The sequence below is a fragment of the Ornithorhynchus anatinus genome, chromosome X1 (assembly GCF_004115215.2).
Source record: "Ornithorhynchus anatinus isolate Pmale09 chromosome X1, mOrnAna1.pri.v4, whole genome shotgun sequence".
NCBI lineage: Eukaryota > Metazoa > Chordata > Mammalia > Monotremata > Ornithorhynchidae > Ornithorhynchus > Ornithorhynchus anatinus.
The window spans coordinates 105,752,653-105,823,150 of record NC_041749.1 but is presented as its reverse complement, the minus strand read 5'-3'; the positions used below and the strand labels follow the sequence as shown (position 1 = coordinate 105,823,150).

General features: G+C 50.5%; 2 protein-coding genes across 2 annotated transcripts; one reads left to right on the top strand and one right to left on the bottom strand.

The window, feature by feature from the left end:
* Positions 1-12,506: 12,506 nt before the first annotated feature.
* TMPRSS9 (transmembrane serine protease 9) lies at positions 12,507-57,085 on the top strand. The gene is made up of 18 exons (XM_029052131.2): positions 12,507-12,613; positions 14,811-14,938; positions 17,143-17,210; positions 17,394-17,569; positions 19,145-19,186; positions 23,388-23,501; positions 30,264-30,435; positions 32,270-32,544; positions 34,066-34,202; positions 36,869-37,190; positions 39,094-39,265; positions 40,729-41,000; positions 41,856-41,992; positions 46,895-47,315; positions 51,746-51,917; positions 52,633-52,898; positions 53,852-53,988; positions 56,628-57,085. Exons 1-18 carry the CDS (start codon positions 12,580-12,582, stop codon positions 56,787-56,789), a joined length of 3,207 nt encoding a protein of 1,068 aa, XP_028907964.1. The 5' UTR covers positions 12,507-12,579; the 3' UTR covers positions 56,790-57,085.
* A 1,597-nt stretch (positions 57,086-58,682) lies between these two features.
* TIMM13 (translocase of inner mitochondrial membrane 13) lies at positions 58,683-64,696 on the bottom strand. The gene is made up of 3 exons (XM_029052231.2): positions 64,491-64,696; positions 63,727-63,795; positions 58,683-59,060 (listed from the first exon to the last, which is right to left on the bottom strand). Exons 1-3 carry the CDS (start codon positions 64,617-64,619, stop codon positions 58,962-58,964), a joined length of 297 nt encoding a protein of 98 aa, XP_028908064.1. The 5' UTR covers positions 64,620-64,696; the 3' UTR covers positions 58,683-58,961.
* Between the last annotated feature and the right edge of the window lie 5,802 nt (positions 64,697-70,498).

Genomic DNA, 70,498 nt, shown 5'->3' with positions numbered 1-70,498 from the left:
CTAAGCACTGGGGTAGATACAAGCTAATCAGGTTGTCCCACGCGGGGCTCACAGTCTTAATCCCAATTTTACAGATGCGGTAACTGAGGCACAGAAAAGTTAAGTGGCTTGCCCAAGGTCACACAGCTGACAAGTGGCGGAGCTGGGATTAGAACCCACTTCCTCTGACTCCCAGAGCCCAGGCTCTTTCCACTAAGCCACGCTGCTTCTCAATACTGATCATATCTCACACACGAACAGAATGGCTGACATTAGAATGCCAAACAACTGCGCTATGGCGAGCTGAAATGGGGAACCTGTGAGCAGGGTGGGCAGAAGAACTTCTTTTTAAGATTCAGTGAAGTAAAACCTCAAAGGGTGCAGAGCGGTGGGGAGTTTGGAGAGAGCAGAAGGAAGAAGGTAGACCCATTGGGTCCATCCAGCCTAATACTCGGCATCCAACAGTTCAGTAAGATGCTTGAAGGAACCATGCAATTGTTGCCCTCTGACAATTCTCAGGTTTCAGCATGTACCACCTAAAAGTGTGGCTTAGTGGAAAGAGCACGGGCTTGGAAGTCAGAGATCGTGGGTTCTAATCCTGACTCTGCCACTTGTCTGCTGTGTGACCTTGGGCAAGTCACTTAACTTCTCTGTGCCTCAGTTACCTCATCTGTAAAAATGGGGATTAAAAAATGTGAGCCCCCCGTGGGACAATCTGATTATCATGTATCTATCCCAGTGCTTAGAACAGTGCTCTGCACATAGTAAGCGCTTAACAAATACCATAATTATTATTATTATTGAAACCTCTAGCTTTGCAGTGATAATTTCCCCTTTCGTAAACTGTTATGGGCGGTTGGTCCATGAAGTTTCCCAAACCCCTCTTGAACCTCTTGGTATTTTTGGCTCGCTAAATGTCGTATGGTAATGAATTCCATTTGCCGTCTGAAGAAGTGTTTCTTTGGGTTTGTCTTGAATGTGCCATCTATAAGCTTCAATAGCTGCCCCCTCATTCTGGTATTGCGGGTTTGGGAAACAATAATTCTGTCCATGCCTTCCTTGATTTTGGGACTTCCATCATGTCCCCTCTCCATCTGCATCTTTCCAGACTTAAGAGGCTATCCTCATAAGGAATCTTCTCCATCACTCTGATCATTCCCATTGCCTTTCTCTGTCCCTTCTCCAGCTCTGCTGCTTCCTTCCTGAGATGTGGTGACCAGACTGCATGTTGTATTCCCAGTGGCTTTATAGCATCGAAAACTCTGCCTTTTATTGTATCTAAGCAGAAGGATCTGGGTTCTAATCCCAAATCTGCCACTTGTATGCTGTGAGACCTTGGGCAAGTCACTTCTCTATGCCTCGGTTACTTCAGCTGTGAAATGGGGATGAAGACTGTGAGCCCCATGTGGGACAGTGTCCAACCTAATTAGCTTGTATCTACCCGGCGATTAGAGCAGTGCTTGACACATAGTAAGCGCTTAACAAATATCATCATTATTACTGTGAGTCAAGCATTGTTCTAAGCCCTGGGGTAGATACAAGTTAGGTCAGACACAGTCCCTGTCCAACATACAGTTCACAGTTTAAGTAGGAGGGAGACCAGGAATTGAATCCCCCGTTTTATAGATGAGAATACTGAGGTACAGAGAAGTTAAGTAACTTGCCCAAAGGCACACAGCAGGCAAGTGGCAAAACTGGGATTAGAACCCAGGTCCGCTGACTCCTGGGCCCATGCTCTTTTTCACTTAATAATGTTGGTATTTGTTAAGCGCTTACTATGTGCCGAGCACTGTTCTAAGCGCTGGGGTAGATACAGGGTAATCAGGTTGTCCCACGTGAGGCTCACAGTTAATCCCCATTTTACAGATGAGGTAACTGAGGCACAGAGAAGTTGTGACTTGCCCACAGTCACACAGCTGACAAGTGGCAGAGCTGGGATTCGAACTCTTGACCTCTGACTCCCAAGCCTGTGCTCTTTCCACTGAGCCACGCTGCTGGCCACACTGCTTCTCAAGAGTCGATCCTTGATGAAGATAGGATGGACTCTTAAATCTGAAAAGATGCAGACTTAGCGGGGACATGATTAAAATCACAAAATCATGGAAAGTATGGACAGAATTATTAATTTCCTCAAACCTGCAATATCAGAATGAGGGGGTATCTATTGGTTTATTTTATATTTTGGTTTATTTTATTTCTACTCTCCATGCACACCCACTCCCTTGGGGAACGCAGGTGCTCCCACGACTTCAACTCCCATCCCTATGAAGATGACTCCCAAATTGACCTCTCCAGCCTCGACCTCTTTCCTTCTCTGCAATGCTGCATTTCCTCCTGCCTTCAGAACCTCTCCACTTGGATGTCCCGCTGACGCCTCAAAACTTAACGTCTCCAGAATAGAACTCATCTTCCCGCTCAAATCTTCTCCTCCCCGTGACTTTCCCGTCACTGCAAGCAGCAACCACTGTCCTTCCTGTTTCACAAGCCTTGGCGTTATCCTCAGCCCATCTGTCTCTTTCAACCTTCTTATTCATCCTGTCCCCAGATCCCGCCGGGTCTACCTTCACAACAGCTCTAGAATCCGTCCCTTCTTCTCCTTCCAAATTGTAAATACACTGGCCGAGCTCTTTTCGTATCCTGCCTTGCCTACTGTGTCTGCCTTCTCGCTGACCTCCCTGCCTCCGACCTCTCCCCTCTCCAGTCCGTTTCACATTGCTGTCCCTATGATTTTTCTAAAAGATCATTCTGCACTATCTCCCCACTCTTCAAAAAAAAAAACCCTAGTGGTTGTCCATCCGTCTCCACGTCAAGCAGAAACTCCTAACTGTCAACTTTAAAGTGCTAAAGTAGCTCTTCCCCTCCTACCTAGCCTTGCTTCTCTCCCACTACAACCCAGCCTACTCACTTTGCTTCTCTGATACCAACCTACTTACTGTGCCTTAATCTTATCTCTGTCACTTCCAATCCCTTGCTCACGCCCTCCCTCCTGACTGGAACACCCTCCCTCTTCATACCTGACAGACCACCGCTCTCCCCCATCTTCAAAGCTGTACTAAAATCACATCTCCTCCAGTAATGATAATAATAATTGTGGCATTTAAGTGCTGACTATATGCTAAACACTGTATTAAGCATTTGGGTAGATTCAAGATACACAGTCCCTTTCCCAAATGAGGCTCACAGTCTAAGAAGGCAAGAAAATAGGCATTGAACCCCCATTTTACAGATGAGGATACTGCAGCGCAGAGAGATTAGGTGACTTGTCCAAGGTCCCATGACAAGTAACTGGTGGATCTGAGTTTAGAACCCTGGTCCTCTAACTCCCAGGCCTTTCCACTAGGCCACACTGCTTCAGGACTCCTTCGCTGACTCATCTCTCCTCTCCCCATCCTATTCTCCCTCCACCCCTTCTGTGTCACTTAGACACTTCAATTCCTATCCCCTAACACTTTGATATTCACCACACCCCCAGAGTACTTTGGTATATATCCTTATACTATGTCGTTTCCCCTGTCTGTAATTTATTTTGTCTGTCTCCCCGACTAGACCATGACCTCCTTGTGGGCCAGGGTCATGTCTACTAACTGCACACAGTAAACGTTAAATAAAGCCCATCGATTGTATTGTTTTTTCCCCAAGCATTTAGTACAGTGCTCTGCACAAAGTGAGTGCTCAATAAATACAATCGATTGGTTTTCTCTCCTCTTCCTGATGATAGCTAACACTGGGCTGCCATTTTTGGCTACTGCCACACGTTGGACCAGTGCCGCAAGCTTGGTGTCATCCTTGACTCCGCTCTCTCATTCACCCCACACATCCAATCCGTCACCAAAGCCTGCCGGTCTCACCTTCACGACGTCGCCAAGATCCGCCCTTTCCTCTCCATCCAAACCACGTCGGTACAATCACTCATCCTATCTCGACTGGATTGCTGCACCAGCCTCCTTTCTGACCTCCCAACCTCCTGTCTCTCCCCACTTCATTCCATACTTCACTCTGCTGCCCGGATTATCTTTCTACAGAAACGGTCTGGGCGTGTCACCCCCTTCCTCAAAAAGTGTTTGCCTGTCAACCTCCATATCAAGCAAAAACCCCTCATTATTGGCTTCAAAGCTCTCCATCACGTTGCCCCCTCTTACCTCACTCCAAGGTGGCCCAACCCCTGCTCACTCATCACCCGCTGTGGCTTCAGCTCATCAAAGGGGCAATCGTCATCCTGAATGGAGCTGAACTTCACCATGGGGGCACAGTCGGTAGAAACAGAAGGGAATTGTCATCCTCGGACCTACTTATTTTCCCACGGAGGAAAGTGGATCAGCAAGCCTGGACCTGCAGCACTTCACCTGCCTTAGAAAAAAAAAGAGAGAGAGAAAACGATGGAAATTTTGAAGAGCTGAATTTTGATCCCTGGGAAGATGTTAAAACAAATCACCCTACGATTTGCAACTGCCCACGAAAACGGACCCATTTTCAGTTTCTCTCTCCCCCTAAATCATCGTTGTCGTCGTCATCAAATAAATAGGTAGGGCAACCCCTCCCAATCCGTCTGAAACCAGGGCATCCTAAGCACAGATGCCTCTTTTCAAACCTCAGCATAAAGGGACAAGTGTCTTCTGGATCATTGTTTCTCCTTCTCCACTCCCCTGTGTATCTCCTTTTTCCACCTCCTCACCTTTTGAAGCTGGCAGGGAGGTGCAGAGGAGCCTTTGTCATCGGTGCTTGCTCATCACTGGGAGCCACCTGCAGGATGGGGCACTCTGGCGGGACTCCAAGGTGGCTCAGCCCCTGCTCACTCATCACTTGCTGTGGCTTCAGCTCATCAAAGGGGCAACCGTCACCCTGAATGGAGCTGAGCTTCACCATGGGGGCACAGTCGGTGGAAACAGAAGGGAATTGTCATCCTCGGGCCTACCTGTTTTCCCACGGAGGAAAGTGGATCAGCAAGCCTGGACCTGCAGCACTTCACCTGCCTTAAAGAAAAAAGAGAGAAAAAAACAATGGAAATTTTGAAGAGCTAAATTTTGATCCCTGGGAAGATGTTAAATCACCCTACGATTTGCAACTGCCCAAGATAGTAGGAAGCTTGAAGAGCAAATCTTGCTGGGCTCATTTAATTTCTTTACTGAAGGATGTAAGCGCTGCTGTTCTTGCATCTGTCCCGTGGTCCATAAAAGATAATCAGGTTGAACATAGTCCCTGTCCCACTTGGGGCTCACTGTCTAAGGAGGGAAAATAGGTAGCCTAATCCCCATTTTGCACTTGGGGAAACTGAGGCATAGAAAAGTTAAGTGATTTCTCACCCAAGATCCCAGCAGCAAGCAACTGGCCAAATCAGAATTTGAACCCAGGGCCTCTGACTCCCATACTTCTGCTGTTTAATAATGATGGCATTTGTTAAGCGCTTACTATGTGCCAAGCACTGTTCTAAGAGCTAGGGTATGTACAAAATAATCAGGTTGTCCCACGTGGGGCTCCCAGTCTTAATCCCCATTTCACAGATGAGGTAACTGAGGCACAGAGAAGTTAAGTGACTTGCTCAAAGTCACACAGCAGACAAGTGGCAGAGCCTGGATTAGAACCCATGACCTCTGACTCCGTAGCCCGGGCTCTTTCCACTAAGCCACGCTACTCCTCATGCCAAACACTCCTTTGGCATGCTTTGAATCTGCCTCTGTTTTGAATCTGCAGTTGTTTCAGGTATTTAACTTCCTCCTCAAACCCCTTGTCCCCCTATCACCTCCATTCACTAACATGGCTTCAATTACCAACTCTGCAGATGATCCCCAAATCTACATCTCCAGCCCTGATCTTTCTCCCACTCTGCAGTCTCGCATTTTCTCTTGCCTTCAAGGCATCTCTACTTGGATGTCCTCCCGTCACCTCAAGCTTAACATGTCCAAAACAGAACTCCTTATCTTCCCACCCAAGCCGTGTCCTTCCCCTGACTTTCCCATCACTCTAGACTTTATCACCATCCTTCCTGTCTCACAAGCCCATAACCTTGGCATTATTCTTGACTCCTCTCTATCATTCAACCCAAATATTCAATCTATCACTAAATCCTGTCGGTTTGACCTTCACAACATAGCTAAAATCCGCCCTTTCCTCTCTATCCAAACTGCCACCAAGTTAATCCAAACACTTATTTTATCCTGCCTTGGTTATTGTATCAGCCTCCTTGCTGACCTCCCGGCCTCCTGTCTCTCCCCACTCAAATCCGCACTTTGCTCTGCTGCCCAGATCATTTTTCTACGTTCAGGCCATGTTTCCCTACTACTGAAGGAACTCCAGTGGCTGCCCGTCCATCTCTGCATCAAACAGAAATGCCTCACCATTGGCTTTAAAGCACTCAATCACCTCGCCTCCTCCTACCTCACCTCACTACTCTCCTACTGCAACCCAGCCCACACACTTCGCTCCTCTAATACCAACCTTCTCATTGTACCTCGATCTCGGCTATCTCGCCACCGACCTCTTGGCCACGTCCTGCCTCTGGCATGGATCGCCCTCTCTCCTTATATCCGCCAGAGAAGTCCTCTCCCCACCTTCAAAGCCTTATTGAAAGCACATCTCGAAGAGGCCTTCCCTGGCTAAGCCCTCCTTTCCTCTTCTCCCACTCCCTTCTGCATCGCCCTGACTTGATCCCTTTATTCATCCCCCTCCCAGCCCCAAAGCACTTACGTACATATCTGTGATTTGTTTATATTCATGTCTGTCACCCACTCTAGACTGTTATCTCGTGGGCAGGGAATACGTCTGTTTATTGTTATATTGTACTCTCCCAAATGCTTAGTAGAGCGCTCTGCACACAGTAAGCACTCAAATACGATTGACCGAGCTTACAGTCTAGAGGGGGAGACGGCCATTGATATAAATAAATTATGGATATGTTCGTAAGTGCTGTGGGGCTGGGAGCGGGGATGAATAAAGGGAGCAAGTCAGGGTGACACAGAAGGGAGTGGAAGAAAAGGAAAAGAGGGCTTTGTTAGGGAAGGCCTCTTGGAGGAGATGTGCCTTCATTAAGGCTTTGAAGTCGGGGAGAGTAATTGTCGGATAGTCGATTGTATTTACTGAGCACTTACTCTGCGCAGAGCATTGTACTAAGCGCTTGGGAGAGTACAACATAACAGACACATTCCCTGCTCACAACAAGCTTATGTTCCAGGCCATTTGCAGGCTGGGCAAGAAGTTGGCGGCGAGATAGACGAGATCGAGGTAGAGTGAGTAGGTTGGCATTAGAGGAATGAAGTGTGCAGACTGGGAGAGCAATGAGGTGAGGTAGGAGGGGGGCAAGGTGATTGAGTGCTTTAAGCCCAATGGTAAGGAGTTTCTGTTTGATGCAGAGGTGGATGGGCAACCACTGGAGGTTCTTGAGGAGTGGGGAATTATGGACTGAGTGGTTGTGTAAAAAATGATCCAGGCTGCAGAGTGAAGTATGGACTGGAGTGGGGAGAGACAGGAGGCAGGGAGGTCAGCAAGGAGGGTGATGCAGTAATCAAGGTGGGATAGGATAAGTGAATGGATTAATGTGATAACAGTTTGGATGGAGAGGAAAGGATGGATTTTTAGCGATACTGTGAAGGTCAAACTGACAGAATATAGTGGTAGGTTGAATATATGGGTTGAGTGAGAGAGAGGAGTCAAGGATAATGCCAAGGTTACAGGCTTGTGAGACAGGAAGGATGGTGATAAAGTCTAAGGTGATGAGAAAGTCAGGGGAAGGACAGGGCTCGGGTGAGAAAGATAAGGAGTTTTGTTTTTGACATGTTAAGTTTGAGGTGATGGGTGGACATCCAAGTACAGATTTCTTGAAGGCATGAGGAAATGCAAGACAACAGAGATCAGGGCTGGAGATGTAGATTTGAGAATCTGCGTAGAGGTAGTAGTTGAAGCTATGTGAGTGAATGAGTTCTCCGAGGGTGTGGGTGTAAATAGAGAATAGAAGGGGACCCAGAACTGAACCTTGAGGGACACCCACAGTTAGGGGGTGGGAGGCTGAGGAGAAGACCTTGAAAGAGACTGAGAATGAGCAGCCAGAGAGATAGGAGAACCAGGAGAGGACAGTGTCCCTCAAGCCGAGGTTGGATAGTGTTTCCAGGAGAAGGGGGTGGTTGACAGTGTCGAAGGGGGCTGAGAGGTCGAGGAGGACTAGAACGGAGTAGAGACCATTGGGTTTGACAAGAAGGATGTCTTTGGTGGTGTTTGGGCGGTTTCTGTGGAGTGAAGGGGACAGAAGCCAGATTGGAAGGGGTCAAAGAGAGAATTGGAGGTGAGAAACTTGAGACAGCAGGTGTAGACAACTCGCTCAAGGAGTTTGGAGAGGAATGGTAGGGGGGAGATGGAGTGATAACTGGAGGGATCTGTGGGGTCAAGGGAGGGTAGGGTTTTTAAGTTAAGGAAGACATGGGCATGTTTGAAAGCAGTGGGGAAGAAGCCATTGGAGAGCGACCAGTTGAAGATGGCAGTTAGGGAGGGAAGAAGAGGGGGCCAAGTGTTTTGATAAGGTGTGAAGGGACGGGGTCAGATGCACAGGTGGAGGGGTTGGATTCTGTTGGGAAAGATGGGGGAATTGAAGGAGGAGCAGGAAGAGGGAGGTACTGGGAGGGTTAAGGGAGATTTTAGGGAGATCATGCCTGATAGTTTTGATTTTCTCAATAAAGTAGGTGGCAAGGTGATAGGGGCAAGGGATGGGGGAGGTGGGGAGGCAAGGGTTTGAGGAGGTAGTTGAATATTTGGAACAACCGGCGAGAGCAATGGGCATGGGCGTCAATAAGAATGGAGAAATAATTTTGCCGGCAGAGTTACAACATGCAAGGATAAACTTGAAGTGGATGAAGGCCTGATATTTAGGTTTCCGCCAGCAGTGCTCTGTGCCTCCTGTGCATCAGCGAAAGGAGCAGACTGTGGAAATGATCCAGGGCTGTGGGTTAATGGTATGAGATCGATTAAGAGATGGGGGAGCGAATGAGTTGAGTTCAAGAGAGAGGGTGGTGTTGAGAGCGTCAATTTGGTCATCACGAGAAGGTAGTTTGGGTATGGAGGCTAAATGGGGCATGGCGAGTTGAGAAGATTAGATGGGGCCAAAAGATTCGAGGTCTCTGTGGGGAAAGAGCAGTTTTGTGGGTAGGAAGTGTGTGGAAGAGAAGGCAGGTGAGGAGCTTGTGGTCAGTCAGAGGGATTTTGCCCATGCACTTAGATGTGTAACTTTTATTCATGCCCCACAACACATTTATATCTATCCCTAATATATTTATCTATATTAATGTCTATCTCCCCTCTAGACTGTAAGCTCATAGTGGGCAGGGAATGTGTCTATTATACTCAGCCAAGTGCTTAGTACAGTGCCCTGCAACAGAAAGCACTCAATAAATATGATTAATTGATTGCCTCCCTCAGGCACCCCCTGTGTCCTTCCCAGTTAGAGTGATAGGCCACATACAGGGCGGGGAGTAGTCTGTACACTCTGTGACATGCAAATATGCACAATCCAAGATAGCGGTGTAGTCCCTCAGGAGTGCTATAGAAGGCCAAAGAAGAACGCGTAAATATTTTGATGCCTCCAGTATTGGGAGGATGGCCTTACCTCATTTGGGAACAGATATGGTGACTGCTATCCCTTAAAATGACTTTGCAAATGTGATATACCAATATTCATGAATAAAACCCACTACAGATATATGCCATTCATTCATTCAATAGTATTTATTGAGCGCTTACTATGTGCAGAGCACTGTACTAAGCGCTTGGAATGTACAATTCGGCAACAGAGACAATCCCTGCCCATTGACAGGCTTACAGTCTAGTCGGGGGAGACAGATAAAAACAATAGCAATAAATAGAATCAAGGAGATGTACACCTCATTAACAAAATAAATAGGGTAATAAAAATATATAAAAATGAGCAGATGAGCACAGTGCTGAGGGGAGGGGAAGGGAGTAGGGGAGGAGCAGAGGGAAAGGGGGGAAAGGAGGCTTAGCTGAGGGGAGGTGAAGGGGGGGCAGAGAGGCAGCAGAGGGAGCAGAGGGAAAAGGGGAAGCTCAGTCTGAGAAGGCCTCTTGGAGGAGGTGAGCTCTCAGTAGGGCTTTGAAGAGGGGAAGAGAGTTTGGCGGAGGTGAGGAGGGAGGGCATTCCAGGACAACGGGAGGACGCGGGCCACGGGTCGACGGCGGGATAGGCGAGAACGGGAGAGAATCCCGTTATCAAAATTATTGTAACAAAGTTGTCAGTTGTATTTATTTTTGACATTTGAGTGCTTACCTTGTGACAGTGATGGGATTAAGAACTGGGGAAAGGTACAAAATCCTATCAGAAATGATTCGTGGCCCTCGGGAACGGACACGGTAAAAGGTGTGGGAAGACAGACACGGTGGGAAAGAAAGAATGGGATAAATCCAGTAAAAGAAAACAATTCAGTAAACACCACCACCCCAAGAAGAGAAACAGCAATGCATTACTGCTTGGAGGGAGTAATCCTTCCTTGATCTGAACTGTCACCTCCTTCCGTATCTTGACAGTGGGATTGGACTGCACCTCCCATGACCTGACCACACTTAGTATGCCTCTGGCACAGCCCTGGCTGCTAGTCGGGGGTTAAAAATAAGTTGGATAGGCCTCTCCAGTCTCCAGGGTGGCTCCATCTCCTCTCGGCTTGTTTGTTCTTTTCGAGTAAACGGCTGCAGCGGCAAAATGGAGACGGGAGGAGGAGGAGGAGAATGCACTCATCTTTAACCAAGCTTGTGCTTCTTTTATTGTGGAACTCTGCTGGCCCCCAGAGGCGCTGGGGAGCGATCGGAATAAGAGGCAAACAGAGAAGACGGGATAGCGTATCTAAAATGGACTTTTTCCCCCACTGCTTTCAAACACGCTCCTGTCTTCCCTATCCTAAAAAAACCCTTCCCTTAACCACACAGTTCCCTTCAGGTATCACCCCATTTCCCTCCTATCATTCCTCTCCAACCTCTTTGAGCGAGCTGTCTGCACCCACTGTCTCTGCTTCCTCTCCAATTCTCTCCTTGAATCTGGCTTCCACCCCTTTCACTCCACAGAAACTGCCCGCTCCAAGGTCACCAATGATTTCCTTCTTGCCAAATCCAACGGCTTCTACTCCATCTTAATCCTCCTCGACCTCTAAGCTGCCTTTGACACTGTCGACCACCCCCTTCTCCTGGAAATATTATCCAAACTTGGCTTCACTGACACTGCCCTCTCTTGGTTCTCCTATCTTTCTGGCTGCTCGTTCTGAATCTCTTTTGCTGGATCCTCCTCCTCTGCCTCCCACCCCATAACTGGGGGAGTCCATCAAGGTCCTCTTTTATTCTCCATCTACACCCACTCCCTTGTAGGACTCATTTGCTCACATGGCTTCAACTACCATCTCTATGCAGATGATTCCAAATCTTCATCTCCAGTCCTGTTGTCTCGCCTCTGCAGTCTCACATCTCCTCCTGCCTTCAAGACATCTCTACCTGGATGTCCTGCCACCACTTCAAGCTTTGCCTGTCCAAAACAGAACTCCTTATCTTCTTACCCAAACCCTATCCTCCCCTTGGCTTTCCCATCACTGCAGACAGCACCACCACCCTCCCTGTTTCACAAGCCCATAACCTTGGCGTTATCCTCGACTCATCTCTCTCATTCAACTCACGTATTCAATCTGTCACCAAACCCTGTCGGTTCAACCTTCACAACATCGCTAAAATCTGTCCTTTCCTCTCTATCCAAACTCCCGCCATGTTAATCCAAGCACTTATCCTGCCTTGATTACCGCATCAGCCTCCTTGCTGACCTCCCTGCCTCCTGTCTCTCCCCACTCCAGTCTATACTTCACTCTGCAGCCCGGATCATTTTTCTACAAAACCATTAAGTCCATATTTCCCCACTCCTCAAGAACCTCCAGTGGTTGCCCATCCACCTCCACGTCAAACCGTACTGCCTTACCATCGGCTTTACAGCACTCAATCACCTTGCCCTCCCCCCCCCATATCTTACCTCTCTGGTTTCCTATCACAACCCAGCCTGTACACTTTGCTCCTGTAATGGCAACCTAGTCACTGTACCTCGATCTCATCTATCTCGCTGCCGACCTCTCGCCCACAACCTGCCCCTTATTAAAAGCACATCTCCCCCAGGAGGCCTTTGCCAACTAAGCCCTCATTTCCTCTTCTCCCACTCCCTTCTGCATCGCCCTTGCATTTGGACCTTTTATTCACCCCTCCCTCAGCCCCACAGTAATTATGTACATATCTCTAATCTATTTCCATTAATGTCTTTCTCCCCCTCCAGACTATAAGCTAGTTATGGGCAGGGAACATGTCTACCAACTCTGTTATACTGTACTTTCCCAAGTGCTTAGTACAGTGCTCTGCACATAAGTGCTCAATAAATACAGTTGATTGATTGACTGATTTACCTACCCAGTTGGTCTTGCTGACTCACCCTTCTCCTCACTATTCTAGGGTCGAGGTCACCGCAGCCGTGGTCCGAGAAGCATGGAGCCAGAAGAGGTCGGCTTAAAGCCTGCGCCTGCCATAGGAAAGGGACAACTAGGTGCCAACCACACCTGCTGTAAGAAAACAGTGGCTATTGTGACGGCCAGTGGCATGGCTTTGGTTTCCATAGGACTCCTCTTTCTGGGTAAGTGGGTCTTGGGCCCCGATGTCGATAGAGCCTTGTCTACTGAAACCAAGAAGATAGCAGTGGGGCCCAAAGTGTAGGCATAGGATGGAATCTGCCTCCAGCCTTTGTTTTTATCGGGCAAAATTTAGGGATGAGTGCAGGGAAAATGTCACTGTTTTAAAGTAAGGAAAGTATGCAGGTATTGATGATCCCCTGCTGCAATGACTACAGAACTGTCCAATTGCTGGGAGGCGGTGAAGTCAAGCACCGAGACCTCCGGTTAAAGAATAGCATCTTGAACACAATGGCAGATTCACCCAACCTGTGGCAAATTTGGGGAGGAGGGGTTAGGTACCATCACAAAGAAGTAACCATTCCCTTTAGGTCATAACCCAAAAAATGACCTGCAAGGTAACACCCGTCCACCTCTACATACAGTCTTTAGACTCCTGACAGTGACCACCAAAGAATGCTTGGAGGAGCCATTAGGGTTGTTGGTTTCCTTGACTTTCATCTCTACATCCCTAACTTTCCCTCTAATAATCAATCCATCATGGATCGATCTATTACCCACAAATGTACCCAGCGTTTTCGTGAACCTGTTGATGTCGTCTGCCCGACCAGCTTCATGTTAGTAATGAAGTCTATGTGCCGAGCCCGTTGCTAGGTGAAGAAGTGTTTCCTTTTGTGTGTTTTGAACTTGCCCCATTACAGCTTCAATAGCTGTCCCTTTGCCCTGGTGCCGTGGGATGTGGGGAACAGTTCTACGATTGCTCTGTCGATCTGCTTCATGACTCTGTAAACTCAGTCATGTCTCCTCTCAGGTATCCCTGCCCTCACCAACTACCAGAGAGTTGGGAGAATGCATGAATTGTCTGCTGTAATGAGCTTGTGGAGCTCTGCGGATGGAGGGCAATCTGTTAGTAAATGTCAATAGAGTTTAAATGTAGGGGAGAAGAAAGGGGGAACAGAGGCTATGACCGTATCCCTAATTAACTGGGGACCCCATAGTGGCTGAAGACCCTTCGAATGTCCGATCAAGAAACAGGCTGAGTAGAAAGAGCACAGGCTTGAGAGTCAGAGGATCCAGGTTCTAATCCCGGCTCCACCGCTTGACTGCTGTGTGACCTTGACCAAGTCCCTTAACTTCTCTCTCCCTCATCTGTAAAATGGGAATTAAAGTTTTCCCTCCCTGTTAGACTGCATGTTCCATAAGACACAGGGACTGATTAACTTGTATCTATCCCAGCGCTTAGTGCAGTGCTTGACACATGGTAAGCACTTAATACATATTACAGTGATTATTATTATCTGACAATAGAATCTTGATCTCCCAATTGAGAGGGGAAGTTCAGGAACCCCCAGGACCAGTCCTTCATCTACCAGTCATATCAAGGACTCCCAGTTTCTACGGCTCCATCTACAACTCCAGGAAGAGGGAGTGGGCAGGCTGGGAATTCAGAGCAGGGGATGGGGTTCATTCATTCATTCAATCATATTTATTGAGCGCTTACTGTGTGCAGAGCACTGTACTAAGCGCTTGGGAGAGCACAGTACAACAATAAACAGACACATTCCCTGCCCACAACGAGTTTAAGGGATTGGTGCCTAGGGATGGGAGCTAGGCAGCCTAAAGCCTCAGCATGAAGGGGGGTGGGGTAAGGATGGAGAGTGACAGAAGGCAACAGGAAAGATGAGTAGAGAGTATTCCTTATCGGTGAATGCTACAGAGAAACTGGGAAAATCCCTATTGTAGTAAAGCTTGCTGTGGGCAGGGAATGTGTCTCCCGACTTAGTTTTATTGTACTCTTCCAAGCGCTTAGTGCAGGGCTCCGCACACAGTAAGTGCTCAATAAATATTGACTGATTGAATCGTCCTGATGGTATTTCTTAAAGGTGTATTATTCTCCAAGTACTGTGCTAAGCACCGGAATAGATACAAGATAATGAGCTTGGGCCCAGTCCCTGTCCCCCATGAAGTTCGAAGTCTGAGAGAGAGGGAAAGTGGGTGTGGAGGCTAGATTTGTGAGTGGTCTTTGTGTTTTTTTGTTTGTTTTTGTGAGGGATGCAACACGATGCTTTTCTTACTGCTAACTGACTTTAAAATCAACCACCAGCCCCCCACCGTATGGACCCAGTGTTCTGGGCCTCTAGTGAAGCAGTAAGTCCCACGGGTCAGACCAATCTCACGAAGCCCTGGTCTCTCTGTCCGCAGCTTTCCTTTCTTCCCAGGACCTCAATTTTGAACATATGGCCGAACTGAGAGGGATTCAGTATGAGAGCAGTTTACAGAAGGAGACCTCCGACTATTTCAGAGCATTGACACCTGCTCTGGAGTTGCTGGTAAGATCCTGCCCTCTCCAACCTGAATTGAGGAAGACCCAATGGTTTGGACTGGATTAGAGAGCTGACTAAACTGCAGAGGGAACTGCACCTCCAAATGGCATCCAGTCTGAGGAGCTCTGAAGGCCAGAGGCTATTCTGTTGGAGAAAGAGGCTCAGATGGATGGTCTGGGATGATCTGGGAGCATGATCTGGGAGCTCATCCCTAGAGAGGGGCTACCCAAGATTTATTTTTAAAAACCACCTCTCCAACTGGAAGAAAATTAGATGAAAAGCTCTAGTTGATTGGACAAACTGTTTTCATCAAGCCATATTTGACTTTAATTGCCTCCCTTGACATGTTTAAAATGAAGGAGTTAAAGCTTGTTTTCCCCGAAGGCACTTGGACAAAATGTGAGAGTACACCTGGGGTTAAAAATTGGCTATTGAGCTCATGTGAGTCTGATTTCATTTGTCATTGTCAGTGCTATTTACTGGGTGCCTTGTGGGTGCAGAGCGCTCTACTGGACGCTTATTGGGTGCTAAGGAGTATACAACAGAAGTAAAAGACATGTCCCTGCCCTCAGTGAATTTACAGTTCAGGAATGTCATTGTGCTGGGTAGGAAACAGGAGAAAATAGTATAGAGTTTTGACTCTGAAGAAATTCACTTTTTCAATGCGAAAGTGATGTAAGTCTGCTGTCTTAATCCCCTACTCGGGCCCACTCAGTGTAGACAAGCTGCAAGCGGGTCAAATAAGTAGGACAGCCTGGCACCTTCCAAAATAATCTGACTTTTGTATCTAGACTGTGAGCTCGTTGTGGGCAGGGAACATGCCTACCGACTCTATTGTATTGTACTCTCCCAAGAGCTTAGTACGGTGCTCTGCACACAATCACGCTCAGTAAGCACCACTGATCCATTGATTAGCAGTGTAGACTCCAACCACTTCCATGTGATTTTTTTCTAAGCCCTTTCTCTTCAGAGAGTGAAGTCATTTTTAAGATATTTTTGAACAACTTATTTTTAACCACTGAAGGTTAGAGCACAGACCAGGCAAAAAGCAAGGGAATGTTCCGTTCCCGGGATGGCTACTGGGGAAGAGGGCAAGCACAGACTTGCTTAGAAGTCAAATGCTTTCTCCCAGACCTTGGCTCCTAGAATTAAACAAAACCCCAGAGCCTTGGTTAGGATGGCTCCCTTGCCAGTGTTTTGCTTCCCGCTCTTGTCTAACCAGACCTGAACAAGGGATTAAGATGACACAGGCAATCCTGAAAGGTAAAGCATGCCGCCTGCTGAAACGTGTCAGGGATTCCCGATACTTGGTTTAGTCCTAGATCTGTGGGATTTCTTTATCTCTCCAATTGAAATTTAAAGAGCAGAATGTCTGATTTTCCAAGCTAAATTGCTCCCCACCACCACTCCGTGGTCTGTTTGTCCTTGAGAGGAGGGGGAATGGGAAATGGGGGGGGGGGGGAGGAGAGAAAGGGAGAGGGAGGGAAAAAGAGAGTGGAAGAAAGAGAGAGAATGAGAATGGGTGTTAAAGTAAACCAGAATGGGCCAGAAATTGGTTCTGGTGAAGCAGCCGTTCTGGTAGAAAAAATAATTTCACTTCTGCAGTGGGAGGAGCAGACTGCAGTGTGCTGCTGCTCCGGGCCTTTCAACGGCAGCACCCCACCTAACGTAGGACCGGGCTAGAGAGGGAGTGTGGCACCTGGCCCTTACTCCTGGCCCATGCCCTTTGGCTTGCTGTTGCCCCCTTCCTATCCTCTCCAGGGAATGCCTGCTCACTGAGCCAGTAAAATGATTTTTTTTAAGAAAACTTTTACCCCTGGTGATAAATCTCCCTAGCAGTCTTCCTGCAAATTGCTTGAGTGGCCGAAAAATGATCAGCAGTGAGAAGCAGCACGGCTTAGTGGCAAGAGCCCGGGCTTGGGAGTCAGAGGTCTTGGGTTCTAATCCCAGCTCCGCCACTTGTCAGCTGTGTGACTTCGGGCAAGTCGCTCGACTTCTCTGTGCCTCGGTTCCCTCATCTGTAAATGGGGATTAAGACTGTGAACCCCACGTGGGACAAGCGGATTACCTCGTATCTACCCTAGCACTTAGAACAGTGCTTGGCACATAGTAAGCGCTTAACAAACACCATCCTCATTATTATTATTATTATTATCAGGCAGGAAAGCTGCTGCCATCGTCACTGTTTCAAACTGTATCTCCTCTTGCAGTTCGTGAGCAGTTTCCAGAGGACCAAGTTGGAAGCAAGTTGTGTGGGCTGCACCGTGCTGAGTTACAGGTGAGTTTTATGCCCCTCACAGTCCTGCTGTCCCTCCCGCCCCCAGTTCCCTTTAATGGTAGCCCTTTCCCCCATCTAGGGGCGAGGCTACTTAAAGCAGTCTGAAGGAGCCCAGAGCTGCTTGGGCAGGAAAAGCTTACCCCTCCCTGGGTCTACTTGCACTGCTTGTCTCTCCCATCTTAGGGATGGGAACTCGAGCGTCCTTGTCCATTTCCGCCTGCGTTTCCTGTCCCAGACCCCGTGGTCCCTGAACTCAAGACTAGAGGAGGAGATTCTTCAGCAAGGTTTGGCCTTGAGGTTCCAGGAGCAGAGCATCCCCGTAGCCACCTATGGTTCCATCTCCTCGGCTGCACTGATGGGTGAGCCCTGTTATTGCTGGCTCAGCGGATCTCGGCCCCGGGGGTGAGCCTCCAGTGGAAAGGCACCTGAGCCAGCAACCTTAACAGCCATGGGGCAGGGGGCTGTGGGGAAAGAAACCAGAAGCAACTAACCGCCTATCACTGGGGGGGGGATAAAAAAAAAAGAAATCACTAGTGGAATTTTATTCCAGTCACTGAACAGCTCCCCAGATGACCCAAGGGCTTACATGTCAGAGGGACATACTCACAAGCCATCGCTAGCAAAAGTCCCAGAAATCTCCTTGTCGCTGCCAGCCGTTGATCGGGTAAGCCATTTTTTCTTCTTGATTTGTCCTGCCTTCCTCCCACCGTCCTTTAAACTTGTGTCCCCAGTCTGGTAACTTTGCGGGAGACCTCCGCACACCTTTGCCCACCTCCACCGTTTCCCTAAAGCAAACCCTGTGTTGGCCCCCGCCGTCCTGATCCCGTTCCAGTCCTCATCGTCCCAGCGCCCCAAAGTCACGAGGATGATAGTGGGAGGGTGGGGTGGAGAGGAGTGGCGGCTGTCTCTGTGCCAGCCACATTGGTCCCGTCCTCTCCGCTCTGGAGTTTTGGAGTCCTGGGATGGCAAACACAGGAATGAGTGCAACAGGGCCTGGGGCTAAGTAGGCCGGACCCTCAAAATGAAAGCAAAGCCAGGGCAGGGTAGGCTTGGGGGGTTCTGGGGCAGGATGGGTGGAATCTCCACAAAGCTGTGGGAATGAGACACAAGTATAAAAGATGACAGAGAGTGAAGACAGGGGGCAGGAGGAGGGTGGGAGGAGAAGCAGCATAGCCTATTGGCTAGAGCACAGGCCTGGGAGCCCAAAGGACCAGGGTTCTAATCCCAGCTCCACCACTTGCCTGCTGTGTGACTTGGGGCAAGTCACTTAACTTCTCTGGGCTCAGTTATCTGTAATATGGGGATTAAGACTGGGACCCCCCCATGTGGGACGTGAACTGTGTCCAACCCGATTAGCTTGTATCTATCTATCCCAGCGCTTAGACCAGTGCCTGACACAGAGTAAGCACTTAACAAGTACTATCGACATTATTATTAATAATAAAGAAAAAGGAAATGGCTAAAAATGGCTTATTTCCTCAACAGCAGCCTTTTCTGGACACCTGCCACATGCAGAGCACTAGGGGCTTAGAAACATCCAATAGAAGTAAAAGACACTGTCCCTGCCCTTGGTTAGATTACAGTCTGATACCTGATGGACAGCTGTCAGCGGCAGAGATTTCCAGGGCTTTGGCCAGTGGCAGGGAGTGAGTATGTTCTTCTGACGTGTCTACCAAGTCTGTTGTGTTGTACTCTCCCAAGCGCTTAGTCCAGTGCTCTGCACACAGTAAGCGCGCAATCAACCATTGATTGATTCTGACAAGGTCACACCCAAGGTAGCCTGAGGCTCTTTAGAGGGCTTCTGATGACTGCCCCTTATGAAAGGAACTTAAGGGGCCTTTTGACTGAGGAGGGTAGCATCCTCTTTGTATTTGTATAGTCTAAGAATCTCTCAGACCTCTCACTTGTGGACTTCTCCTTTTTTGTCATTACAGGGTCCAAGGAGGTGTCTTTTGCTGAAATCGCTTTTAAGTCAGGTATGTTCCCTTGATTCAGGAATGTGTCTTCTGCCCCGGAGCCAGCTTGAGCTTGTCCTTGAACACTGCCCAATTCCCCTCCCAGATAAGCGGAGGGAATTCCAAGGCTTACTGGAATTCCTGGTACAAGAGAAGGGCTCCTTGTTCTGCAGGGAGGGAGGGAGCAATGGACATCAGCAGTAATGTGGTATTTGGCCTTCAATGCTTGAATTCATTAGGCAGTTGTAGATAATAATTGTGGTATTTGTTAAGCGCTTACTAAGTGTCAAGCACTGTTTTAAGCTCTAGGGTAGCATTGTGGTGGAGAAAGATTTATTTGCTGTCAAGTAAGGACCTGTGTTTCAGGAAGCTCCCAAATGACAGGAAGCTCAAATTCTGAAATCACATTTCTTCCGGGAGGCTTTCCCTGATTAATCTCTCATTATTCCACCGTTTCCCTCGCGTCTACCATTTCATCACTTCCTTGTCACCTAAGCACTTGGGTGTTCATCCCCTACCCCCTGTTTATGTACATATCCTTAAACTCTGTTGCTTACCCTACCTGCAATTTATTATTATAATGTCACAAGCCCCCAGCTTTGACCAACCAGGACTTTCCTAGACCTCAGGGCCATGTAGTGGAGTCAGACCACACCACTGACCACCAAGGTAAAGTGGAAAGTTTTTTACTTAGCCTTACTAACGTGCAAGGGAGTGACACATACCCACTGTCATTCACTCACTCCACTCCACCTGGACCCCAGTCTGCTGGTCAGAGGAGCCCTTCTGCCCATCCCACGGCAGAAGGTTGGGAGAAGTTCCTGGCGACACGGACCGCTGATGCTGCAAGCCTCCTCCCTATGCAGCTTCCCCCAGACGCTGCTTCCTCACTGCTTCCAAGTGCTGCTACCTTCTGCTGCTTTCGAGTGCTGCCCTCTCCTCGTGCTTCTGCTTCCTTCCTGCTTCTCCTCTGCGTGCTTCCTAAATTCTTGAATCTGCATGCTCCGGTGCTGCTTCCTCTTGATTCAAACCGACCCACCGCCTTCTGTCTGCCTTAGACGTCACAGCTGGGGCCCTAGGTGGCAGGTGTTGGTCCAGGCCCGTTTCTGGGTAGAGCAGGGATACAAGGCCATGCCTCCCTCCATGTTCAGCCCCCACAGGCTGACAACCATCTGTCCTCAAGTAGAGCCCGTCAGTGCCTTCGCGAGTCTCTTCCCTGTTGTTGTTTGCGGGATCACAGTCACTAGAGAAGCAGCGTGGCTCAGTGGAAAGAGGTCTGGGCTTGGGAGTCAGAGGTCGTGGGTTCTCATCCCGGCTCTGCCGCTGGTCAGCTGTGTGACTTTGGGCAGGTCACTTCACTTCTCTGGGCCTCAGTTCCCTCATCTGTAAAATGGGGATGAAGATTGTGAGCCCCAGGTGGGACAACCTGATCACCTTGTATCCCCCCCAGCGCTTAGAACAGTGCTTTGCACATAGTAAGCGCTTAACAAATACCAACATTAGTAAGGCAGCTAGTTGTGGGCTCACCCCAAATAATAATAATAAAGTGCTTACTGTGTGCCAAGCACTGTTCTAAGCGCTTGGGTAGATACAAGTTAATCAGGTTGGACACCGGCCCTAACCCACATTGGGCTCACACTCTTAATCCCCATTTTTTACAGGGGAGGTAACTGAGGCACAGAGAAGGGAAGCGACTTGCCCAAGGTCTCACAGAACGACCTGGGTTCTAATCCTGACTCCGCCACATGTCTGACTCCCAGGGCAGTGCTCTATCCACTAAGCCACGCTCACTGCCTTTCCCACTAAACTGTAAGGTCCTTGAGGACACGGTATACATTCTCTCTCTCATGTTTAGTACAGTGTAAGTGCTCAGTAAATACTATTGATTGATTCTCTCTCATACACCCCAGTTTTATCCCCAAAATGCCCTTTGTCTCCTCCAGAGTCCCCGTGTCCCGAGGAAGGCTCTCTCACAGCTGTGTAGTCTCTGAATACAGCACAAGCCTCAGTGGATTCAACTGCCTGTTGTCTCCACCTGGGGAAAAAAAACAGTCCTGGACCTTTCTCCAGAGGGTGATAGATTGGCCTCCCTGACCATCTCCAGGAGGTGATTGGACTATCAGCTCCTGACGCACCCCACCCAGCTCCTACTTGATCCTGCTTCTCCATGGCTCCAGGCACACCCTTCCCCCTGCCCCCAGTGCTCTGGTTTGGGAGTTAACAGGGGCTGTGCTGGGTGCTATTAGCTGGCAAATGTGAACATTGTCTTCTGAAACAAAGGGCAATCTGCTTACCCAAGACAGACAGACACCCACACAAATTCATCCTCAGTCTGAACAGCCTACATCTATCAATCACATATGGAGTGCTAACTGCGCAGAGTGCTGTATTAATTACTTGGGAGAGCATAATAGAGTAAGTAGACATGATACCTGTCCTCAAGGTGCTTACAATCTAGCAGGAAAGAAAGACATATCAATCAATGGTATTTATTGAGTGTTTACTATATGCAGAGCACCGTACTAAGCATCTGAAGGAGTACAGTAATAATAATCATGGTATTTGTTAAGCACTTACTATGTGCCATGCACTGTTCTAAGCGCTGGGGGGAACCCAAGGTAATCAGGTTGTCCCACCGTCTTAATCCCCATTTGCAGATGAGGGAACTGAGGCAGAGAGAAGTGACTTGCCCAGAGTCACACAGTTGACAAGTGGCGGAACCGGGATTAGAACCCACGACTCCTAAGACCGTGCTCTTTGCACCGAGCCAAGCTGCCTCTGAGCCATGCTACCAGTAGACAGGTTCCCTGCCTTCAAGAAGTTTACCATGTACCCACAGGGAGAAGCAACATAGTTTAAAGATATGTGCCTATTTGCTACAGGGGGGTGGGGGTGAGTACGTGAGTGCTTAGGTGACACCGAAGTACTGGAATGGTAGGAAACAGAATTGGGGAATGAGAGAGAAATCAAGGAAGGCCTCCTGGAAGAGATGGGATTTTAGGAGGACTTTAAAGATGGGAAGAGCTTTGGTCGGCCAGATCTGATGGGGGAGAGAGTTCCAGGCAAGAGGAAGGGCGTGAGCAAGAAGATGACAGCAAGTGACGAGAAGGAGGCACAGTGAGTAGTTCGGCTCGAGAGGCGCGAAGTGTGTGGGCTGGGGTGATGTAAGAGAGGCGCCAGGATAAATACTGGGGAGAGAGCTGATTGAGGCCCTTAAAGCCAGCGATTAGAAGTTTCTGCCCGAGGCAGAGAAGAATGGACAAACATTGAACAATTTTGAGGAGAAAGGTGACAGGCACAAAACATGTTTTCAAGAAATTATCTGGGCAGCAGAGTGTGGACTGGAGAGAGGAGAGACGGAGGGAGGAAGGTCAGCAAGGAGGTGAGTAGTCCAAGTGTTTGGAACAGGGTGGCGGCAGTTCGGAAGGAGAGGAAGGGGTGGATTCTGGAGCCGTGAAGACAGAATCGACGTGATTTGGCGGCTGAATATGTGGGTTGAAAGAGAGAGGAGTCAAGGATAACGCCACAACTGCGGGCTTGTGAGATGGGGAGGATAGCGTGTTGTGAGCGGTGATGGGGAAAGTTGGGAGGAGAAAATTTGGGAGGGAAGATGAGAATCTCAGGACGTCTATCCTCCTCACTGCTTATTGAGTGCCTCTCGGGAGCAGAGCACTGTACTAGGTAATTTGGGAACCTGCCGTAGAAGTAAAAACATGGTTCCTGCCTTGGAGGCGCTTACCAGTTAGGACACGTGTTGCTCATTATGAATCCAGTGGTCCGGAACAGGTGAGATCAGTGCTGTTCAGAAGCTCTTGGGTCTCCTCAGAGGCCTGGGGTGAGCAAGGTTGGGAGATCATTTTGAAGAGCTGTGGGGGCCCGAAACCCCTCGGAGTTGGCACCTGGGAAAGGCTCTAAGTCTCAAATATGTTACCGATGTCAGTTCTTCGTTCTCCCAGCAAATAAATGCATTCATTCATCCATTCAATCGTATTTATTGAGCACTTACCTTGTGCAGATCACTGTACTAAGAGCTTGGGAGAGTACAGTGCAACGATAAGCAGACACATTTCCTGCCCACAGATAAATGATATCGGGAAGCTGGGCGGGGTGTTGTAGGTCACCGGGGTTCTGGATGATGGAAGGGCCTAGTGTTTTGGGGGCAAATCAATCCTGGGAATCTCTGACCTCAGATGGTAATTGTGTCCTTCCTTCATCCCCCCAGGAGCCTGCCCGGGGAGCGTGTTTACCTGCAAGAGCAGCCAGTGTGTGATCAAAGTGAACCCTGAGTGTGATGGCCACGCCGACTGCTCCGATGGCTCTGATGAGGATCTCTGTGGTAGGTCTGTCTAGCTGCCCCCTACCCCAGAATACTTTACTCTTTCCGAATGAACTTTGGTATTTACGAAGTGATTACTATGTGCCAAGAACTGTACTAAGAGCTGGGGCAGATAGAAGATCATCAGGTCAGGCACAGTCCCCGTCCAAAATGCTCACAGTCTACGTGTGACTGGGGTAAAATGTACCCCATTTTAGAGATGAGGTAACTGAGTCAGTCAAGGCAGTGGTATTTATTGATCACTCACTGTGTGCAGAGAAGCAGCGTGGCTCAGTGGAAAGAACACGGGCTTGGGAGTCAGAGGTCATGGGTTCTAATCCCACCTCTGCCACTTATCAGCTGTCTGACCTTGGGCAAGCCATTAACTTCTCTGTGCCTCAGTTGCCTCATCTGTAAAATGGGGATTAAGACTGTGAGCCCCATGTGATGACCTTGTACCCCCCCAGGGCTTAGAACAGTGCTTGGCACATAGTAAGCGCTTAACAAATGCCATCCCGGCTCTGCCACTTGTCAGCTGTGTGACTGTGGGCAGGTCACTTAATTTCTCTGTGCCTCAGTTACCTCATCTGTAAAATGGGGATTAACCGTGAGCCTCACGTGGGACAACCTGATTACCCTCTATCTACCCCAGGGCTTAGAACAGTGCTCTGCACATAGTAAGCGCTTAAATACCAACATTATTATTATTATCATTATTATTATTATTACTGTACTAAGCGCTTGGGAAACTACAGCATGACAATAAACAGACACATTCCCTGCCCACACTGAGGCACAGAGAAGTGAAGCGACTGCTCAAGATCACATAGCAGGCAAGTGACAGAGCCGGGATCAGAACCCAGGTCCTCTGCCTCCCAGGCCTGGGCTCTTTCCACTAGGTCACGCTGCTTTCCACTGCTTCTGAACAGGAGATACCGGTCAGCTTCTGTTCTGTATCTACCCTAGGGAGCGGGAAATCTGTCTCAACTATGGGGTAGGAACAACTGGCTCTAAATAATTCAGCTCAGGTCAGTTGTATTTATTGAGTGCTTACTGTGTGCAGAGCACTGAGCTAAGTGGTTGAGAGAGCACAATACAACAGTATACAGACATTCCCTGACTGCAACGAGCTTACAGTCTAGAGGGAGAGACAAACATTAATATTCATGTCTTTAATAAGGTCCTTGCTATCCTATCCTATTAGGTGTCTAGCCTCCTTCTCTCCCCCATCTCCTCCAGCACACACACACGGTTGGAGACGGGTTGATATAAAGCTGGGAGGCTTGGAACTTCAGGAAAACCTAAAACAATGGCAAAAGAAAAAAACCCACCCTCCCAGTTTTATATACCCATTGAAATAATACCTGTCTTGAACAATAATGAATCTCAGATTCAAGCATCAATCAATAAATTGTATTTATTGAGAGCTTATTGTGTGCAGGGCACTGTACTAAGCACTTTGGAGATTACAATATAACAGAGTCCCATTATGTTTTCATTAGGTGTTTTGGGTGGGGCCCCATTGGGAAATTAGGGAGCGTTCTTCCAATAAAACATGTCTGTCCAAACAGACCGTGATGCAGAGTGGGAAGGAATGGTTTGCCAAGGTTCAAAGGGTATAGTGTATTTTTTCTTTACCGTGGGTCTTGGAGAATGTCACTCCTGCATTACAGAACTAACTAGTTCCATTAGCTCCCGGGAATAGGAAAGCCTGGAGTTTAGCTTCAGAAACAACCAGTTCTGGTGAAAAACTGAAATTAGCACGCATTTCTCTTAGTGAACTGGAAATCCTCCCTTACCCAGAGGAGAGGGAAACCACCCAGGCACGAAAGGCAATCCAACAAACCTCAGCAGAGACCGATTTGTCCCTTAAACTGGCAGTGGGGAAAAGGAAGAAATTGCTGGGCTTCTAAACTGCATGGACATTTTACTTACCGCACTTCACTGAAATGGTTGAGAAGTCATTTCCTTTAGAGAAGAATCCTCCTCCTCCTCCTGCTCCTTCCCCCTCACTAAACGTCCACCTTATTTATTATAGAGAAACCTTTGCATCTGTGAAGCTGTTTCCCTCTACTTATTGCCATTGTTCTTGTCTGTCCATCTCCCCCGATTAGACTGTAAGCCCGTTAAACGGCAGGGACTGTCTCTATCTGTTGCCGACTTGTTCATTCCAAGCGCTTAGTACAGTGCTCTGCACATAGTAAGCGCTCAATAAATACTATTGAATGAATGAACACAACAGCCCAGCGGAAATCACTTTCTAATGAAGTGATTTCCGCTCGGGATTCTGCTTTTGAAGATTGGCCGTGTAGTTAGGACTGCGTCTTATTCTCAACTGTGTATTTTCTTTCCCCCCGGCATTCTGTAAAGAGCTTTGCAGATAGTAGGCTCATCTTGCTCATTCGATCCACACATTCAATCTGATATGCAATACTGTCGGTTCTACCTTAAAAACATCAGCCCTCTCTTCTCCGTCCAAACCGCTACTGAGTTGACCCAACACTTGTCCTGCTTTGGCTGCCTCTCCGTCAGCCTCCTCGCTGACCTCCCTGCATCCTGTCTCTCTTTACTCCAGTCCGTACTTCATTCTGTTGCCTGGATCACTTTTCTAAAAAAAACAGTCAGTCCACATCTCACCTCCAGTAGTTGGCCGTCCACCTCTGCATCAACCATCGGCTTTAAAGCACTCAATCACCTTTCCCCCTCCTACTGCATGGACATTTTCCCTGATTTCCCTGATTTTCTACTACAACCCAGCCCATTCACTTCTCTCCTCTAATGCCAACCTACTCACTGTACCTAGAACTCACCTATCTCACCGCTGACCCCCCGCCCATGTGCTCTTTCTGGCCTGGAATTCTCTCCCCCTGGATATCTGACAGACCATCACTCTCCCCACCTTTAAAGCATTATTAAAAACACATCTCTTCCAAGAGGCCTTCCCTGACTAAGCCCTCGTTTCCTCTTTTCACACTCCCTTCTGCATCACCCTTCATTCACCCCTCAGCCACACAGCCTTTATGCACATATCTGTAATTAAAAAATTTATGTTATGTCTGCATCTCCCTCTAGATTGTAAGCTCCTTGTGGTCAGGGAATGTGTCTGCCAACTCTGTTGCATTGTTTTCTCCCAAACACTTAGTACAGTGCTCTGCACATTCGAAACCCAGCTCTGCCACTTGACAGCTGTGTGACTGTGGACAAGTCACTTCACTTCTCTGTGCCTCAGTTACCTCATCTGTAAAATGGGGATTAAGACTGTGAGCCTCACGTGGGACAACCTGATTACCCTGTATCTACCCCAGCGCTTAGAACAGTGCTCTGCACATAATAAGCGCTTAACAAATACCAACATTATTATTATTATTAAATAGCACTTACTTGAGAGGCAGCATGGCTCAGTGGAAAGAGCCCGGGCTTGGGAGTCAGAGGTCGTGGGTTCTAATCCCGGCTCCTCCACTTGTCTGCTGTGTGACCTCGGGTAAGTCACTTAACTTCTCTGTGTCTCAGTTACCTCATCTGTAAAATGGGGATTTAAAAACCCCACAAAACTGTGAGCCCCACGTGGGACAACCTGTTTACCTTGTGTCTACCCGGCGCTTAGAATAGTGCTTGGCACAGAGTAAGTGCTTAACAAATACCAAAATTATTATTAAATAACACTGATTGATTAGTAGGCACTTAATAAATTCTACTGTTTAAGCATTCCCCTTTTCTGTTCTGAAAATGCTCTCGCTGCTGCTAATGCCGTTGACAAGTCAGAAGGTCATGGGTTCTAAACTCGGCTCTGTCACTCGTCTGCTGCGTGGCCTTGGGCAAGTCATTTAACTTCTCTGTGCCTCAGTTACTTCATCTGTAAAATGGGGATTGAAACTGTAAGCCCCATGTGGGACAGGGACTGGGTCCAACCCGATTTGTTTGTATCCAGCCCAGCACTTAGTAAGCACTTAACAGTGACCAGAATTATTATCATTATCTGCCCTCCCCTAATCCCACTCCAGTCCGGACATTGCACCCCACTTTACAGCCCCAGAGAAGCAGCGTGATCTTGTGGAAAGAGTATTCATTCATTCATTCAATAGTATTTATTGAGCGCTTACTATGTGCACCGTATTAAGCGCTTGGAATGAACAAGTCGGCAACAGATAGAGACGGTCCCTGCCGTTTGACGGGCTTACTGTCTAATCGGGGGAGACGGACAGACAAGAACAATGGCAATAAATAGAGTCAAGGGGAAGAACATCTCGTAAAAACAATGGCAACTAAATAGAATCGAGGCGATGTACATTTCATTAACAAAATAAATAGGGTAATGAAAATATATACAGTTGAGCGGACGAGTACAGTGCTGAGGGGATGGGAAGGGAGAGGGGGAGGAGCAGAGGGAGATGAGGGGAAAAGAGGGTTAAGCTGCGGAGAGGTGAAGGGGGGGCAGTGGAGTAGAGGGAGAAGGGGAGCTGAGTCTGGGAAGGCCTCTTGGAGGAGATGAGTTTTAAGTAGGGTTTTGAAGAGGGGAAGAGAATCAGTTTGGCGGAGGTGAGGAGGGAGGGCCCAAGGAATCAGAGGACCTGCGTTCTAATGCCGGCTCCACTGCTTGCCTGCTACGTGACCCGGGGTAAATCACTCAACTTCTCTGTGTCCCAGTTTCCTCATATGTAAAATGGGAATTAAATCCCACTCCTTCCTACTTAAGCTGTGAGTTCCGTGTGGAACGGGGCTGTGTCCAACCTGATTATCTTGTATCTACCCTACTGCTTAGCAGAGTGCTTGGCACGTAGTAAGTACTTAATGAGTACCATCGTCATTATTACTGTTATCATTATCATTAGGCAGGAATTGCAAGCTTGGGGAAGAGGCCACTGGCAGTGGCAGCAAGAACACTCATTTAAAGAATAGTTTGCAGAATAGAAAAGCCGTGATAATTATTGTAGCGTTTGTGTCAAGCCAAGCACGACACTAAGCGCTGGGGTAGATACAACACAATCTGTGGCGCTTACAGTCTAAGCCCCAGAGGAGAGTGAGAAAAGGTACCTTACCCCTCCATTTCACAGAGGAGGAAATGGAGACCCAGAGAAGTGAAGTGACTCAACCAAGGTCACGCAGCAGGCAAGTGGTGGAACTGGGATTCGAACCCAGGTCTCCTGACTCTCAGTCCTGGGCTCTTTCCACTAGGCCATGAGGTCTTTCATGCGGCCAAGGCAGGGATGACCACAGTGAAGAGGAGCATGGGGAGGCACAGGAGGGTAGGCAGGAAAACAGCACGCGGGGAACCAGAGAGGGGAGGAGATGTGGAGCCGATAGGGCTACTCACACCTCCTCAAGAAAGAGGTTATGTAACATATACTTCATCAGGCAACTCATGGCAAGGGACGAGATGCTATTAAGAAGTATACACAGTAACTAGTGAAGGGAATTCCTTAATTTATATCGCTGTCTGTCTCCCGTCTCTAGACTGTGAGCTTGTTGTGGGCAGAGATTGTCTCTCTTTATTTCTGTATTGTACTTTCCCAGGCTCTTAGTAACACTGTTGTGCACATAGTAAGCACTCAATAAATATGATTGAGTTGAATGATTGGGGATGTTGGGGGCAGTTGCCACCTCCCCCAAACTGCCCAAGGATTTCTGAGAGGGCTGCCCCGTGCCCTTTTTGGACCAAACGCCCAGCCTTATCTCCCTACAGGTCTCTGATGAGAACCGAGGGCCTTAGAGTGGGGATGAGAAGACCCCAGATTGGGTCTTTCTGGTCTGCGGGCTTTGGAAGCCTGCCCCCGACCTCCCAGGCCCTGTCCCTCTTGCTCTCCCTGTGACCACCTCCTTGATGACTGTCAATTTCCATGCTGTCCCCTCACAGCTCTGTGTCTTTCCAGATCGAAAAGTCCTAACTCCCGTCAGAGCTGCTCCATCCCCCGATCAGCTGGGTGTCCCTTCTCCAGCTCTGTTGTGTCCTTTGTAAAATGCGGTGGCAAGAATTGCGAGTGTTGACTCAGTTCTGCCGTAGCGTGAGTTTTCAACCACGTGCTTCGGCCAGAACACCGGGAAGGTTTTAGGGAACATTCAACTGACAGCGCGTTACACCGTGGTGTCGGAAGAAACTGTTTTTTGCACAGGTGTGTGGCAGAGAACCAATGAGTACTGCCGCACAAGTTTTCCTAAACACGGGGTTTTGCAAGCGCTCAACTCTAGCGTTCTAGGAGAGCTGGGTGGAGCATGGTTTTTTAGAGTGCCAGAATCAGTCAGTGGTATTTTTGAGCACTTAATGTGCAAAACACTGTACTGATCGCTTGGCAGAACTCTGCCTTCTTTGGTTTTCGGGCCCCTATCTGGTGATATTTTAGTTCTAGGATCAGGGCACTTGGACTACCCAGAGCTAATCCCTAGGATTGGGTGCCCCAAGATTACTGCTTTGGTTCTGGATCTTTATCTTTTTAAAAAAAATCGTATTTGTGAAGCACTTCCTATGTGCCCGGAACTGTTCTAAGTACTGGGGTAGGTACAAGCTAATCAGATTGGATGGACACAGTCCCTGTCCCACCTGGGGCTCACAGTCTTAATCCCCATTTTACAGATGAGGTAACTGAGACACAGAGACGTTAAGTGGCTTGCCCAAGGTCACACAGCAGACCAGTGTTGACCTGGAGTTCCCAGCAGCCTTTCCCTTCCTCATTTATTTATTTATTTAATTCCAATCATGGCAGTATAGAAGTTTCATTACCAGAAGTTGGCAGACTAGCCGGCTCTTTCCTCAAGAGTAGCTTGGGTGCAAAGCTTTGTCTTCTCTTTCAGACTGTGGAGTCCGACCCGCCGTGCAGATATCCAACAGGATCGTGGGGGGTGTTGACGCCTCTAAGGGTGAGTTTCCTTGGCAGGTCAGCCTCCGGGAAAACAATGAGCACTTCTGTGGAGCTGCGATCCTCAATGAAAAATGGCTGGTGTCTGCAGCTCACTGTTTCAACGAGTAAGTTCCCCCCGCCCCCGCCAGTGACCCTACCCCCCAGTGTCTCGGTGCTGGGAGGGAGTGTGACCCAGTGGCAAGATCACAGTGGCCGACTCTGCCGCTGCCCTCATGCAGGCTCACGGGGAAATCCCTGAACTTCTCTTTGTCGTAGTTTCCACAGTACAATGGGAAGCGTATACCCGCCAATCCCTACCTCCCAAGGATAATTGATATGAAAGGACTTGGAGAAATAAAAAGTGCTTTTACAGGTCAAAGGTATGATTATGTTCCCCGTCTAGCCTCCCACCCTCTTGTGTTTGGGACGGTCTAGTTCAGAAAGTGGATACAGTCATTTTGGCAGTGGCAGCAGGCCTCACTGCTAAGGTGCATCTCGCTGAGATCTCTGACAAGGAGAGAACTCAGGAGAGCTCGAAAGAGGTGTCGGCTTCAGGGGAGCAATGGGGACCGGTGTCTCTGACCCCAGATTTCCAGCTGTGGGGGTAAAAGTGTTCTTTTCACCAAAAACAGGGGAGACAAAGCTGTTGTTTTCATGTGGCATGATAGATACAAACACACACACACACACACACACAAAAGCACACACTTCTTTCTCCCATTTTATTCTAAATTCAAGGGCAGAGACTGTTTAGTACCAGATGTTCCTCAACACCTAGAACAGTGCTCGGCATACAGTAGGTGCGGAGTCCAGGCTGTTGGTGATAATGATAACGGAGCTCTCCTTTGCCTCTGCTGGGTGATAAATTCATTCATTCATTCAATAGTATTTATTGAGCGCTTACTATGTGCAGAGCACTGTACTAAGCTCTTGGAATGTACAATTCGGCAATACATAGAGACAATTCCTGCCCATTGACGGGCTTACAGTCTAGTCGGGGGAGACAGACGGATAAAAACAATAGCAATAAATAGAATCAAGGGGGTGTACACCTCATTAACAAAATAAATAGGGTAATAAAGATATATACAAATGAGCAAATGAGCACAGTGCTGAGGGGAGGGGAAGGGAGAGGGGGAGGAGCAGAGGGAAAGGGGGGTAAGGAGGCTTAGCTGAGGGGAGGTGAAGGGGGGGCAGAGAGGGAGCAGAGGGAAAAGGGGAAGCTCAGTCTGAGAAGGCCTCTTGGAGGAGGTGAGCTCTCAGTAGGGCTTTGAAGAGGGGAAGAGAGTTTGGCGGAGGTGAGGAGGGAGGGCATTCCAGGACAGCGGGAGGACGTGGGCCAGGGGTCGAGGCGGGATAGGCGAGAACGGGGGGCGGTGAGGAGGTGAACGGCAGGGGAGCAGAGCATGAAGGGTGAGCGGTAAAAGAGAGAAGGGAGGAGAGGTAGGAGGGGGCAAGGTGATGGAGAGCCTTGAAGCCTAGAGTGAGAAGTTTTTGTTTCGTGCGGAGGTTGATAAATGTCTCCAAAAATGGGCAGGATGAAAAAAAACTTGGCACAAAAGTAAATGCTAACCAAATACCTGGGACTTGCCCCAGGTCCCTTTAATGGGCTCTTGTTTTTACCCATCTCCCTTTCACTCCTCGTTTCTTGTGGGTCTGCAGATTAGAGGGGCCCATACAGGTGGAGACCGAGGCACCATTTTCCCCTGAGGTGGTCCAGGACAGTGGGCAGAGAATCCCCGTGGTTTGGGATTGGCTCCACAACATTTCTGTACATATATGTAATTTATATTAATGTCTGTCTCCCCCCGTAAGCTCACTGTGGGCAGGGAATGTGTCCGTTTATTGTTATGTGGTACTCTTCCAAACATTTAGTACAGTGCTCTGCACACGGTGAGCACTCAATAAATCCGCTTGACTGAGTGAACGAATGAATGAAGTTGTGGTTGGCTCCTCCAGGTTCCAGGACCCGACCGCCTGGATGGCTTTTGCTGGGACAACATCCCTCAGTGGCTCCGATGGGGGCACTGTGAAGGTGGGCATATCTCAGATCGTCAAGCACCCCTTCTACAACATGGACACAGCCGACTTTGACGTGGCCGTGCTGGAACTGCGTCACCCCCTGCCCTTCAACAAACGCATCCAGCCAGTGTGCCTTCCTGCAGCCACCCACATCTTCCCCGCGAGCAAGAGGTGCCTCATCTCGGGCTGGGGCTACCTCAAGGAGGATTTCTGTAAGTATGGCTGGGGTGACCGTGCGGGACGCTCGGCCAGCCCACGCCCAGGGTTCTGGTCTCCAGGACCTCCATTTAGCAGGCGTCACGGCAAAAGTACTCTCCGAGAAGCCAAACCAAGTTGAGAGGGAGCGGCTAATCTTTCCCTAAGAGTATGGAAAGATCCCCTTTCCCTTTTCCTTTCCCCACTCTGCAGGTGCCTCTTCCTCTCCCCTCTATCCTCCCCCATCCCCTCTTCTGGGGCTCCAGCAGGGAAGGAGAGAGGAATCTGGTTCAGTATCCCCCTCCCCCCCGACACCGCCACCCACCCCCATTTTTGCTGTCCAATGGCACGGCCTGTTCGGCTCAGCCTCGACGTAGGGCAGAACCTGGGGTAAGAGGGGCGGCTCTGGGGCAGAGTTGTGGAGCAGGGCCACCAACGCCAGCTCAATAAGAATAATAATAATAATGATGATGGTATTTGTTAATCAATTACTATGTGCCCAGCTGCAGCCCCCTCTAGACTGTAAACTCGTGGTAGGCAGGGAATGTGTTTTTTATATTGTACTCTCCCAAGTGCTTAGTACGATGCTCTGCACACAGAAAGAAGCATCGTGGCCTACTGGCAAGAGCCCAGGCTTGGGGGTCAGGGGACATGGGTTCTAATCCCGGCTCTACTACTCGTCTGCTCTGTGACCTTGGGCAAGTCGCTTAACTTCTCTGAGCCTTAGTTACCTCATCTGTATAATGGGGAATAAGACTGTGAGCCCCATGTGGGACAACCTGATCACCTTGTATCTACTCCAGCGCTTAGAACAGTGCTTGGCACATAGTAAGCGCTTAACAAATACAATCATTATTATTATTATTATTATTATAAATACGATTGACTGACTGGCTGATCTTCTAGTTGAATCCAGCCACAGAACCAGCCCCCGGGCACAGGATGCCCCCCTCTCCCCTCCCCCACCTGCCCCAGTGCTACTGGTCGACGAAATGTTTACACTATTTAAGGGACTTTTTGGGGGAAAACAGGTGTAGGTATCAAATGGTAGAATCAGTTTGGTTTGGTGGCCAGCCAGCCTAGAGACATCACCACTGTTGAGTGAATAATTACCTTGGTCTCTGTCTTCCTGGGACCTTGGGGTAGAGAGCTGCCAATGGGTGGGATACTAGCTAAGAGGCCCTGGGTGAAGTTTGATTTGTTTTGTTTCATGGTATTTGTTAAGCCTTTATTCTGTGCCAGGCACTGTAGTAAGCACTGGGGTAGATTCAAGATAATCAAGTTGGACACAGTCCCTCTCTCACATAAGCCTCACAGTCTTAACCCCCATTTTATCGATGAGGTAACTGAGGCCCAGAGAAGTTAAGTGACTTGCCCCAGGTCCCACAGCAGACAAGCGGCGAAGCCGGAATTAGAACCCAGGTCCTCTGTCTCCCAGGCCCGTGCTCTTTCCGCTAGGCCATGCTGCTTCTCGCTGGTTGCAGCCAGTATCCTCCCTGAGGACTAGAAAATATTTCTCTCTCCCCTTTCTTCATCAGTGGTGAAACCAGAGATCCTGCAGAAGGCAACAGTTGAATTGCTGGATCAGGCATTGTGCTCCAGTCTCTATAGCAACACAGTCACCGACAGAATGATGTGCGCTGGCTACCTGGATGGGAAAATTGACTCTTGTCAGGTGAGACCCGCCAACAGGAACAAAGAGCAAGCAGTGTAGGGTTTCTTTTCACCCCAGAAGCAGAACTCTGAGGGTTCCTGGGCTAATTAAGCCAAACAGGGAGATTGCAGGTTGTTTCCTTAAACGATCCAACGGGGAGGGGATTTCCTGCTGGCTCAAGCCACTTTTGAAATGACCCTCTTTATATGACCCTATTGGGGTTGAAGGTGCCTTGGGGTTTCCCTAATCTCCTTAAGGGAAGAGACTTTGTTCTCTTTTATGTAATCCAAAATGCCTAAAGCGGAGTGCAAGGCCCCCCAGGGGCATTCATTAAATACTCTTGCAAACTGACAGTTGTTGGCTGAAGTTCAGGAATGTATAGTTGCTTCTGGGGAAAGGCTGAACCCCTGGTAATAATTATCCCGAGACCTTGAATTTGCAGAGGTCCCAAGCACTTTCACATCAATGATTTCCTTTTTATCCTCACAGCATCCAGTGAAATAGAGAGCGGTGGTGGTTTTTTTTTTAGAACCAGGTCTCCTGATTCCCAGACCTGTGCTCTTTCCGTCAGACCATACTGCCTCCGTGCTGCAGGGTCACAGAAAGGAAAACACTTTATGGCCTGTTTTAATTATTATGGTACTTGTTAAGCACTTACCAGATGGCAAACACTGTTCGAAGCCCTGGGGTGGATACAAGATAATCAGGTTGGATTGAATCCTCTTCCCTCCTACCTAACCTGATTAACTGGTATCTACCCCAGTGCTTCGAACAGTGCAGTGAGCCCTTAACAAAGTACCGTTATTATTAGTAGTAGCACTCTGTCCCTGTCCTATTTGGGGCTCACAGTTTAAGTAGGAGAGAATAGGATTTTACAGACGAGGTAACTAAGGCCCAGAGAAGTCAAGCTCCAAGTCTCAAGGTCACACAGCAGGCCAGTGGCAGAGTTGGGATTGGAACCCAGGTCCTCTGACTCCCAGGCCCGTGTTCTTTCCACTGAGCCACACCACTTTTTATTTTAAAAAGTAAATGGGAGAATCAATGCTAAAGTGTGATTCCGGGTATCTTGGAAAGGAATTTATGGGGGAAGACTCGGCTCTGAGTTCATCTACATCTGTCAAAAAGTATCGTTTGAGTATCCACATGGGATGAGGGAGGAGCATAGTACTCTCTAAAACCTATCGGGAGCTGATTGAGTTGGTCTTCAAGGGAAACAATCAAAAGTTGGGAAAGTACACTTAGGGTTAATAGACACGATCCCTGCTGTCAAGGAGCCTGCGGTTTAATGGGGGAGACAAGACACAGATGATCAATCCATCAGTGGTATTTATCAAGTGCTTACTGTGTGCAGACCTACTAAGCGCTTGGAAGAGTACAACACAACTGAGTTGGTAGACATGTTCCCTGCCCACAAGGAGCTTCCAGACTAGAGGGGAACCCGCAGTCTAGGTAATTACGGGCGGGGGAGGGATCGGAGTAGAAAAATCATAAGTGCGGTGGGGGTGGGTGAGTATCCGAGTACTTGGTGATGTGGAAGTGCTGAAATGGCAGGAGGGGGCTTCTGGGGGAAGGTAGGAGTGTGAGGTGAGAGATGAATGAGGGAAGGACCTTTGGAGGAGATGTGGTTTCAGAAAGGCCTTGAAGATGGGGAGAATGGCGGGGATGCAGGTGGGAAGGGGGAGGGGGGATCCTGGGTTGGAGGAAAGGTGTGAGCAAGGGGTCAGCGGTGGGAGAGACAAGAGTGAGCCACAGTGAGTCGATTGGCTTGAGAGGAGAATACTAAAAGACTTGGTCCTCTCTTTTTTTCTCTCTCTCCCTGCAATAGGGAGCCAGATCCAAATAACACAAGATTTGGAGGAAATTCTATTTTACTTTCAAGAAAGCAGCAAAAGAGGGAGGAAAAATATAAACCTGGGTGGGTGTCTTTCCACTCTGGTGGTTTGATCCTTAAGCAGCATTTGTGGAACAATTTTGGTGTGTGGAGGTCTATACTGGGCTTCCTACTACAGTATACAGAGCACTCTTGTAGATGGCTACTATGAGAGAAAACAGAAATAGACTGTTAAATAGGTAGCCCCTAGGTCTACCTGTATATTGAATTAAGTAAGCTGATAGGATACCAAGACCGGAAAGGTGGAGGGATTGATTAATCAAGGTCTCTTGGAGAGGTTGGCTTCCTAATCCCAGCTCTGCCACTTGCCTGCTGTGTCTTTTGGGCAAGTCCCTTCACTTTGCCACAGTGCAGAATGAGGATTAAATACCTGTACTCCCTCTCCGGTAGTCTGTGAGCCCCACGCGGGGCGGGGACCGTGTCCGACCTGATGAACTCGTGTCTACCCCGGCGCTTAATACGGTGCGTAGCACATAGAAAGCACTTAATAAATGCCCTGATTATTATCATTGGTATTAGGAAGTGTTATTTGAAGGTGGGGAGGGATTGATTGCCATGCTGGAGATGGAACATGACAGCTGGGTGGTAGACGGGTGATTCCCTTCATGCTCCTGAAATGCAAATGTCTTTAGGATGGACCGGAGACTTCTCCCCTAGCATCGCACTTGCAGGGGAGAAGGGAGTGGAATGTATTCCTGCTCCAGTCCCCACTCGGTAGAGTGGGATTTAATTCCGGACCCCAGGGCTGTCCTGCATGAACTGCTGTGAGCCGCTTCTTTCTGTGTTTGGCTCATAGGGTGATTCGGGAGGGCCCCTGGTGTGTGAGGAGTCTCTGGGCAAGTTCTTCCTCGCCGGCATCGTGAGCTGGGGGGTTGGCTGTGCGGAGGCTCAGCGGCCCGGGGTCTACGCCCGAGTGACCGAGCTCCGGAACTGGATCTCGGAGGCCATCTCGAGTCCCTCTACCACCAGGGCAGCCTCTGCTACTCGTGCCCTCTCCACCCCCAGTGGGGCCCGGGCCAGCACCCCAGAGAGCCCCACCGTCACCGGGACCACACTGCTTCCCGGCACGGGGCTGGGCGCCACCATCCTGCCTCGAGGCACCACATCCAGGCCACAAGGTAATACACTGTTGAGACCGGCCCATGCTGTGGGAGAGCATCACTCTGCTCGGGGCTGGGGCTTCCTCTTCCCTTTGTCTCACAGCAGGGAGCCCCCTCTTGCTTTCTCCATACCGCACCTAAACCAGCCCGAGTCGTTGGTTCCCCTCAGAGCTGTCCCAGAGTAGACCCAAACCTCAGGAAAGAGCCAGGAATCCTCTGGGTTTCTAGGGTTGAGTGGGGACAGCGGTGCTGTGGCCCCATTTGTATTGGGTGCGTACGGTGTGCGGGACACTGAACTGAGCACTTGGGAGAGCACAGTACAACAGGGCGGACAGACGCGTTCCCTGCCCGTAATGAGCTTACGGTTTAGGGTGGGGAGACAGACATTAATATGAACAAATAATTGATAATATATCACTTAGAGGTATATCTGTAAAGAAGTGCTGTGGGGGTCGAGGGTGGAGCGACTATCAAGTGCCCAAAGGTCACAGATCCAAGTGTGTAGGCGATGGCAAAAGGGAGAGGGAGCCAGGGAAAAGAGGGAAAGCCTCTTGGAAGAGATGTGACCTTAATAAGGCTTTGATGGTGGGGAAAGTGGTGTTCGCATTAGTGGTCCCTTGCTGGCGTTAGCTAGCAGGCAGCTTGTGACCTGGGGGAAGGGTGGTGACCGGGGTGGGAGATTTAAGAAACAGAAACTGGGTCGTGTGGGGACCTGTGAGAAGACTCACTGCTGGCTGTCTATCCTGGAGGTAGGTCATGGGTTCGAATCCCGGCTCTGCCTCTTGTCAGCTGTGTAACTGTAGGCAAGTCACTTGTCTGTACCTCAGTGACCTCATCTGTAAAATGGGGATGAAGACTGTGAGCCTCATGTGGGACAACCTGATTACCCTGTATCTACCCCAGCGCTTAGAACAGTGCTCTGCACATAGTAAGCGCTTAACAAATACCAACATTATTATTATCTATGCTTTTGGATGCTGTATGCTACCTGTATGTTCTTTCCCCGTGTTTAGTACAGTGCTTAATGAATACTATTCCTCCTCCCCCTCCCAGGTGTAGGGGATCTGATGTTTGCATAAGACTTTAGGAAGTAGGGCCGCGGACGTGGCCAACCGGTTATTGGCGGGGGGAACCACTGGGAAGCCCCCAGCAGGTGATGGGGCATAATAACCTATGGCCACAAGCAATGCCATGACTAGGTCAGGCCTGTGGTTCATCTAGCCCAAGATCCTGCCTCTGACAGAGGCCCCACCAGCCGTGGGGGAACCGGGGGGGTCGCTGCCCTCCTCGGTCCCATCAGCTGAATAAATGATATCCCTTAACGTTTCCTCTAGAAACCCATTATGGGCCACCCATCCATGCAGCTTGGACCAGGTGTTGTTTTCAATCTGTACAACTTCCTGTGGGAGTGAATTCCACATACTTACTGTTCCCCCACCCTCCCCCAGTACCCACCGAGCCCTGTTTTGAGGGAGGGAAATGTGCAGCAATCTGGAATCTGCCTCCCGCTCGTTTGGGTCTGAGCCAGAATGGCTTTAAGGGGGGCTGCTTGAAGGGATAAATGACTCCAGAACCTGCTCCTTAGGAAGCCATAACATAGCTCTAGCCCTCCCCGCTTCTCTACCCTTGGCGGTGTGAACTGCGGGGGTGTTGAAGGGGAGGACGTAGGAGGGGTCAAGCCACGAATCACCAGTGGCAGGGTTGGACTTCAACCCCGAAATGAGATGCTAAACTGGGACATCTTGAAGAGTTGCCGGGGACCCCCACTTTTCTGGAGGCAGAGAATTAGAGACACTGGCTTCTGGAGGTCCCCTCCGGCCTAACACTGGGCGGGAGGGGGGGAGGGGGGATGTCAAACGATTCGATGGTCCGGACCCTGACGGAGCAGTTGCTTTTGTGTTTCCCACCCCACCCCCCGCAGAATGTGGGGGGAGACCCGGGATGCTGAAACCCAGCAAGATCGTGGGCGGATTCGATGCGGCCAAGGGGGAGGTCCCGTGGCAGGTCAGCCTGAAGGAGGGATCGCGCCACTTCTGCGGAGCCACCGTGGTGGGGGAGCGATGGCTGGTTTCGGCCGCGCACTGCTTCAATCAGTAAGAACCCGCCTTGCCTGGGAGATGTCTCCTTTATTGTCCCCCACCCCACCTCACCCCAAACCACCTCACCTGTCAGTCGCTTTGGCTGGATTCAGGAGAAAAGAGTGCCTTGGGAGAACCCTGATGTATCGTGAGTGTCTTGGGCATCTGTCAGTCCAGCTGTGTTGCATCGGGGAGACCGGTGAGGGGCATGGCCCTTGGAATAATACGACATGGTAACATCCAAGACTGGGGGAGGCACAGAAAGTGGGAGGGGCGTGGGGGTTGGGGGGAGGGAGAGTCATTTTATTTATTTCTTTTTGGTCAAAATCCCATCCGTGCGATGGGAAACAAGTCTCTTGCAGGCAGGTGCCACTCCGAGTGGGTTCACAGCTGTGACACCCAAGTGGCAGTTTCCTAAAAATTCTCCAGGGTTTGTAGCACATCAAAAAGAATCGCCCCTCCATCTCCCCGATGGCGATCCAAGTCTTCTTTCCGCGGGAAATGAGGGTGCTAGAGAATGGCCATTCCCCCCGCCCCCCAAAAAGACAAGCAGCTGAAAGGTCTCTCCTCATTAAGGGTATGGATTTTTGGGGTGTGCCCTGACTTCTACCTCAGATCATTTTTTCTTTTAATAGGGGCAAGTGTTCCACTTAAAACCAGAATTTTTTAAATTATGTTGAATGTGGCAGAATTAGGACCGTTTCCTAAATCAACCTAAGTATTTGGGCAGGAGAAATGGAAGAAAAACAAATCTAGCACATTGGCATGATGAATGATCAGGATCTCCACAATCAACCACAGAATGGAGGTTCGTTTCGGAATGTGATATGTGGAAGGTTTGATCACTCTTCACTGGATCGTAAACATTGCATGGCCGGACTAGTTCCCTTTTCTCCCCTCGGTAAAGAGCCTGGAGATTCCTTGGGTAACTGGCACACGGGATCAATTCTGGCTCATTCTTCTTGCCCTCGCCTCAAAACCCAGATTTGGATATTGTTTCTGGTTCGGCTTGACGCTGGAGCCCGCTATGCTAAACCAAGCAAAGTGGCTTTAACGTGGCTGGGTGTGCCGTTGGGGAGTCGTGCTGTCAAAGGCTCAGTTGCCCACTGGCGAACGACTGAAACGTGTAATTACCGAAGGAACATTTGCTCTTACAGCTATCGTTGTATGGACGTAAAAATGCGAGCTAAAATGCAGAATTTTTTTGAAATGTAAACCCGATTTGACCCAGATCTTTAGAAAATAATAAAACCCCTTATTTAACCTCCCACTGATATATCCTTTTTTTTCTGCCCCCAAAATCCATGCCCTACTTATTCCGAGCAGCAACACACTTCACTGCATGCCGAAGTTTTGAGAAACCTGGTGGTGATCAAGCACCGAGCACGGTGCTTGGCCCCCGGTTAGCGCTCAATAAACGCCACTGATTGATCGACTGGTGGGTTGGGGAATGTCTGTCTGGGCTCCTGTCTCCGCAGCACAAAGGTGGAATATGTTCAAGCCTACGTGGGAACCACAACTCTCTCGGGGACGGATGGCAGTGCCGTGACGATCAACATCAAGAGACTAGTGCTCCACCCCTCCTACAATCCCATGATCCTGGACTTTGATGTGGCCGTGCTAGAATTAGCCAGACCTCTCCTCTTCAACAAGTATGTCCAGCCCGTCTGTCTCCCGCTGGCCATCCAGAAGTTCCCCGTAGGCCGGAAGTGTGTGATTTCTGGCTGGGGGAATGTCCACGAAGGCAACGGTGAGCTCCGGCCGGGGTTGGCAGAGATGCAGCCTCGGCCACCCACATTCAGACTTTTGACCCAACCAAGGGTGAGGGGCGGCAGGGGAAGAGGAAGGCTCTGGGACAGAGCTCTGAGGGGGCCTTGCAAGATGAGTTGGGAAGAGGAACTGGAGGGTCTTAAGCAGAATGGGACAGTAGGGTTGTGTCCCAGGATTCTCAGAATAGGATAAAGGAGATATGGCCACCAATTAAGTATTACCAGAACAATAGTCAACTCTTGCTTATCTGCCTTGTGAGCGTGGTTAGATGTAGCAGATTGAATTATTATTAAAATAAAAACCCCAAAACAAACACCAACAGCAAATCAGCCTTCCCTCTGATCTGCTCCCATATGACTGCATCACCAGGGTCCTCAACAGTGGTTTCTCGATTCCAGTGTGATCCAGGATCACCTTTCCCCTCTCCTTCCCTATCTCCAATTGTCAAGATGGGACCCGAGGGTCCCTCATTTGGTGTTTAACACTTGGCATTATTCATCCCGCTTCTCTTCCCCGTCCCTGCCGGTAATCACGAGTGTGTTTCTGCTCGCTTCCAGAGGGAAGCCAGCAGTGATGTAGAGGGGTTTGGTCCCTTGATGCCTGTCCTACCTTGGCTTCCTGCCTCCAAAATCCCATTTCTGGAACCTTGAAGGACAGGGAAATGGGTAGTGCCTTCCACAGGCGTGGAGGAGAATTAAGGGAGAAGATAGTTCCAGTTTTCTTAGGTCGGGTTTGAGTCGAGCTAGTCCTGCTTGCTAAAACGTGGGTACCGGACTTCTCTCCAGGCCCAGTGCCCCTCTCCGGAAACCGAGCTCCTCTTTGATTTCTCTTGCAGCCACCAAACCTGAGGTCCTGCAGAAAGCATCTGTGGGCATCATTGACCAGAAGACTTGCAGCGTCCTCTATAACTTCTCCCTCACAGACCGCATGATCTGTGCCGGTTTCCTGGAGGGGAAGGTCGATTCGTGTCAGGTGAGCATCCATCAGCCCCATTAGCACCATCACTGCCAGTGACTAAGCGTCTTCCGGGTGGCGGGAGACGGGCCTAAGAAGTATAAGCCGTGATCCCTGCTCTCGGGGAGCCTGGAATCCAGTGAGGGAAGACAGCAGACCTCAAAGGATGAAGATGTCATAGGTGCAAGAGCATGGGTTGATCTCAATAATAGATGTAGGAGGATAAATACATAAATCAATAACAAATAAAGCAGCAGCCCACCCCCAGTGGGATGAAATCCATCCTACATCCAGCTCTGGAACCAGAGAATCAAGTGAGGGGGAAAACCTGTCAGCCGTTCTCCCAGAGTTAAGATTTTGTCGACCCTGTATAAGCCTGGTGATTGATTCTAGCGACGGGAGAAAATCACCCTGTGGCAGTCACGTGGCTTAGTTAAACAGAGTCACCTAGGCTTGGCTGCGCTGCAATGCAGAAAATTCCCTATTTCCCAGGATCTGACAGAACACGAAGCATATCCTAAACCTTGGTCTGCTGACTGTGAAGGAGGAAGGAGTTCCGGGCAGGAGGGCACGAGCGAGAGGTTGGCGGTTGGAGAAACCGGAATGAGGCACAGGGTGGAGGTTAACTCGAAAGGAACAAAAAATGCCCGCTGGGGTGGAGTGGGAGAAGAGTGGAAAGATGAGAGGGAGGGAGTGGATTGAGTCCCTTAAAGCCAGTGGTCAGAAGCTTCTGTCTGATGCGACGGTGAATGGGTAACAATTGGAAGTTGTTGAATGGAGAGGTTTGTGCAGAACCAGGTTTTACCGAGATTGTGAGCAAACTCCCCTTCTACCTTGATACTGTTTGAGAAGCAACGTGACCCACTGGAAAGAGGCTGGACAGCAGGAGACCTGGTTTCTAATCCCAGTTCTGCCACTTGCCTGCAGGGTGACCTTGGGCAAATCACTTAACTTCCCTGCACCTCAATTTCCTCATCTGTGAAAATGGGAGTAAAATACCTGTTCTCCCTCCCCCTTACACTGTGAGTACCATGTGTAGACAGGGATTGTATCTGATCTTCTTACTGTCTTGACCCCAATGCTTAGTACAGTGCTTAAAAAGTACCACAAAAAAACCCACTAGGGTCCACTCCCTGCTCCCAGAAACACCATCAGATCTTGGTTATATTGATACAGTCCTCTCCTAGTTCTCTTATCTCTGGCTACTCTTCTCAGTCTCCTTTGCTGGCTCTCCTTCCACCTCTCACTCCCTAATTAAGGGTGTTTTTCAAAACTAAATTCCATGTTGGGCCCCCTTCTCTTCTCACACTCACTCCCTCAGGAAACCTATCCACTCCCAAGACCTTAACAATCACCTCTATGCAAATGATCCCCAAATAATAATAATAATAATGATGATGATGATGGTATTTGTTAAGTGCTTACTTCGTGCCAGGCACTGTTCTAAGCGCTGGGGTAGATAAAAGGTAATCAGGTTAGACACAGTCCCTGTCCCACATGGGGCTCACGGTCTTAATCGCCATTTTATAGATGAGGTAACTGAGGCCCAGAGAAGTAAAATGACTTGCCCAAGGTCACACAGCAGACAAGTGGTGGAGCTGGGATTAGAACCTTCCGGGCCCATGTTCTGTCCACCACACCATGCTGCTTCTCAAATCTACCTTGCAATCAATCGGTGGTATTTATTGAGCGCTTATTCTGTGCAGAGTACTGTACTAACTACTTGGGAGAATTATAAGAGAATTGGTAGACATGATCCCTGCCCTCAGGAGCTTAGCAGAGTAGACAGACAATGAAGCAGCAGGGCCTAGGGGAAAGAGCATGGGCCTGGGAGGCAGAACTGGATTCTAGTCCTGGCTTTGCCACGAGCTTGTTGTGCAACCTTGGGTAAGTCCCTTAACTCCTCTGTGACTCAGTTTCCTCATCTGTAAAAATGGGGATAAGATAGCCGTTCTCCCTGGCCCTTAGACTCTGAGCCTCATGCGGGGTGTTGACTCTGCTCAATCTGCTTATAATGGATGCCTAGTATAGTGCTTGGCATATAGTAAGCACGTAACGCATATCAATTCTGATTATTTCAGCGGAATAAATTACAGGGAGGGGGAAGCAACAGAGTTTAAAAATATGGAGATAGGTGTTACAGGGGAGGGGCCTATATTAGGATCACATCACAGGAGGGGACAGGCACCCCACAGAGAAGACCTATCTTCCCAGCCTCAGGATGGTGCCGGAGAGGGAATGCAAACCCTGGAGTTGTATAAATCAAAGGGTTTGAACCTAGATCTAATTCCATAAATCGGACCTGATACCCAGATACCCAGAAGGAGACAGCCCAGATTGTAAGAAAATCCACATAGTAAGCACTCAATAAGTACCACCGATTGAACCGTGTGCTACTTGCCCTCCTGGACGTTCATCCTCACCGCTAGTCTTTTACTCTGTTGAGGAGCGGTGTGGCCTGGTGGAAAGAGCGTGGGCTTGGGAGTCGGAGGATTTGGGTTCTGATCCCAGCGCTGCACACAGCAAGCACTCATGTACCACTGATTGATCTGCCACTAGTCTGCTGTGTGACCTTGGGCAAGTCTCTTAATTTATCTGGGCCTCACTTTCCTCATCTGTCAAATGGTGACCTGTTCTCCCTCCCCCTTAGACTCTGAGCCCCAAGTGGGACGTAGACTGTGTCCAACCTGATTAGCTTGTCTCCATCCCAGTGCTTAATACAATATTTAGCACACACTGGGCATTTAAATACCACAATTATTATATTATCATTTGCCCGCTAGTAACCCATTTATCGATGGGAGATATTTGAGGGTTTTTCGGTATTTATCGAGAGCACTTCTGAGCACTTGGAAGAGTTCAATAGTTAGCTGTCCCCGACCCCCACCCCTGTACTTTCTTTGCAATCTCACATTTCTTCTTGCCTCCAGGACACCCCTCTACAGCCCTCCTACTGTCACCTTAAATTCAGTAGGTCTAAAACAGAATTCCTCAACCACCACCCCCCACCAAGAAACTCTTGACCATTGGTTTTAAAGCAGTCCATCAGCTCTCTCTGACTTAGCCATTCTCCCCCAGCTCACACTCTTCATTCCTCTCCAGTTCCCTGCTCCCTACATCTCACATTCATCTCTCTTGCCTCGAACTCTTTACTTACACCCTCCCTCCCCCTTCCTCTTCTCCGGACCAGGGCACTCCCCAACTTCAAAGCCCTTGTGAAAGCCCAGCTCTCCTCAATGAGGTTTTCTTCTCTCCAGTTACCACCTTTGCGCTCTTTGCCAACCACACGCTTATGTCCTCCCATCCGCTTTTGCATGTGCGCCGTTGCTTCAGCACTCACCCAAATATTAGGTGTACAGATCTATAATTCTATTTCTCTATTTTGATGCTATTGATGCCTGTCTAGTTGTTTTGTTGTCTGTCTCCCCCTTCTAGACTGTGAGCCCGTTGTTGGGCAGGGATTGTCTCAATCGCTTGCCGAATTGTACTTTCCAAGAGCTTAGTACAGTGCTCTGCACACAGTAAGTGCTCGATAAATACGATTGATTGAATGAATATCACTTTCCTTCTCCCTATCCGTAAACTATTTTAGTGTCTGTACCCCCCCCCACTAGATTGGAAGTTCCTCGTCATCTATTGGAGATGCCGTATGGTCTACTGGAAAAAGCATGGGACTGGGGGGTGGGGAGGGGTCGGGAAACTCGGGTTGTAATCCCAGCTCCTCCACCTGCCTGCTGTGGGACCTTGGAAAATTCACTTCACTACTCTGTGCCTCAGTTTCCTCATCTGTAAAAAAAAGGGGATTTAAGTACCAGTTCTCTCTACCCCCTTAGACTGGGAGCTCCATATAGGATTGTGTCTGCTCCAGGGCTTAACACAGTGCTTGGCACATAATAAGCATTTAAAATACCAAAATTATTATTACTATTATTGTATATTTTACTATCCCAAGTGCTTAGTAGGATACTCTGCCCACAGTAGGTGTCCAATAAATACTATTGATTGTGATAAGGGCAGTAAGCTTTATTTGCCATGTAGAGAAGCAGCGTGGCTTAGTGGAAAGAGCCCGGGTTTGGGAGCCAGAGGACGTGGCTTCTACTCCCGACTCTGCCACTTGTCTGCTGTGTGACCTTGGGCAAGTCACTTACTTCTCTGTGCCTCAGTTACCTCATCTGCTAAAATGGGGATTAAAAAATGTGAGCTGCCCCACGTGGGACAATCTGATTACCCTCTATCTACCCCAGCGCTTAGAACAGTGCTCGGCCCATAGTAAGTGCTTAAATACCGTAATTATTATTATTAGTAGAGACCTGTTCAGGAAACTCCCAAATGACAGCAAGTTCAAATTCTCTCTCTCGCTTCTCCCTCCCCAAACACAGTTTTATCCCCGGTATGCCCTCCATCGGGTTCAGTCAGTCAATTGTATTTATTGAGCATTTACTGTGTGCAGAGCACTGTACTAAGCACTTAGAGAGTCCAATATAGCAAACAGAACCATTCCCCGCCCACGACGCGTTTACAGTCTAGAGGTGGGTTCGGTGTCTCCACCAGAGTCCCCGTGTCCTGAGGAAGGCTCTCTGACAGCTTTGTAGTCTCTGAGTACAGCACAGGCCTCACTGGGATTCAACTGCCTGCTGTCTCCACCCGGGATGAACAGTCCTGGCCCTTCCAGCTCCAGCCTCTGTCATTCCATGAGCAGAGTTCGGACAGATCTAGCTCAGCATCACCCCAGATACGCAGAGAGAGTGGGAGAGGTGGGGTTTCTCGTGCTTCCCCGAAAGACAGTCCTCCTGCCCCACACCATGAGACAACTGGAAGGCTTGAGTCACCTCCCTAGGGCAGTCGGTTACATCCTAACCCTCGGGCCAGGCTCCAGGAAAGGGACATGGAGAGCATCTAGTCTCTTCGCTTCTTCTTCAGGGTGACTCCGGAGGGCCCCTGGCATGTGAGGAAGCTCCTGGAGTGTTCTATCTGGCAGGGATTGTGAGCTGGGGGATTGGATGTGCTCAAGCTAAGAAGCCCGGGGTCTACTCCCGAATGACCAAGCTCAAAGACTGGATCGTGGACACCATGTCCCTTTCCCTCCATACCACCTCCGTCCCGTCCACTGAGAAAACACCCAGCGTGCCCGGTACCACTCCAGGAACGACTCCGGGCAGGACAGCCACGAGTCTCACGTCTAGAACGACCACGCCCAAGCCGGCCAGCAAGCCCACCTCCAAGCCGACTGGCAAACCCGCCCTGAAACCGACCGGCCCACCCACCACCGCGAGTACCAAGAGTAAAACACCACTTCCGCTCCTTAAAACTACCGAAACCGTTAAACCCACCCAGCTTCCAGGTATGGTAACCAGAGAGGTGGGCTCAGGTGTTCTGGAATTTGCAACGCCAAATCTTCCACCCCATTTCGGGCCCTCACTGTCTCCGGGAGGATGAACTCTGCATTTCCCAGGGTCAGATCCTCGGATTGCATTTCCTCAGCCAATCCACTGGGGCCGGGAGGGCCGGGTTTAAGACCCATAGCAAGTCTGAGAGGGGTCCATAGCTTTCCCATCACCTGGGAAATACTGCAAAAAAGGTAGTAAAGGAGGGGACCGGTTTGCAGCTAGGGCACTGCCTCAGCCAACTCGTCATGTCGATCACGACAGCAGCCCCATACCGAAACGACGAAGAATAAACCGACGGGTACGTTAAGGCAGGCCCGATACCCATCGATATGTAGGTCCAAGTAAATACACGCGAGTCAGAGGAGGGAGAATGGGTTTTGGTGGGGCCAGCGCTGTCGGTGGATTAAACAGTGGGTCCGGGGAGGAGGATGAGTTGTCGGGCTTCAAACACAAGGGTGGAAGGGACACGGTTTTGGGGGGGGGCAGAGCGAGGAAGTTGACCAGACTGGGGTGAATGCTTGGAGGAGGGAAAGGGAGGCGCCCGGGTGGGGAACTGTACCATATCGGCTCAGCTGAAGTGGAGCGGCAGGTTAGCATTGCCGTTGTTACTATCAGTCCAACTACTGTGACTACCGATGAAGTCCACGAGTCAGCCAGCAGGTGAAGAGGCCACCATTTAGCATTTTCACTGGATCCCGAGGGTGATGCCGGAAGCCACGGCACAGACTTAAGAAGGGGGCCGGAGTCAAATTTCAGGTGGCCACATTTACACAGAATCACAAGGGGAGGTGGCGATAGGGAGCTTGGGAGGAGCCCAGAGCAAAAAATAGGCCAGGTGAGGATGGAGGCAGTGTTAGGGATTCCCCGAGTAACCCAAACTGGAACTGGCTGGCCGTGGGGGCTGTCGCAAGCATTCTCGGTGTTTCTCAGTCAATCCTCATTAGGCTAACCTTAGTGACTGCTTGAGTCCCACAGGCGCATGGCTTCTACACCAGCTGGGGACCCTTTGTCCATTTTTTCCTTTCTTTTCACCCCTCCTGCTCTCTCGTTGCCTCTGCCTGATTCCCGGAGCTTGGGGTTCTCGTAGACACTTCTGTTTGATTTGAAAGGACCTGACATTTCTGAGGACCAATGTGCTCATGGGGCACAGCCTGGAGGAACAGGGTTGATCAGGAACCACCAGCCCTGGTTCAAAGGAAACCCCCCCCCCCACATCCCCAACAGGGAGCCAGCAGCCTACAAGACACAGCATATAGCTTTGGTTGTGTACCATCTGGCACCCCTGGGCCCTGGCAGCTTCCCAATCCTCCCAGCCTGCAGATTTCAAGAGCCTGTGCTGGGCCTGGGGCCTCCTTAGCTGTCACGAGAAGAACAAGACCCTGAGAGAAGCCAGCCTGGGCCAACTCCGTGGCCCATCCAACCAAGACTGGTCTCTGATGGCGGCTCCAGGCCACCTGGAGGAACCGTGTAATGGCTGCCCTCCTTGGGGTTAGGAGAGGACCCTACGACACCCCCTAACTTCCCCCTCTAGATCCATGACCTTCCTTCCAGAGACTGAGGATGGGACTCTTATTCACGCTTCTACCCAAACCCCTCTTGAACTTGGTATTTTCAACTGTGTGGCTTCTTGCGGGGAGGAACTTCTTGTGCTCATTCCTTGCTGGGTGAAAACTTGCTTCCATTTGTTTGCTTTGAACTTGCTCCCCTCAAGTTCCAGATGCCTCCTATTTCAGGTCCCATGGGGCTTGGGAAGCAACAATTCCATATTTGCCCTGACCACTCCTTTCGTGATTTTGTAAACTTCAATCCTAGCCCCTCTCTGCCTCCATCCATCCAGATAGAAGAGAGCTAACTTTTTCAGTGTGTCTTCATCCAGAAGCATCTCCATTCCCTCCCACCTATTTTGGTTGCCCTTCTCGGTCCTTTCTGCAGCTCTATTCTGCACCCGCAAGCTGAACCGCCACGGGGTCGTCAGGAGGGGGAATGGGATTCTGAAACTGACCTCTTGAGGCAGAGTCCCTTCTGGCCTGGATAGTCCTGGTCCTGAATAGAGCCTGAGGTTCTGGCGAAGGCAAAATGAGAAGAGTTGGTTCACATACTCCTTTCTCCTTCAAGAGGTGCTACTAAACTGTTCGGCCTCCTCTTTTCCCATCTCTTGCCCCACCCCACATGGCAGAGCAAACCTAATTAAATTACCAGCTGCCTTCTATCAACCTCCAGCTGCCAGTGAAGAGCAGGTGACAGGCATGGAGGCCTGGGTCGGGAGGTTCCGTTTTGCAAGACGGGGGTAGGGAGGGCAGACAGATGGATTTGGCAAGGAGAAGGTCATCGGTGATGGCTCACACGAGCATCGCTGCAATAAGTGGTGGTGGGACGGGGGTCCAGGCCCACCACCCGGGACCGAAGGTTAATGTACCCTATGAATTTCCCCAACTGTCCTCTGCCCTTCCCGTCCTCCACTCGCCGGCTCTCCTGCTTGCAGAGAGGAGGGAGAGTCATAGAGGGAGCGGAAAGGCCAGCTGACGGACCTGGCAACCTCGGCGGCAGCCTGGGGCGGAGCCTCCCAGGATCCACTTTCTAATAATGATGGGATCTGTTAAGTGCTTACTGTGTGCCAAGAACTGTACTAAACGCTTGTAACCACTGGCCTGGTCGGATTTCTCTCCTCCTCCAGACGTCAGCAGATGAGATGGCAGGAGGAAAAGCTGAGAGGTCCCTTAATAGGAAAAAAGTGAGTTAGGGGGCTGGGAGGTATGGGATGGACAGTGGTTAGAAAAGCGAGGAAAAAGACTAAGATCAAAGGGAAAAACACTGGGCGAACAACCCAGAGAACTCCACCTCATCTCCTTCCTCCGTCACTGCCTAGAGGCTAGATCCAGGTAGAAAAACTCCCCGCAGAAGGGATTCGGTCAGTGGGCACATAAGTAACAGGCAGTTCCATCCCAAGTGAGACTCACAATCCGTCCATCGGTCTATTCCTCCGGGGGCTCTCTCCAAGAGTGGCACCAGGACGCTTGGAGAAACTCTGATGGCATCCCTCCTTATCCTTAACTATCCTCCTAGCAACCCATCAGGGACTGCTCTTCCCTGAACTTATTGCCCAAAGCCACCTCGCATCTCTCAACAGCTCTGACGTCTCTGTCTCTCTTCAGACCTTGAGCCAAGCCACCCTGGATGAGACACCTCTCCTCTCCCCCTACCCCCCCCCCCCGACCTGCCCATCCAGACCAATAACTCTGTCCCTGACAGCGGCACCAGGACGCTTGGGGGAAACTGTAGGACGGTTGTCCTCCTGGACACAGGTCCTCGTGATTAGGGACGGGCCGTCCAAAACCCCAAACTTTCCTTGCAGTGACCTACTATGGATCCTTTGGCTGTGAATTCATCCAGACCTTTATCTTGAGTAGATGAAACGGTTATCAAACAGTCCCATCTACCTTTTGGCCGCAGGACTCCCAGTTGCTGGCTTCGAGGGGCCAGGTCGGTCCTGGGTCTGAATCAGGGCATTCAAATCTGTCCAAATTCAGACCTTCGGAACTTACCCCATTTTCCCGACTGCCCCAGAGAGGGGATGGTTTGGGGGCTGATCCGGGGTCCTCGTGGCAGCTCCTCACCCCCTCAGGCCCCAGCCCCTCTCCAGGTCCCCTTCTTTGGAGAGGGGGATTCCACACATGGCTTGCATTGCTTCTCTTTCCTTGGTTTGGCTGTTCTTGGTTGACCATAGGTAGAAAGGGCCTTTGAGATTGTCCCTTCAGGTGTCATCTCTTATTGTGCCCATAAGATTATGTCCCCTGGCCTATTGCATACATAGGAAAAGCTGGAAAGAGGGTGGAATCACCTCGCCCAACACTCTGGCTGATGGAAGAGGCAGGGCTGCCCTGCCAGGGGCTTGGCAAAATAAAGGGGGCTGAAGCTGCCATTGGAGGGAGAGAACTTTTGCGAATCCCCTTAGCAGACACCAGACTGAAGCGGGCTAAAGCAGACATCAGTGGAGAGAGGGGGCTGAAGCTGCTTTGCCTCTCAGATTAGCAGAGTTTACCAAGCCAAGATTGCTCTGGGATTTTGGGGAGAGAGCTGACAGGCCAGCCACCAGGACAAATGACACGACGTCCACCGGGCTATTGTTCGGTACAGGCCGTCACTCTGTCTCCCTCATGAGCACGCTCCGTCCCCGCCGGGGTCTGAGGAACAACTGGCCGGCCCCTGCCTGGAGCCAGCACTGAGGGGAACAAACCCACTGGGCCTATAGAGGCTTCTCTCCTGCCAGCGCTGGAGGAGAGACATCCTCGGGCGGGGGGGCGGTTCTGGTCTCCCTGGAGGGGCGGGGTGGCCCAGGCCATCACAGGAGCAGCACGGTGACCCCGCTTTCCCCTTGCCTCTCTAGACTGTGGTGCCACCCCGGCGGCGACTTTCACTAAGATCGTGGGCGGCAGCAGCGCGGTCCGGGGTGAGTGGCCCTGGCAGGTCAGCCTATGGCTGCGCCGCAAGGAACACAAGTGCGGGGCCGTCCTCATCGCTGACAAGTGGCTGCTCTCGGCAGCTCACTGTTTTGACATGTAAGTGTCTGTGGGGCCACGGGACCCCAGGAGCCAGGGGCTCCTCCCACGGGCAGCCCAGCCATTGGCTTGATTTCTGCATTCTGCGGGCACCCTGGCTCTCTGGATCTCAGTGTGCCCTTCCTTCTCTGCCTCTGTGAAGGCACAGGGCACTAGACTAGGCACTGGGAATATACACAAGAGTAAAAGACGGTCTCTGCCCGAGAGAATCTCACCATCTCTAATGGGGAGAGACAAGGAGACAAATTTCCACATGCGCCATCGGTTCTAGAACAGATATGAAAATAAACACCCGAGAATTAATAAAAACAGAGAGGCAAATCCAGGAGGGCCAAGGTGCCTGACGGGATGGCAAGACCAGGAATCTGGGGGTGGGGAAAAGAGGAAGGACTAATCAGGGAGAGCCTTCGGGAGGAGGTGGGTTTTTGGAGGGGTTTTTAAGGCGGGCAGTGGAGGGGAGGGGAAAACCCCCAGAGGCACGAGGAGCTTCCCCAGGCCTAGGCAGCTGCAGACCTTAGCCGACTACAGGGAAAGGTTCTGGGGTTCATTTTTTTCCAGAATCGATCTCCCCTTCTCCCATCCCCTCCCAGCAACCCTAAAGCCCAAAGCTGCCGCAGCCCGACTCTGGCAGGAAGGCAGGGCTGCTCGGGTTTGTGCACTCAAACTCTCTCCCTTAAAGCCATCCCAACTGGTGACCTGTTTTCACATGCTTTAGTTACAGTGACCCCAAGATGTGGGTTGCCTTCCTGGGGACCCCTTTTCTGAGTGGAATTGATGGGAGGATTGAGAAAGTCTTCCGCATCCACAAACACCCATTTTACAACGTCTATACCCTGGACTATGACGTGGCCCTTTTGGAACTGTCCACGCCCGTGAGATTCACCAGTGTAATGAAGCCAATCTGTCTCCCAGATCACTCCCACCTCTTCAGCGAAGGAACAAACTGTTACATCACGGGCTGGGGCTCCACCAGGGAAGGAGGTATGAAGCCATCTCGGACCATCCCCGTGCCTCACCCGTCACCCCGCTCCCCCTCTGAGGCCAGGCCTATCTGGCCAACGTTCCTGGGATTTTAGCCCCCGTGACTAGCATGGCGGGAGCACTAGTAGGCTTCATTACTATTTCTAGCACAACTCAGACAGATATCCACTGCCTTCCAGTTTCCCTGCCCAGCTAAGAGCCTCAGACCACGCACAGAGTCCCCACTGGCTCAGCCCCACAGTCCACCCGGTTCGGATTCTATCTCTGATGGCGGCACCGAGACGTTTGGAAGGGTGATGGGGATGGTTGCCCTTCCGAAGGGAGATGGGCTATCCAACACCCCTAACTCACCACGTGCTCTGTACATAGTAAGCCCTCAACACCCTTCCTTGATCGACTGATTCCTAACTCCCCCATCTAGCCACCCCTCTCAGTCTTAAGCTGTTGACAATTTTGCACTGCACAGCTTTTTGTAACTAATTCCAAGATATGCTTACCGCCCCCCCCCCCCCCCGGGGTGAAGAAGTTATTTTCTCTTGCTCATCTTAAATCCACCATCTCCGAGCTTCAGAGGGTGCCCTCTCATCCTGGGGCCATGGGATTTGGGGAACAACTCCGTGTTCATCCCTGTCATGATTCTGGAAGCTTCAATAGGGCCTTTTCTCAGTCTTCGGGCCCTGAGTGTTCAGTAATCGGTCCAGCCAAACCAGCACTTGCTAGGACTGATGTCTGGACTCAGAAACCCCTCCCACCCTGCCCGACACTTGTGCTGGGTCGAGGCCCCACACCCCCACCTACTTCATGCCTCCTCTATTGCCTACACCTGGGATTTTTCCATCTCGCCAACCCCCACCCCCACCCCTTGCACTGTCCCTCTGCCAGCCCAGGGCCTAGGGCAACTCCACGGTGTTCCCAGGCTGCTGGGTCAACACTCTCCATTTTGCCTCGGGCAGGTGTGATGTCAAAGCACCTGCAGAAAGCAATGGTGAACATCATCAGTGAACAGACGTGCAAGAAGTTTTACCCCATCCAGATCAGCAGCAGGATGCTGTGTGCCGGCTTCCCGCAGGGAGGTGTGGACAGCTGCTCGGTGAGGCTGACTACCCCCGAAGTTCCCCTGCCAAGATTAGGATCTTTCACTCCAATGCTCAGCAACTTGCCCAAGTCCTGGAGAGAAGTAGCAGGGAGGCTCCAGGACACTCCCAGAGTCCACAGCGCTCGTCACCCTCCCTCACATAACTGGAAAGAAATCACCTCGGGGGGGGGGAGTGTACAGGCCTTTCCTGTACACAGGCCTTTCTTTCCCTGGAAACACATCAGGGCAAGGCACTCCAGGGCAGAGGGTAGCTAATAATATGAGACCTAGATTTTGTGGCGGGCTTTTATTGTTTGGCAAAGCCTTCACATCACTGATCTCATTTTGTCCTCACAACATCTTTGTGAAGTCAGAAGAGACGGTTATTATTAATCCCCATTTTACAGATAAGGAAACTGAGGCCCAGAGGTTAAGTGATTTCCCCAGTTACCCAGCAGGATGGCGTCAGAACTAAGACTAGAACTCAGGCCTTCTGACCTCCAGATCCACGATTTTCCCTCTAAACTGGGCTCTCTCCTGAGGACCCACCCCAGCCTCACAGATTACCGTCTTGGAAGGATTAGAGGGTCTCCTAAATTTACAAGCAAATTGAAAAAATGAGGAAAACATGTTGGAAGAATGATTAAAAAGCTTTGCCTCGGTGACACAGGTAGCAAGGCTTAGAGAGAGGGTGGAATAGGGGCAACTGTCAGGAGCAGTGTGGCCTAGTGGAAAGAGCATGGGACTGGGAGTCAGGAGACCTGGGTTCTAATCCCAGCTCAGCCATTTACAAGCTGGGTGACCTTGGACAGGTCGCTTAACTTCTCTATGCTTCAGATACCTGATCGGTAAAATGGTGATTCAATAAATACCTGCTCTCCCTCCCCCTTAGACTGCGAGTCCCACGTGCGACAGGGACTGTTTGATCTGATTGAATTACATCTCCCCCCAGCGTTTGGCACATAGTAAGCACTTAAATAAACCACGATTTAATTTTTTATAATTCCGAGTATGGAAGCCAGCTGTAGCCTACATCACCATCACTGTGACTAAATGCCTGCCAAGTGCAGAGTACTGTGCTAGACCCTTGAGAAACATCGAATGGAAAGAAGAGACTCCAGTGCCTGCCCTCGAGGAGCTTAGTCTACCGTGGGGGACAAACGAACACATACTGTCAAACATACAATAGGGGAAAAGTTTATTACACAAGTTCCAGTTGATCTAAAAAAAAAAAAAAAAAGTCCATTACGAATAATCAAATGCTCCAGTCCTGGAAGCAAGACCAGGATGGGGGGAATTAGTCAGGGAAGGCCTCTCGGAAAGTGGGTAGGGAGGTGGTTTGGCAGAGAGGAGGTTCTGCGGAGGGTGGAAAAGGTATTCGTGATAGATCGGATACAGTTCCAAGGATGGAGCGGAGCGCGCGAGCCGGGGAGGAGAGGTGTGAGGGAGACCTCTAGAGGAGAGCCTCAAAGTCGATAGTTTCAATAGAGTTTTGATTTAAAGTGAAAAGAAATGGGGTTTGTGAAGGGAGTGATGCCTTCTGGATGGTGCCCAGACATGATACATACAGCTCTACGTGGGAAAGGCTGTTACAGCAGACCAGCTGGGAGCTGACAAGGGACTGAGAACACCCCCGCCTGACATTAAATGGTGGTATTTGTTAAGTGCTTACTATGTGCCAGGCACTGTACTAAGCGCTGGGGTGAATTCAAGCAATGTAGGAGGCTAATGGCACGCTGGAAATATGACAAAGGGGACAGGCTTCCAGGTGGCACTGAGTGACGAGAAAGGAGGGAGCTGAGGTGGTCTGATCCTCCACGGAGTCTGACGCCAATTCCTCTTTAGCTGAAGCTCTTTGTCCCCGCCGCCCGCCCCAACCCGCCATCCCCCCGGGCCCCACGACAGGGAGCCTGGCTTCTCCGGGTCTCCGAAGGAAGACCGCAAGAGACGCCATCCCGACCGGCCATCTGAGACTGCCTCCCACTAGTGCTGCCAGGATGCTTCGCTGTCATCTAGGACTAGTCCTCCTGGCTAGGGAGGGACTGGTCTGACCACTAACACGCCCCACTACCGACCCATCACGGACCCTCATCTACGACTCCATTCAGCAGTCTATTCTTGAACGTGCTTTTCGGGCGCACTTACGGTCAGGCCTTCCCACGCCGGTCTCTCCAACAACCGACCGGTGAATATTTCACCTAGAGTCAGTAGAGGGTGTCGTCATGGAGCCTCTCGCCACTCCCAGGGTTCCCCGCTCTGTTTGAGCAAGTGGTCTGGCCCTGACCCCTGACCCTGGCCAGCATCAGCCACAGGAAGAGCCAAACAACCAACTCCAGGAATCACAAGATGACAAAGGAAGCGGGGGATGGGTGTTGAGTTTCCACCCAATTTTCCCACCCTGGAAATTTCTGTGGGAAAGGGGAGGAAGGGGCCTGATCCATCGCCAGATAGAAAAGCCTCCCCCTCCCTTCTTCCAGCGCAGGCTTTGAGGGCAGGGTTTGCATTCCCCACCGAATCGTGCCTAGCGTTGCAAGCCACAGATCTTTAATGAAAAGCCAGCTTTTTTGCCTTGAGACATGCCAAAGGCTCGGCAGCTCTCCCAAGACCCTCTGCCCCCCTGACCGTTGGCATTTCTTTCTCCCTCCTTCCTCCAGGGTGATGCCGGAGGCCCCTTGGCCTGCAGGGAGCCCTCGGGGAAGTGGTTCCTCGCCGGAGTCACGAGCTGGGGCTACGGCTGCGCCAGACCCTATTTCCCCGGGGTCTATTCCAAAGTGACTGCTGTGAGAGGCTGGATTGGGCAGAACATCAAGTTGTGAGAGCTCCCGCTTCCCCGTGGAAGCAAGGAAGCGTGGGGCTTGAGCGAGGCCCCCCCACACCGGGGGTCCCCTGGGGAACACATCGGCTGCCACTTAAGAAAAAGAAAAAAAGTAATTCGTCTAAGTCCGGGTGCCGGGCGCCAGCCCAGATTCAGAGCAGCAGCGACCCTGAATCTGGGACTGGCTTGGGTTAACTGTGGAGGTGGCCTTCCCGGCAAATGGGGTTTTCCCCTGAGTTTGAAACACAACGGAGTTTAGGCGTAATTTTATACAAATAAAGCACCGTCTGTGTCAGAGCCCAGCTCGCTGTGCTTTTTCCTGGAGACCCCGGGTTCTGAACCTACCTGCCCCCGCCCCCCACAGAAGACCCCCCCTGCAGGGACCGGCTCCAGGGACCCTCCCCACCTGCAGATCGGCTTTCTTGATGAACGCAGGATGCCCATGCTGGAGCACTACAACACACTGGCCCAGACCTGGCCTCCCTCTCCTCGCGGGACTGACAGTGAGCAAAATCACCTCCCCGTCTCACTTCCGTAGGTTTGCAGCTGGGAGACAAACATACTGCAGTGTGCCACTTTTTCCCTCCCCAAAACACTAGGCCCCATGCCGGGGAGTGACCACAGAAGGTTGGCCTGATGGAGAGCAGGGTGAATAGTGACAAGAACTGAGGTTGCAGGCTGAGGAACACACACACACACACACTCTGAAGGTTAACACAGGCTTCCCCGGGTAGGCGGGAGCGGGTACTAGGGTCCGAAGAAGGAATGGCAAGGGACTAGTGGTGGGGGCTACTCCTCCGTGGGGCACAGTCACCCACAAATGAACGGGCCCTATGGCGGGCAAGAAAAGATCTCCACCTGCATGGCCCAGGGCTTGGGCCAGCTCAGTCCCTGGGCTCCCATCAAATACAAAGTGGAAGTCAGTAGGGGTGGTGACAGATAGCGGCATTCATTCAATAGTATTTATTGAGCGCTTACTATGTGCAGAGCAGCAACAGCCATTTCCCCTAGAGGGCCAGAGCAGGAGCCGACCCAGGATGCGGAGGGAATGGTTTGGGGTTACTACTTTTACGACAGGATTATCTTCACTGGCCTTCTACAGAAGACACAAGCCCGGGACAGGGAAAAGGTGGCTAGAAAAACAGAAGGGTAGTATCTGATCCACAGCTACTTTCTAAGCTTTTCAACTCGTCTCTCTGCCTAATAGTAATACTGGTAGTTGTTAAGCGCTTACTATGTGCCAGGCACCATACTAGGCCCTGGGGCAGATACAAGATAATCCGGTCGGACACAGTCCCGGTCCACCAGGGTCTCCCGGTCTAAGGGAGAGGGAGATCCCCATTTTGCAGATGAAGAAACTGAGGCACAAGGACACACAACAGGCAAGTGGAGGAGCGGAGATTAGAACGCAGGTCCTCTGACTCCCAGGCCTGGGGTCTTTCCACCAGGCCATGCTGCTTCTCCAAGTAATTTATAAACAGGTACCTTAGAGTGCGTGAGAGAACCCGAAAATGGCTCTTCGGGCCCTGAAACTCAAAGCATGTGAGCCGAATGGGGTTGCCCTCGGCCGGCGCCCCGAAACCGCCTGCCCTCACAAGCAGCAATCTGTTCATCTTGGGCATAATGGACAAAAGCGAGGAAGACACTGTCCCCACCCCTCAGTGGGATTCATTCCACACCAGTGGATCCGAGCAACGATCAGATGGCAGAGACTGGGCTGCCCCAGGTTCCTACCCGAGATGGGAAGTCAAGCTTTGTCGCAGCTCCTGGAAAGCACACCTCTAAGCTGCCATCTATTCCCTCGAGAGGGGGTGAGGGGGAGAGAGAAAGAAAAAAAGTGAAGAGACTGGGAAGCAAGGGCTTGGCTGGGACACCACAGCAAAAGGGCAGAGGATTCAGGCAATACCAACAGGGTTTTTATTCTGACAATGAGAAGGTTGGGGGGCGGGGGAGGCTCATCACAGGGCAGTCTGAGGCGAGCCCAATAGTGCCAATCACTGGAATCCCCCTCCTGACCCAGCTCACACCTTCTATTCACCAGATTCATTTTTCAGAAACCGAAGGGCCCAGCTGTGTCCGAGCCTCCCCCCGGACCCTGCTCCGAGTTGATCCAGACCACCTGGGGTAGAGTTCTTGTGCGTGGGGGGCCGGCGGGAGGGGGGAGGCTGGCGCCTCACATGTTTGCTCGCTCCCGCTGCAGCCTGGAGTTGTAGGCACGGGAGACCGTGTTCCAGGCATCCATGTACCGATCCATGCACATTGCAATGCATTTCTGAAAGGGAAATAAGTCGGGGGGGGGGGGGGGAGTCGGAGGGGGGTGGTCACTGGACCTCCCAGCCCTGAGCGATCAGAGGCTAGAGGAAGGAAAAGCATCAAAACAGACACAGCCCGGAAGAACAAGTAATTGCACCTTGAATTTGTATCATGCTTTCATTCTTTCCCAGTGCTATTACGATTTTCTCTCATCACAGCCCTGGGGGAGGGGGCGAGGCAGGATTCACTCTTACCACTTGACAGATGAGGAAGCTGAGGTCCAGAGAAGCTAAGTGACTTACCCAAAGTCACCCAGCAGGTCGGGGAGCAGGGCTAGGACTAGAACCCAGTTCCACAGGACCCAAATGTGTAGTCACAGGCGGGGGCAGAGAAAGCACTGCTGGCCACTGGGCATCACGCCCTGCCCCCAGGAAACGCTCCCTGATCCCTACTCAAAGGCCGTCCCCTGCTGTCACCCAAGGACCGCCCACAAAGCAGACAGGGGGACCAGAGGTCAGTGCTCTGCTCTGGGGATGGCGCTCTCCGAGGACCTACACCTTAGGCGTCCTCTCCACCCCTCTACGGCCAAGCTTCCGGTAACCCTATCGACAGGGGCCACCGGTATAAATGGGAGGGCGCTGCATCGCAGCTCCACCGGCCAGACGGGAGATTTCATCTGGGCAACTGGTCACCCTGGGCTCAAGATGAGCTCCAGAGACTCTGCCCACAGAGCACCTGACCCCTCCTCCGGGTTTCACAGCACGCACAACTGGGAATGATAATGTTGGTATTTGTTAAGCGCTTACTATATGCAAAGCACTGTTCTAAGCGCTGGGGGGGATACAAGATGATCAGGTTGTCCCACGTGGGGCCCACAGTCTTCATCCCCATTTTGCAGATGAGGTAACTGAGGCCCAGAGAAGTGAAGCGACTTGCCCAAAGTCACACAGCTGACAAGCGGCGGAGCCGGAATTAGAACCCATGACCTCTGACTCCCAAGCCCGTGCTCCACGGCTCCACCACATACCCCAGATCGCCTGCCCCAAAGTCCGATTCAAACTCAGAACCCTTCGAGCTATCACCCCTAGACCATCGTGGAAAGAGCCCAGGTCTGCCCCTGGCCTCTGGGGTAACCTCAGACAGGTGCAACTTCTCTCTGCCTCAGTTCCTTCACCTGGCCAGTGGGACTATTCATCCCTGGCTCTCCTCCTCACTACAACGCTTGGATATGGTGCAAGCGCTCTACAAATAATTCCAAGTATTATACCAGTCCTGCCCTATTCCCTCTTCTTCGACTGTAAAACGCCGAGTCTGCCCCCGATACAGTGATCGTTCCTTCTCCTGAGGATCCCGAGATGTCCCCAGTCCCGGAGTGACGGGTCCCTTTTTCAGTCTTCCTCCATACCTCGTGAATCGTCTTCTTGCGGTCCCTACGCCCCTGAGCGGTTCTATTCCGAATCAGAATCTTCGAGCACCTCAAAACTTATTGAGCACTCGCTGCGTGCAGAGCACGGTACCAAGTGCCTGGAAGAGTACAATAGATTTTAGTATATGTGATCCTTGTCCTCAAGGAACTTTGCATCCAAGTCCTCACAATCGGCCTCAAGCCCCTCCACCACCCGGACCCTCCTTACCTCTCCGCTCTCTTGACCTGCCACCCCCGTCCCCAACTAGCTGTCTTTGCTCCTCCCAAGCCAACCTTCTACTGGTAATAATCACCGTGGTATTTAAGCACTTAGTAGGCACCGTACTAAGCACTGGGCGGATATCATATACGCGTACTGGACACAGTCCTTTATCCCATCTAGGACTCACAGGCTGAGAGGGCGGGAGAAGGAAGAGGTAGCTCATCCCCATCCGCCAGATGACGAAACTGAGGCACACTCCTAGTTAAGTGACTTGTCTCGGGTCTCACCCAGCAAGCGGTACCGGAACATGGGTCTCCTGCCTCCCAGGCCCGTGCTCTCTCCACGAGATGACCTTCTAGCTGCACCTCGCTCTTGACCCCACAACTCAAGCTGTTCTCCTACCCTCCCTCCCCACACCAGTCAGACCCCAGCTCTCCCCACATTCACAGTCCTCTTCCACCAAGCTTTCCCCGATTATTTGCCCAGCAGCCATCTCTAGCCCTTAAGAATGCGGTCACAGCCATCCTTACCACTCATGTATGTCTTCTCCATTTAGATATTTTGCTTACACTGTATCTATCCCAATACTTAGTACGGTGTTTGGCATGTAGTAAGCGCTTAAGAGACACCACAATTATCTGACCTCCCTAGCTGTCAGTATTTTAATGTTTGTCTCCCCCATTAAAACAGAAGATCCTTGTGGGCAGAGGACACTTCACTAGTACAGTTATTCAGTACTTCCCAAATACATCAAGCAGGCCCTCAATATGTTAGGGGGGGAGATTGACACTAAAACAATTTACAGATCAGAGGAAGGAGGAATAACTGAACGTTTGACTCGGCGGGTAAGTAAGAACACACGTAATTCAATATATTTAGATGTGATTACTCTCATCTCCTTACTCCACTGCCTCCTCCCACGAGCTGTCCCGTCATATTTCTGCATCACCCAAGCACTTGGGTGGCAGAAGCAGAAATAGTATTTATTAAGCCTGCCCCTTGAGGGGCTCACATCCCCCCACCCACAGCACTCTATGGACATCTTTACACTTTACCACTTCCTCCTACCTTTATTTTAGTGTGTCCTGTCAGACTGTAAACTCTTTTGCAGTCAGAGAACAGGTCTACCAAATGTACTGCGCTCTCCCAAATGCTTAGTACGGTGCTCCGCAGAGTAACGCTCAATACACGCCGCTGATTAAACGACACGCTACTGGTGGTGGTGAGTGCACAAGCGCTCTACCCTGAAAAAACTCCCTGGGGGCAGGGAACGTGCCTCGTGCTTTTCCAAGCTCTTAATTCAATCAGTATTTACTGAGCGCTTAACGTGCGCAGAGCACTGTACTAATCACTCGAGAGAGTGCAGAGTTGGCAGGTATATTCCCTGCCCACAGTGAGCTCAGTCTAGAGGGGGAGACAGACTTTGATATAAATAAATTCCAGACAGCTACTAAACCGTTGTGGGGCTGAGGGGTGAGCCAAGGGAGCAAATCAGGGCAGTGCAGAAGGGAGTGGGAAAAAGGGAAAGGATGGCTTAATGAGGGAAGAGCTCTTGGAGGAGATGTGCCTTCGATAAGGCTTTGAAGGTGAGGACAGGAATCGTCAGATACGAAGAGGGAGGGCGTTCCAGGCCAGAGGCGGGATGTGGGCGAGAGGTCAGCGGTGAGATAAGGAGACTGAGGTACAGTGAGTAGGTTGGCATTAGAGGAGCGAAGTTTGACGGCTGGGTTATAATGGGACAGCAGCGAGGTAAGATAGCAGGGGGCGAGGTATTTGAGCGTTTTAAAGCCGACGTTGAGGGGTCTGATCCAGAGGTGGACGGGCAACCACTGGAGGTTCTCAAAGAGTGGGGAAATGGGACTGAACGTTAGTCGAGTACACTGCTTTTAATAGGTGCTCAATAAACATTATTACTATTAGTATATAGTATCTGTTAAGCACTTTCTCTGTGTCAAGCACTGTTCTAAGCACCAGGGTAGGCATGAGGTTGGATGCGGTCCCTGTGTCTGTCACAGTTTAAGCAGGAAGGAAAGTGTCCACTCTACCCATCTCAAGTCCTGCCCCACAGTACTTTTGAGGCTGAAAACCTCTTCTCCCCCCTCCATTCCACTTGTTCCGCACAGTACTTCCCTTTCTTGGGCAGGGGACACTCCAGACCCTACCTAGACAAGTCAAAGAAAAGCCCTTTCTTCTCCCCAGATGGCAGCTCAGGACTCCATACCCAACAGCAGTACTGGGACACTTGGAGGAACGATGTGACAGTGGCCTTCCTGGGCACCCACCTGCATGACTAGGGAGGGATCCACAATTCCAACACTCAGAATTTTCCCTTCTACATCCCTGACTTTCCTTTTGTAATAATGTAGCATCTAGGGGGGTTCGGGAGGGGAGAGGATCATCAGTGGAACCTACTGCTATTTTCAGATGCATGCACCTGTCGCCCAGAAGCGCTTACTTTGGCTTATTCTGAATAACCCCACTTCCTACAGAAAGCAGACGGGCCTGGAAATCAAGGCACGCGATTTCTAGTTCCAGCTCCGCTGCCGCCGCTGACGTTTGGTAACCACGGGGCGAGTAACTTACTCTCTCTGGGCCTCAGCGTCCCCACCTGTGAAACGGAGACAACACCTACCTCCCCAGGACGCTATGGTCGATGAGAGAGCACTTTGGAAAAAGTAAAGGACTCCACAAATTCAAGTTTCTGGATACTGCACCTTCAAGGGGCAGCTCCCAAGTCCGCCTCAGGTCCCCTCTTACCGCAGAGCCTGAACGGCCGGGGGGGCGGTGGCCGATCCTACTGGAGGGATCGTTGGGGTGGAAGGAGGAATGGCCCCAGAATTGGGGGGGTCCTGTGAGCTTCCCGTTTAAATACCGACCCTCCCCCATACCGCTGAGTTCAAGCAAATCAGCAGGGCCACCGGGTGGGTGCCAAGGTGAGGGTCACAGCTACCCACAGGGTGGGCACCATCCGTGGCCGGGCACGGATGCAGTCGGGCTCGGGTCCGGGGCCAGCCTTCGAGGGAAAGCACCTGGCCGGGGAGGGAGACAAGGCCTCACCTGTTCCGAGTTATCCAGGGAGCTGCCGGGCTTCCCGATGCATTTCCGAAAACACTTGTCCGTCATCCTCTGGATTCGGGGTTACAGAGCACAGCCTGTCAGTGAGGTGACCCTGCTTTGCCCGCGGTCCCCCCGCCCACCACCCCCCAGCCAGTAACTCCTCCACCCGGGCCTCACCACCCGACCCTGCTCCCTCAGGAGCCCCGCTCCAGGCTCCGGCCCGTTCCCCTCATCCCTAGGGGACACGAGTCGGGGGGTGGGTGATGGGGAGAGAGAAAGGGGATCAAGGATTGGGGGGGGGGGGTGGCAAAGAAAAGAGGATTATAATCATGATGGTATCTGTTAAGCGCTCACTATGGGCCCAGCACCGTTCTAAGCGCTGGGGGAGATACAAGGTCATCGGGTGGTCGGTCCCCCGTGGGGCTCACAGTCTTCGTCTCCATTTTACAGGTGAGGGAACTGAGGCCCAGAGAGGTCGAGAGAGGTCGAGTGGCTCGCCCAAGGTCACGCAGCAGACAAGCGGCGGAGCAGACCCACGGCCTCTGACTCCCCAGCCGGGGCTCTTGCAACCGAGCCCCGCGGGTTCTCTGACGGGACGGGGGAGAAGGGGGGAGAAGGGAACCTGGGGGAGAGGAGGAGGAGGAGGGGGAGGAGGGGGAGGAGGGGGAGGAGGGGGAGGAGGGGAGGAGGGGGAGGAGGGGGAGGAGGGGGAGGAGGGGGAGGCCTCCGCTCCCAGCCCAGCGACCCCACCACCTCCGCGATACCTGCAGGAGCTCCTGAGCGTTGGCCACGGCGATCTGCACCTTCACCTGCTCCATGATGAGCCCCGGGTCCAGTTTCCCGCTCCCCACGGCCCCCGCCGTTCCAAATTCCGAACCGAATCCCCCCTCCATGGGCTCCGCAATGAGTCACCTGCACGCCGCGTGCGCCCGGGCCCAGCGTGTCGTCCTCGCGCACGCGCACTCCGGGGCACCACGGGAAACGAAGTCCGACAACTCCGGCGGGCGGGGGGAGGGGGAGAGGACGAGACGGCCACCGATCCCATGAGGCCCTGCGCCCGCCCCCCCTCGCTTCCCCTCCGAAGGCGCTCCTAGCCCCGGCCTCCGCTTTCCCGCGCGAACGAGCGGCTGACTCCACCCCCGCCCAGACAATAGCTGAGCCGCCGAGGGCGAAGTGCCGCTCCTCCTCGCCATTGACGGAAGAGGGGGACGGGGGCCAGAGGGGAGATTGCCCAAAGGACTGCCTAAACTTTCCCTCTGCCCCTCCTCCCCACAGCACCGGTGCACATTTGTATATGTTATTTATTGCTCTATTTATGAATAACGTGTATATGTCTATGATTCCATTTATCTACACTATTTGCCTATCAACCTCCGCACGAAACAAAAACTCCTCACTCTAGGCTTCGAGGCTCTCCATCACCTCGCCCCTTCCTACCTCTCCTCCCTTCTCTCTTTCCACCACCCACCCCGCACGCTCCGCTCCTCTGCCACCCACCTCCTCACAGTCCCCCGTTCGCACCTGTCCCGCCGTCGACCCCTGGCCCACGTTCTCCCGCGGTCCCGGAATGCCCTCCCTCCTCACCTCCGCCAAACTAATTCTCTTCCCCTCTTCAAAGCCCTACTGAGAGCTCACCTCCTCCAAGAGGCCTTCCCAGACTGAGCTTCCCCTTTTCCCTCTGCTCCCTCTGCTGCCTCTCTGCCCTCCCCTTCACCTCCCCTCAGCTAAGCCCCCTTTCCCTCTGCTCCTCCCCCCTCCCTTCCCCTCAGCACTGTGCTCATTTGTATATATTTTTATTACCCTATTTATTTTGTTAGTGAGGTGCACATCCCCTTGATTCTATTTATCGTGATGATGTTGTCTTGTTTTTGTCCGTCTGTCTCCCCCCATTAGACTGTGAGCCCATTATTGGGCAGGGATTGTCTCTATCTGTTGCCAAATTGTACATTCCAAGCGCTTAGTACAGTGCTCTGCACATAGTAAGTGCTCAATAAATGCTATTGAATGAATTCATCTATTTTTATGGTATTGATGCCTGACTACTTGTTTTGCTGTCTGGCTACCCCGTTTAGACTGCAAGCCCATCATTGGGCAGGGATGGTCTCTCTCTGTTGCCAAATTGTCCATTCCAAGTGCTCAGTACAGTGCTCTGCACACACTAAGTGCTCAATAGATACGATTGAGTGAATACAACTTTCACTGTGTGCGTCCAAATGATCCCAGAGAAGCAGAGAACCCAGTGGATGGAGCACGGGCCTGGGAGTCAGAAGGACCTGGGTTTTAATCCTGGATCCGCCGCTTGCTGTGTGATCTTGGGCAAGTCGCTTCACTTCTCTGTGCCTCAGTTATCTCATCTGTAAAATGGGGATTGAGACTGCGAGTCCTATGTGGGACGTGGACTGTGCCCAACGTAACATCAATTCATTCATTCATTCAATCATTTACTGAGCGCTTACTATGTGCAAAACACTGGACTAAGTGCTTGGAAAGTACAGTTCAGCAATAAAGAGAGACAATCCCTGCCCACAATAGACAGACATCAAAACAAATAAACAGGCATCAATATCATCAGTACAAATAAATTTAAACAAGTAAACAGGCATTACTATAAATAGAATTATAGCTAGGTACATATATACACAAATGCTGTGGGGAGGGGGATAAAGCAAAGAGGGCAAGTCGGGGTGATGAGGAGGGGAGGGGAAGCTGAGGAAAAGGGGGGCTTAGTCTGGGAAGGCCTCCTGGAGGAAGTGAGCCTTCAGTAGGGCTTTGAAGGGGGGAAGTGTGATTGGCAGATTTGAGGAAGGAGGGCGTTCCAGGCTAGAGGTAGGACGTGGGCCAGGGGTCGACGGGGGGACAGGCTAGGTCGAGGCACAATGAGGAGGTTAGCGGCACCAGAGGAGCAGAGTGTGCGGGCTGGGCTGGAGAAGGAGAGAAGGGAGGTGAGGTAGGAGGGGTCGAGGTGATGGAGAGCTTTGCAGCCAATAGAGACGAGTTTTTGCTTGATACGGAGGTGGCTAGGCAACCACTGGAGATTTTTGATGAGCGGGGTGGTGACATGCCCAGACCATTTCTGTAGAAAGATAATCCGGGCAGCAGAGTGAAATATAGACTGAAGTGGGGAGAGACAGGAGGTTGGGAGGTCAGAAAGGAGGCTAATCCAGTGTATCTTCCCCAGCCTTTAGTACAGTGCCTAGCACATAGTAAACGCTTAAGAAATACCACAAAACAAAGAACCTACCAACTCTGCCCATTTTCCACAAGACCCAAAGTCAGGTGAGTGCGGCAGAAAAGCTCCCAAATGTTAGCACCGATCCATCCCTACCTAGCGCTATCCTGTGTGCCACCCTCCCCCCACCTCATCTCAAATCCCCAGCTTTTTCAACCCGAAAGTCTCTGAAAAACTGGTACCTGTGGATAGGGTGGCGGCTCTTGCAGCTATCTGACACACAGGTGAACCAGACATCAGGTGCTCTACCTTGGGCAGGCAGCACAGTGTAATGTCACTGAACATTTTACCAAAGATCGGCAAACCCACCAGGATCTTGGCCTTTTCTCCAGGAGGACCCCTAACCCAACCCCCTTCCTCCAGAGCCACTGTGTTTCCCTTCCCAGATCCCTGTTTACACAGGCATCAGTTCAGAACTGTAGAACTTGGCAGCGGGAGCCAAAGTGGAGGAAGGTAGGGTGCTTAAATAGATACCAGACACAAAAGAGACTATACCAGCGCCCCCCCCCCCCCCCCCCCAACCTGAAAATTGTATTGTCTAGGATAAAAGCACCCAGGGACCACCCTATCTACTGGCAAGGACCTGAGAATGAGGTGAGTTGGATAAATGTAAGCTCCTTGTGAGCAGGAAGCTTGTCTACCAAACCTGTTCTATTGTAGTCTCCCAAGCACCCAATAAATACCATTGATTGATAAATTGATGACCTACGAGAAAGGGTGAGGTGGAAGAGGGATGTGTGAGGAGCCCGCTCTTCGCCCACTTGCTTCGGGGTCAAGGTCTTTTCAGGTTCAGGTGACTTGCTGAATTTAGTTCCAGGAGGCCCCCAACCTCAGGGTCCGTTTTCCTTATCCATGAGTCTGAAGTAGTGAATGTGATCAGCACCGTCCCCACCGAACTAAAAGCACCATGCTCCAAATTTGTCACCTGAGATGTGGTTCTCCACGTGCAGCAAAGTAGCCACTTGGGATTTCTAATTTAAACAGTGGGAGCTGTGAGCTCTGGATATCTAGCAACTCAGTTCCAAATCAGAGCCAAATTCATTGTATGGCTCAATATTGCAGGATGGCTAGGTGGGCAAACACACCTTAACCTGAATAAGGCCACAAGCAGTACATTAACATGAGAGCGCTGGTCCATCCAGCCCAGTATCCCCATTCCCACAGTGGTGCCAGCTTGGAGGAGCCACGTGACAGGTGCTCTCCTGGATCTCCATCCCAATGGTTAAGGGCCCCTACTTTTTGCCCTCACGTTGTTACCTTTTCTTCCAAGCGACTCATTTTACGGACCTGGCAGTGCCCAGCCCATAGTAAGCACTTAAATGCCATTACAGACCACTTGTGGGCAGGGAACGTGACTACCAATCTTCTAAGGGCATGTTATGTGCTTACTTACAATGTGCCAGTCACTGTACTAATGGGCTGGGGTAGACAGAGGCTGATCAGATTGGACACAGTCCATGTCCCCTATGGGGCTCACAGTCTTAATCCCCCTTTTACAGATGAGGTAACTGAGGCAGAGAAAGGACTGCCAGGCTCATGGTCCGTCCCCTATGTCATGCTGCTTGTCATATTGTATCTCCAAGCGCTCAGTACAGTGCTCTGCACACAGTAAGCACCCAATAAATAACATTGACAACTGAGCATATACCCACGGATAATCAGTGTTTTCACTACAAGGCGTTTACCTATAGCATGGAGGGAAGGTGTTCTTGAAGAGCCTTGGGCTAGAGAACTCACACAGCAGTAACCTTTGCTTCAGATTGAGTGTAGATAATTCAAAGATACCACCTTGGCTAGCGCTTTTTTTGGATACAATGCTTTCCACCCTTACCCTTTATGTTTATCAGTGTATTAAACACCATGAAGTTGCAGAAAAACAGGTAAATAGCATGAAGCCCAAGGTTGGGACACCCACCAGCATCACACTTTCACCAAGCCACTCGCATGACTGCACTCAGGTTCTTCCTACACTAAATCATTTAGAGCCGTTTCTTGCACCCAGTTAAATTCCCTGAGTTTACTACCTTCTGGGTGACAAATTATCTCCTGGTTTCGGACATAACCCCCACTAACCACCAATGTGTGCCCCTCTGTCTTGGAAGCAGCCCGGCGCCATGAAGAGCAGACTTGAGAGTCAGAGTACCTGGGTTCTAATCTCCGCCCTGCCACTTACTTGCTGTGGCCCTGGGCAAGTCACTTAACTTCTTGTGCCTCAGTTCCTTCAACTGCAAAATGGAGATTCAATATTTGCTCTCCCTCTAACAGACTGTGAGCCGCACATGGGACTGGATTATCTTGTATCTATAGTGCTTGGCACACAGTGAGCACTTAAATACCAATGATTATTGAGGGATTTGGTGAACAATTCCAATGATCAACCTGTTCCTTTAGGACTGAAGTTGAGAAAATGATCGACTGCCTCCCTCTCAGTCTGCGTCAACCAATCAGTAGCATTTACTGAGTGCCTGAATACAAAGCACTGTACACTAAATCCTTGAACGTATAAAAAGACACACATAAAAAGGGTACATAAGACACATTCCCTGCTCTCAGAGAGTCCACAATCTATCAAGGGGAGACCGGAGAGAACACACCCTTACGGTTTGTCCTCATGCAGAAGTTTCTCCTCTCCCTGCTCATCCTGGCTGATCTCTGGAGCCTCTCCGACTTTATTACGTCCTTCCAGAGTCGCAGCACCAGAACACTGTGCAGCTATTCCACGCGAGGGTGTATCCGTAGCATTACGGAGTGGCAAAACTAGGCCTTTTGTTTCTTTCCTCAACATTTTTGGTTGATTTAAAAAAAAAAAAAAGGAAACAAAATCGAAACATTTATTGGAGTGTGTTGTACAAAAAAGTTTCCAGTCATAAAATGTATATTACAAATCATTGAAAAAGAAAGGCTTTTGGCATGCATATTTTATTTAAAAAACACAAACTTTGAAATGATAAAGTCTAGGTGGTCACATAGTTCTAAGATCATGATTATATTTCTCTAATAATTTGGAGTTTGTCATGGTACACTATAATCCAGTAAGCCAGTTTTTTTTTGTTTCTGTTTACAGTATTCTTTAAGAATATCAGTATGGTATCAGTGTGGTACAGTCATTATGTAAACTGAACCACAGATAACCCTTGAAAAACGTGTTATTACACTGGAGGCCAAAATCCACCCTCCCATGAAAATAGAGTTCACATAGTAAAGTGTCTTGATTAAAATTTTAAGCCTCTTGGCTTAACACTACTTAAAATAGCTTATGGCTATAGCAACTTTAGTGTAATCACCTGGGGGAGTAAGAAACCCACTTTAGAGCATTCAACACGCCCGTTCCAGGTAACTGTCAAGTTTGCAAAATCAGCTAACCCAAGTCCTTTGAGGAGAGGAAGCTGTTACTGTTTTAATGTAACTGTCAGTATGTTTGGGCATTTCGGATTCTTTCACCGTGACTCAGTTAACCATTGTTTCTTCTAGACCTTAGCATTTCAAGAAAGGCATTTAAGTTTACAAAGAATAACTGTGTGTAAATACGGTCTTATACAAAAG

Bases quoted from the DNA above. Each gene is read 5' to 3' on its own strand.
- TMPRSS9 (XM_029052131.2), top strand. From the start codon at position 12,580: ATGGCTTTGGTTTCCATAGGACTCCTCTTTCTGG. The intron at 34,203-36,868 runs GTGAGACCCGCC...TTTGGCTCATAG, and splicing joins GGAAAATTGACTCTTGTCAG to GGTGATTCGGGAGGGCCCCT. The intron at 47,316-51,745 runs GTATGGTAACCA...TTGCCTCTCTAG, and splicing joins TAAACCCACCCAGCTTCCAG to ACTGTGGTGCCACCCCGGCG.
- TIMM13 (XM_029052231.2), bottom strand. From the start codon at position 64,619: ATGGAGGGGGGATTCGGTTCGGAATTTGGAACGGCGGGGGCCGTGGGG. The intron at 63,796-64,490 runs GTATCGCGGAGG...CCCCGAATCCAG, and splicing joins ACGCTCAGGAGCTCCTGCAG to AGGATGACGGACAAGTGTTT. The intron at 59,061-63,726 runs GTGAGGCCTTGT...TTTCCCTTTCAG, and splicing joins CCCTGGATAACTCGGAACAG to AAATGCATTGCAATGTGCAT.